The sequence below is a fragment of the Lepus europaeus genome, chromosome 17, assembly GCF_033115175.1.
Source record: "Lepus europaeus isolate LE1 chromosome 17, mLepTim1.pri, whole genome shotgun sequence".
In the NCBI taxonomy this organism is placed as follows: domain Eukaryota; kingdom Metazoa; phylum Chordata; class Mammalia; order Lagomorpha; family Leporidae; genus Lepus; species Lepus europaeus.
The window spans coordinates 11,967,471-12,038,730 of NC_084843.1; the positions used below are offsets into that span (position 1 = coordinate 11,967,471).

The 71,260-nt window shown below is 45.3% G+C and overlaps 1 protein-coding gene across 3 annotated transcripts; it reads left to right on the forward strand.

Moving 5' to 3' along the window:
* The first annotated feature begins 17,619 nt into the window (after positions 1–17,619).
* On the forward strand, positions 17,620–52,155 carry FAM204A (family with sequence similarity 204 member A). 3 transcript variants are annotated; one of them, XM_062214836.1, is made up of 8 exons: positions 17,620–17,906; positions 23,290–23,531; positions 24,311–24,398; positions 24,531–24,561; positions 24,740–24,839; positions 36,117–36,206; positions 51,107–51,213; positions 51,503–52,155. In XM_062214836.1, exons 1-8 carry the CDS (start codon positions 17,846–17,848, stop codon positions 51,552–51,554), a joined length of 771 nt encoding a protein of 256 aa, XP_062070820.1. In that variant the 5' UTR covers positions 17,620–17,845; the 3' UTR covers positions 51,555–52,155. The 3 variants fall into 3 exon arrangements, with proteins under 3 accessions (XP_062070820.1, XP_062070821.1, XP_062070822.1); XM_062214837.1 differs by lacking the exon at positions 17,620–17,906 and adding an exon at positions 18,262–18,356; XM_062214838.1 differs by lacking the exon at positions 17,620–17,906 and adding an exon at positions 20,088–20,106.
* Positions 52,156–71,260: the final 19,105 nt, after the last annotated feature.

Genomic DNA, 71,260 nt, shown 5'->3' on the forward strand with positions numbered 1-71,260 from the left:
GTAGAATGTCTGCTAAGGTGCATGACAAGTCAGAGTTAAATATATATTAATAAATGAATTAGCTTCATAAATAATAGCCATAATGACATTTTAGGAGACAATAAGTCTGAGGATTGTCAGAAAACGGCTGATGTATGAGCTTCACGTCTCAGTGATTCTTCAAAATGAATAGGCTCTGTGAGATAGTTCAGACCCGCGACCAGCCTATTTCCTTGAATAATTTACTTGTTGTCAATTTGTACAGCCACATTACACATGCAAATTGTGCTGCCTGTGCAAACACCACTTGGAGATGATAAAAACAAATTTACGAAGGCTATAGAAGAAGGATTTATTTCACTTTCTCACCCAGGTCAAGCAATACATGTATCTGACGATTGTGTGTACCCAATTTTGTTGTAATTATATCAGCAAATTATTCCTTATAATCTTATTATTTTTAGCAGTCTCCTTGTGCTTGGGATAATTAGCTTTCTTCACTCAGTGTAAAAACAATTCAACTTGCCAGCCAGGCAGGGCATAGCTCCATTATCTGTTTTGGGTTTAAATTTATTCCCTATATTCTTGGACACTTTGTGTAAATTAAAAATTTCATAGTCCCTAATACTGTACACGCTGTTCATTCAGTGATGAATTAAGGCCCCTAAACCTCTCCGTTTGCTATTAGATATCTCACCCACTTTATATGTTAATCTGTGCTAATGAATTCCACAACCCCTAGCCACAGCGAGATGACTAAAATTATTACCACTTACAGAGATATGCCTTTTTCATTTAAAGTTCAATTCAAATTGGTCCCATAAACAGTCTGCCACACAAAGATACCTCCTATAAAGGGGAGTTACTTACCTATAAGTACGCTTCTCTGAAGGTAGTATTATCTTTGGCTGCACATTCCCAGGTCATGTGCCCTCAGGGCCGTGGCACGGGGAAGAGGACTCATCCCCCACGGGCAAGTCTTTCTCTCCTTGGGGCTCCTCAATCGCTCTGTGGCCTGGATTCCCTGGGGAGTTCCTTGTGCCACACCCCTTTGCCCAGCCAATCCCGCTCTGAGAACCACAGGCCCCAAGTCTAGTAGTAGGGCTGTGGATCTACCAAGTGGGAGTGGAAGGATTGCTTATCAACAACATCCTGGGAGCAGGAAGCAGGGTGTCCATCGGATGTAGTTACCTATGGAGTAATAGGCTGGGTTCTTCTTGCAACATAGGATGTGAAATTTAAAATCTATATGTGTCTATGCTTTAAATGAATGACATTTTTATGGAGGAAATAGTTCGTCTCTTTATGGAAGAACTAGAAAATATAAACAAAAAGGATAAAAATCACACGTATTCCTACAAGTAGTCTCACCACCCACTGATGACCACAACTGGAATCTAGTGTCTGTTTTTACAGATTTTCTACTTCGATACCCTCTGAAGATGACAAGAAAATTGCCAGTCTTGTCACATCCCTTTCCCATTCCAGCCAGAGGTCCTACCACAGGGTGCCTGCCCTATTTTCCCCTAAGCCTCCTACTTAACCCATTTGAAGAATGTTAAATGCTGGGATGGGTTTCTCTCACAGCGATTAAGATGCTCCTTGGGACATAGGTACTCTGCATTGCAGTGTTTTGTTTGAGTCCTGTCTCTTCCGCTTCTGATTCAGCTTCCAGCTAACGTGCATCCTGGGAGGCAGCAGATGATGACCGAAGTACTGGTCCCTGCCACTCACGTGGGGGACCCAGATGGAGTTCTTGGCTCCTGGTTTCTACCCGGCCCAGCCCTGGCTGTTGCAGGCATTTGGGAAGTGAGCCAGCAGGTGGAAGATTGCTCTCTCTCTCTCTCTCTCTCAAATAAAATAAATGTAAAAAAAAAAAAAAAATCAAGGCATGTATTTGGTGTCTTCTCTAAAGTGGAGTGATTCCTGGAGTTTCAGGTGCTAAGCCTTCGGGCTCCACTCGCCCTTCATCAGCAGAACATTTGAGCAAGTCCTCCTGCTGCTTTAGCTCCAATGCACCTGTAACTCCCGCTTTCTGAAGTCAGCTTTCTGACCCCACAGCAAGGCAGAGCCTAAGGCGCTGTCGCGAGGCAGGCTCCTCAGACGGACTTCCTCATTCCCCACGCACGCGGAGTGATTGACGGGTTTGGGAAGTGCCTCAGCTGCACGGCTGGCTCCGCATTTGAACTTCAGAACCTTGGCAGGTGGAGAACAGAAGGGAACTCGGCAGGTCCAGAGGCTTCCATAACCTGTGAGGACAGGATTAGCGCCCAGGTCTTTGCGACTCCTGAACATGGTGCTTCCCATTTTTAATTGTTGCCCTTAATTGTCACTTAGGACTTGGGCATGGAGGGCATTGGTGCATTTTCAGTGTTTCTCCTGGAAGACACATCACTTCCAAAGGTAAATCTTTGGAAAGCTTTTGGTTAGAAATTCAAAGCTTCATAGACTAGTTTACTTTGAGGTTCCTTAATTATTCACCATCTGGAGAAGGCTATTTACATACAGCAAATATTTTGCTTCCAGACAGCTTCAAATAGTCTACCTTTTAGAGTACCCTCTACTTAAAAGTCAAAATAAGGGACCGGTGATGTGGTGCAGCAGGTTAAGCTGCTGCTTGCCAACATTAGCATCCCATGTTAGAAAATGGTTAGAGACCTGGCTGCTCCACTTCTGATCCAGCTCCCTGCTAATGCTCCTGGGAAAGCAGTGAGGATGGCCCAATGCTTGGGTCTCTGTCACCCATGTGGGAGACACAGATGGAGCTCCTGGCTCCGGCCTGACCTGGCCTGGCCATTGTGGCCATTTGGGGAGTGAACTACAGGAAGGAAGATCTCTTTTCCTCTTTTGCTCCCTCTCTCTCTGACATTCTGCCTTTCAAATGAATAAAAATAAATCTTTTTTTATATAAGTTGAAACAAGCTCTTGAGAATGAAATTTTCCCCCCCAATCTGTGGTTAAGAAAATGCCCACAGAGGAAATTAATTCAACATCACACCTGGGAGCAGCAGTTAGGGCCCCGCCCAAGCCCTTCCCTCTGCTCTTGCCTCTTAGCCAGACACAGGCTCACACACCCACACAGTGAGGATGGCGACTCATGTGTGGTATGGCGTGTGGGAGTAACTTGGACTTTGAGGAACAATTTAACATCATTTCAAAATCTGAGGTCATCAAGTGCACGAAGGATTGAGCAGCCTACAATTCTCATGAGCTAAAGCTTGGCAGAGCCCAAAGGCAGCTCCTAACAGGGCATCTCTCTGCACGTGTGGTCTGTTCTTCCATGAAGCAAATTCCTGAAGACTCAGCATGTGCCCCGGAACACGTGGGTTTCCCCAGGGCCTCATCCCCCGTGGGAACCTCCAAGGGCAGTTTGACTCTAGCAAGGCCAAACCCAGAGATGTATGACACGAATGCGGCGGGCTCTCTGTGCTCAACCGTCCTCCAGAGCGTCCCCACCTTCTTGTCTACCCGGGCCTTCTCAGTGGCCTGTGACCACCTGCTCTCCCTGGCCCTGGTTAAAGCCACCTCTCTGGAATCCAGCTGGTCAGGTGGTCACACCGCCATGCACTGGATTGACAGTGTGATGTGTTCACTCTCAGGACCAATTTCTGTTGACTGGGAGAAATTCTGCAGGTGGTATTTAGGGGCCATGAAAATGTTCCCAGTGACCATCAAATGATGGGATGCAGCTCAAGGTTCTCTATGGTTGTGGACATTTTAGTGGAAGAATAGCTGGATGCCGTGTGGAAGAGCTGGGAACTGTTCCCAGCTGACGTGACAACTCACTCGTTTGGGGGAATGGCTAACTTACGTGCAAAGGGGATAACAAGAAATGAATGGGTCAGCACATGTGCAAGCACTTGGAATGGTGCTGACACTTAGGAAGTGCTCAGTTCAGGTTAGAAAGATTCTCCGCCTTGTCCTCCCCTCCGATTCTTCCCGGGAGAGGAACCTTGGGACAGAAGAAGGCACATGGGCTCAGGAATCCAGTGATCCTGGCCTCGGCTCTGGACTCTGGCACTTGTCAGCTTTGTCCTTTTCCTTTTCTTTCTTTTTTTTTTTTTTTTAAGATTTTAAAGCATTTTCTTTTTTTTGTTGTTGTTGTTTTTATTTTTATTTTTTATCTTTTTCTCTTTTTTTTCTTCAGGTTGCTGAGCCCGAAAGCGGCGGAGGAGGCAGCCGCGACCCGGGGCGGAGAGAGCTTTTTTTTTTTTTATGGAGATTTTTCTTTATTGAGAAACATAAGACTTGGGTACATCAAATAAAACCAATTTCCAGGGAAAGGAGAAAAAAGAAAATCAAAACCCACAATAGAAAAACAAGTTCACACTGTCTGGGCCAAAGCAGCTTTGTGACTGTGAGCGTACACCTCTCTGAACTTCGACTTCCTTTTGTAGAAAATGGGGATAATAAAAGTCTCTTTTACTGTTGTGAACACAGAGTGCGATAACGTACGTGTTGTTTATCAAGATGTTTCGTGCCTGACAGACACACAGTAGTGGATTTTATTAATACTAATAAAGGGAAAAGGCATGAAAACATTTAAATTCTACAACACAATTTTCTAAATATTAAATTGCCTCTTACTGTCACTTAACTAAATATGAATGTTAGCTTGTTTGAATTTAAATAGTTTCCAGGTTTATGAACCATAAATATAATTTCTTTTATGCAAACATTTTCCTACTATCTAAAACAAATAAAAACACAATAGTACTATACAGAGGAGACATCCCATTGATGTTCTAAGGAGATGCTAGTGAGTGGATTGTTGCTACAAAAATGCATTTCATACTCCGAAAATATGCAATACATGCTAATAAGATTTAATGAATTTAATAGCTAAAAAAAGAAAATACAGAAATCCTACTATTAGGTAAAATTATGGAGGTAAGTCTTTGAGTTTCTATTTATCTGAAAATATAGAAAACTGAAGTTTTTTCTCAGCATCTTTTAAGTCCTATTACCAATTTGAAAAAGTTTATGATAATGTTGTTATAAAATATTAGATAGTTGCCTTTACATCATAAAAAATGAATCCTATATATTCCATACTAAAATAATAACATATAATCTACTTTGCAATGATAGCTCAGAATATGTTTCTTTAAAAGTTGTTTTAACTTTTAAAAATTGTTCTAGCCCTATCCATTATACTCTCCAAGTTTTACTTCTTTTCTTCCTCCATGGAGTCAATTGGCAAATGCTTTATATTAATGCCCTTCTAAAATTTTTTCCAGGGTCTGTGGTTGAAACTGAGAGTATAGTCTTTTGTTTTTGTATTTAGTTCTATTGCCAATTTTTTTTATCTAGTTTATTGCTACAACCAACTGACGAGCTTCTCTAACTCTAATCTAGATGGTTCCATGAGCCTGGCATTTAAGGGTCTACACAACTAGATGTTTAAACTTTCCCATCAGGCCGGCGCTGCGGCTCACTAGGCTAATCCTCCACCTTGCGGCGCCGGCACACCGGGTTCTAGTCCCGGTCGGGGCACCGATCCTGTCCCGGTTGCCCCTCTTCCAGGCCAGCTCTCTGCTATGGCCCAGGAGTGCAGTGGAGGATGGCCCAAGTGCTTGGGCCCTGCACCCCATGGGAGACCAGAATAAGCACCTGGCTCCTGCCATCGGATCAGCGCGGTGCGCCGGCCGCAGCGGCCATTGGAGGGTGAACCAACGGCAAAAAGGAAGACCTTTCTCTCTGTCTCTCTCTCTCTCACTGTCCACTCTGCCTGTCAAAAATTAAAAAACAAAACAAACAAAACAAAACAAAAAAAAACTTTCCCATCTTTCTGGTAATAGAATTCAGGTTCAGGGAAGCTTGAACAGTTGAGCATGGTCACACACGTCTGTGACTGCACAGCCGAGGCCCCATCATTAAGTCATGCTACTTTTCAAACCCAGATATGCATATAATCCCTCAAGTTTTCCTAAAATGAAGTTCCCTATTGCATACATGCAACACCTTCCTCAGATCCTCTTCAGACAAGTGCAGATTCTACTGTTATCAAGCAGCTCTCCTGGAATCCCAGTGTGATTCCATTTCTTTCCAGTTGCTACAATCATGGCACATAACATTGTCTGCTTTACATTAGGGTTATTTACATCTGTCTGTCTTGGATGCCAGGAACCATGTCTTATCTGTCTTATTTAATCATCCTTCCCTTTTATCCTAAAACATTCAGTGTTTCTCATACTACATAAATCGAATTCAAATTCCATTTTAAAGAGAATAAAGTGAGATTCTATGATTTTGTAAGAAATTAAAGTGTTTTTTTCACTTCTAATGGCAATTATTAACTAGCTGTTACTGTATAGAATAATTTTTCTCAATAAGAAAAATATTTCTCAATAAGAAAAAATAATAGATAAGGAACATTTATGCCAAGTACTCATTACTTATCACTTAAATATTTGCCAAAATCCCACTGTCTAATACGGTAGATAATGCAAATGTCAACTCCCACTTCAGGTCATGGAGAAGTAAGATCCGTCTGATCGACCTTTCCACAGATATTGGCTATAGATTCTGGAATGTGCAAATATCGACTTGAAGGCATTGGAAAGGCATAAAAGCAGGTGGGTCCTGGAAAGGCCAAATACTTGGAAGAAGAGGGCTGCTGGGGTGAGTTTATCATTGTTTTTCACTTTTTGTCCTAAGACTGGGTCACAGCCAGCACTGTGAAGAGAGACTGAAAATTGAATAGAAACCTCGTCTTAGATGGGAAAGAGTTTGGGTCAGTTGCAACTGCTAGAAAAATAAAGAGGAATGTTGGAAAGAAGAGAGGCAGATTCTACATATAAACAAGGCTGTAGTCCCTGGATGACACTGGAACTATGCAAGTATGGGACAGACTCCTCGGAGGCCCCGAAGGCTGCAAACAGAACTCAGGTGTGTGCTGCCTCCTATTACTGGGGAGACTGACTTGTGCTTAGGCTCAGCCAAGTTAACTGCCTAAGTTTTTTCATAAATCAATGTTCCTTAGAGAACATAATAAAATGCAGGGTTTCTATAATATATTGTTCACAATTTCCAGAATAAAATCCAAAATTACTTGTGATATAAAGAAACAGGGAAACATGAACCATTTTCAAGAAAGAAAATTCAATAGAAAATAATCCCAAGATGACCCCAATGTTGGAATAAAAAGATAAAAAAAATTTAAAAGATGTATATGTTTATTTGAAAGGCAGAGTGACAGAGAGAGAGGTGGGGAGAGACCGAGATCTTCCATTCACTGGGTCACTTTCCAAATGACTGAAATAGCCAGGGCTGAGTCACGCCAAAGCTAAGAGCCAGGAACTCCATCTGGATCTCCTTCATGGGTGGCAGGGACCCAAGCACTACCATTTTCTGCTGTTTTCCCAGGCATATTAGCAAGGAGCTGGATGGGAAGTGGAGCAGTTCAGACATGAACTGGTGCCCATATGAGATGCTGGCATTGCAGGTAGTGACTTAACCTGCTATACCACAAGGCCAGCCCCAAGAATTTCAAAATAGTTAATGTGTAAGCAGGAAAGGGAAATATAATAATGAAAAGGTAAGAAACCTCAAAAAAGAACTAAATGAAAATTATAGAATAGATGAATAAAATAAAAATTTCAATAGATAGCTTGAAATTAAAATGTATTTGACAGCAGGAAGAATCTCAGAACTTGAAAATAGACAAATAGAAATCATATAATTTGAAGAACAGAGGAAATATTACCTTAAAAAATGACCAGCACCTCAGTAGTCCATAAGTAAATAACAAAATATCTAATACTGGAGTAAAGTAATAAGAGAATGAGCTAGAAAAACATTTAAAGAAATAGTGACTGAAAATCTCCTAAATTTGGCTAAAGACATAAATTTTACAGTTCAAGAAATTCAGTGAACTTGAAGCAAATTATTTAAAACACAGCTAGCGCATGTAGAAACATTACAAGCTACTGAAAAAACAAGAACAATGTTGCAAGAAGCCACAGAAAAATGATACAGTTCATACTGGAGAGCAGTGACCCGAAGGAGCTGTAGCAGCTCAACGGAAACAACAGAGACCAAAAGACAGTGGCAAAACAGCTGTGGCTCAACAGGCTAATCCTCCACCTTGCGGCGCCGGCACACCAGGTTCTAGTACCGGTTGGGGCACCGATCCTGTCCCGGTTGCCCCTCTTCCAGGCCAGCTCTCTGCTGTGGCCAGGGAATGCAGTGGAGGATGGCCCAAGTGCTTTGGCCCTGCACCCCATGGGAGACCAGGAGAAGCACCTGGCTCCTGCCATCGGAACAGCGCGGTGCGCCGGCCGCAGCGCGCTACCGCGGCGGCCATTGGAGGGTGAACCAACGGCAAAAGGAAGACCTTTCTCTCTGTCTCTCTCTCTCTGTCCACTCTGCCTGTCAAAAAAAAAAAAACAGCTGTACAAGGATGAGAGAAGCAGCCTCCATCCAGAAGAAAATGCTTCACGAATGAAGGTGACTTCCACTTCCCAGGAGATGATAAGCCAGGAAGAGGGGCCAGTGTTGAGATGCAGCCGGTCAAGTTGCTCTTGTGATGCTGACCTCGCATCTCAGAGTTCCAGTTCAAGTCCTGGTTGCTCCCCTTGATCCAGCTTCCTGCTAACACACCTGGAAAGGCAGAGGAAGATGGCCCAAGTGCTTGGACCCCGCCAAACATGTGAGCAACCTGGATGCAGCTCCTGGCTCCCAGCTACAGCCCACACCTGGTAGTTCTGGCCATTTGGGGAGTAAGGGGCAAATGGAAGATCTCACTCTCTGTCTCTCTCTCTTTCTCTCTCTCTGACTTTGCAATAAATAAATAAGTTGTTCCAGTGAGAAAGCTATGAAGAGCATTGTTCATAATTGTGTGTAAATGGCAAAATTATAGCTCTCCTTGAACAGGGAAATAATGCACAGGGAAAACCGGAAGCTGCAGACCAGGGAGAACAGGCTCCTTCAGGGGAAGATGAGGTGGGAGCACTGGCTCGCCCGAGGAGAGCAAGGAGCACAGAAGAAATGAGGAAAAGAGAAAATGTCTGGAAAGCTGTTGACTTAAATTTGATCATGCCCATAATTACATTAAATGTAAATGTTCTGGCTACAACGGTTAGAAGAGATTGACAGGATAAAAAAGCAAGGTCTACAAATGGATTGTTTAAAAGAAACAAATTTTAAATGTAAATGCATAGATGCATGTAAATGTATAGTCCACAGTGGCATGAAGGAACTTGAGTTGATGGCAATATTGTAGATAGTAATTTTGATAGTGTTTACATGACTAGTTGTATTTGTCAAATCTCATAGTGAACACATTATACGGGTGAATTTGGTTTGCATATAAATTACATTCTATGTAAATTACACCTGAATAACTCTGACTTAAAAAAAGAATGAAGGCAAAATATATTTTTGGATAAAAAAAAAAGCTAAGAAAATATATTGCAGCAAACCTACAAGACATGCCAAAGAAGATTCTTTCGAATGCCAGTAAGTGAAAGCGGCTGTAAACTCCGATATACAGGATGGAATGAAGATCATCAGAAATAGTAAATACGTGGATAAAGGTAAACATCCATTTTCCCACTTTATTCCTTTAAAATCATTTGAATTAAAGCAAAAAAAACTATAATTCAATGCGAGACTTACAACATGTGTAGATGTAGGACACATGACAACACAAGGCTTGGGTCCTGTACAACACGAACGGTTAAAATCACTAACTTTAATAGTCCATGAAAACTTGAAGATAGATACTGCAAGCCCTCGAGTTACCATAACAATAAGAGAGAGAGGTAAAGATAAAAAGCCAAAGTGTAAAGTAGAATGAAATTCTAGAAAGGAACTGCAAGTGAGCTTGGGAAGAGGACGTTGCCATTGGTGTGGGCAGGCCCTGAGCAGCGCAGGTAGCATGAGCAGGTCTGTGTGGCTGGTTTGGTTGGGTAGGCAGAGAACATGTGTAGAATTCCAAGACCATAGAGCCGATCCTGCTCTTCCTAACTGGAATTAAATAACAGTTAAACTTGCCTAAAGTTCAAAGATACAAAGCAATCTGAATAATTTTAGACAAAATATAGTGAGGGGAAGATTGTGTGTGGTGGATCATTTAGGATGTCCTCAGTTTAGAAAATACACGACTTCTAAGTGTCTATTTCTTAGAAGTATAGCAAATCTAAAAAGATTATTCATTAGTGACCATGTTCTGACTGGGATTAGATTTCCAGGCTATGGAAGATGATGCTATGTTGCAACCAAACACAGTAAATAACAGCACTGAAAGAGAAATGATCCCCCATGCTTTGAAGGATGGAAACTTTGGAGCAGATTCTTCTGGCCACATGCAAAGTGAGACGCTAATTCTTTAATTAGCTTTTCACTTTAGACTTACAGTTCTTTTTTTTTTTTTTTTTCTCTTCAAAAGCATATCATCACCTTGTGCTTGGCAGTCACGATTACTGTGTGGGGCGCAGTGTTTCATGGGTCACAAAAATGATGAGAAGAACACACTGAAATTACTTGGCTAGAAATGGAGAAGAGGCTTCTGGGTGTTGTGCCTGTTCTTTGTACCTGCATCTATGTGTAAGTGACTGGCTGACCACGGAAATGCCACACTCTGAACAAGAAGAATCGAAGAAGAGGCAGAGAGCTCTTTTTAGGTTCTATCTAGACCAAGAGGAAAGTGTGTTGGGTCAATTCCCAAGAGCACCACCAGGAGGCCGCCTACAGGACCACCACTCACTGGGACAGCTCTGTCGTTTGGAATAAACTGAAGACACGGTGGGGATGGAAAGGAGGGAACAATGGATGGACAACATTGAAGATGTTTTACGGTAGAGGAGGTATCCCTACAGGCTAGGTTGGTTTCATAAAACTAAACAAAGAATATGAATGGGTAGAAGCTGGTGGCAATACTAAGAGCAGAGGCACGAAAGCTGAAATGGGAAGTACTGGATAAATGAGGGGAAATATCAGACTTGATAGTTGGTACTGTCCCTGATCCTCTCCTCATTGCCTTTCTTCAGATACTAATCACTGGCTCCGTAACAGCCTGCTACCCAGGAGCCTTTCATGTTGGTTCAAAAACCTCCAAATCATCTTTCGTGTTCACAGACTGAAACACTAATCTCCCTGAGCACTTGCTTCCCTGTGTCACCTCTTGATCAGAATCCTGTAATTCAAGTTAGTCTATCAAGTCAGAACTTACTGTCTGCCTTTGGGGAGGCTCCGTCAGTCTAGCCCAAGTTGGTTTCTTAAGTCTTTCCTAACCCATCGCGTTCCTGCCACTCTGCATTTGTTCACATGATGCCCCTAATCCACCTCCCCCGTTCCTGTTCATCCCATGCAATGCCATCTCCATGTCTGCCATCTTTCTAGCCTCTTCACAACCATCGGTTCAGCACCTGCTACACAACAAGCACTATCATGCAGGAGCTCACAATCTTGGAGGAGACCAACCTGATAAAACCCTAGCTGTGCTCTACAGCAACCACTAGGAAGGCATAGAGGAGGAACGCATGAACTACAGGAGTCAGGAAGTGTTTAACTCAGGAAGCAATACATGATTTAAGTTTTAGAGGATGCAAATAGTGCCACAGATGGGGCAGGTGTTGCGGTGCAGTGCGGCTTGGGGTGTCTGTGTCCCACATGGGAGTGCTGATTTGAGTCCACGCTATTCTGCTTCTAGTCCAGCTTCCTGCAGATGCGCCTGAAGGCAGTGAATGACGGTCAAGTACTTGGGTCCTTGTCAGCCACATGGGAGACTCAGACAGAGCTCTTGGCTTCTGGCTTCACCCTGGTTCAGCCTTGGCTGTTGTGGCCATTTGGGGGGGAGTGAATCAGTGGATGGAAGACGCTGTTTGTGTGTGTGTGCTTGTGTGTGAGATTCTGCCTTTCGAATAATAAATAAGCCATAAAAATAGTTCAGCAGGTATAAAATAGAAAGGCCTTCCAGGCAAAGGAAAGAGCGAGTGCTAGATTCCATCTACCTTGCTTTCCCACCTTAGGACTTCCACAGTTCAGTTTATATCAGAATCTCGTCAGTTTGGTAATTTTGGTGTAAAATATTTCATGATGTCTTGGACTAAAACCCTCTTGAAGGGCCAGTCCTTAGCTCCTCAGTTCTTAGCATGGCGCCGAGTGCTGCACACACAGCGGAAGGGTGTGAAGATACTGACAGATGAATCTGATGATCTCTCACCATTCATACGCTCCTTGGTTTTTACAAGTGAGGGAAGGAAACGTATGTTTATTAGCCACCGGCTACATGCCAGGCTCTGTGTTATGATTGTTCCTTCATTGAGAGATTAATCAGGCTGTGGGGTGTTTTGGAAGACCAAAGCCTTTGGAAAAGGGAGACCAACAAGGACTTCAATGAGGAAACCAGGTAGACGGTAGTGGGCCTCTGTGGCCCACTCGCTAGGTACTGAGAGAGGCGGGAGAAGAGACATCGTGCTGGAGCCTCGCTCTTCTCCTGAGCTCCCCCCGGACACACAGGCCCACGAGGCAGTGACGATGTCTCCAGTCTGTCCTCTGCCCTGTGCTGGGATGTATCGGGGCACTCCTCTTAAAAGCGCAGTGTGGGATGCCGAGGGCAGCGTGAGCTTCAGAGCCCAGAGAGACTCCCTGACCTTGATTCTGCACGTTCTTTGCTGTGTGATCACTGGCAAGTTTCTTCAGTTCTTTTGTTGCTAAGATTTTTCTTCAAAGGTTTATTTATCTATTTATTTATTTGAGAGGTAGAGTTACAGACAGAGAGGGGGAGAGGCAGAGAGACAGATCTTCTTTCCATTGGTTCACTTCCCAAATGGCAATGGCTGGAGCTTCTAAATGGCTGGGCTGATCTAAAACCAGGAGCCGGGAGCTTCTTCTGGGTCTCACACACAGGTGCAGGGGCCTAGGCACTTGGGCCATCTTCTACTGCTTTCCCAGGCCATGGCAGAGAGCTGGATTGGAAGAGGAGCAGCTGGGACATAAACCGGTGCCCACACAGGATGCTGGTGCCATGGCATGTGTAAAATGCATGCTACTATGGCACAGCGCCAGCACCCTTTAAGGTTTTATTTATTTGAGACACAGAGTTACAGACAGAGAGTGGGAGAGACAGAGAGAGAGGTCTTCCATTCACTGTTACTCCCCAAATCTCCGCAATGGCCAGAGCTGGACCACCAGGCCATCAGCAGGGAGCAGGACCAGAAGAGGAGCAGCTGGACTCGAACTGGCGCCCGTATGGGAAGTCAGTGCTACAGGAGAAGGTCTAGCCTGCTCCGCCACAACACCGGCCCCTCTTCAACTCTGGAAGTCTTCATTTCCTTATCTGTAAACTGGATGTGGTAAAAACTACTTCAAAGGGTCCTATAAGAGAGTCAATGCAAAATAACTAGCAGACATGTTCCATAACCTCCCTCTTGTGCCCCCCCATCTCTCCCTAGGGACCACCTATTACACCTGAGGAATAACCAATAAAGAAAGCGTGACTTTCTCTGGCAATATCCTTTATAACACAAATTTTGTTTCCTCAAATGGAAATTCTTGTTGATGTCATAGTGTTAGTTGTTCAATATATTCTTGGAAGACTAATATTGTTTATAGATATTTCACTCTTCAAACTTAAAGAATAAATCTAGATAGAGATATTACTGCTCCTTTAGTCATGAAAGATATCAACACAATTTCTAAAATTCAGAAATCTCTGGTTTTGATTTTTTTGTCCAAATCACTAGACCCCTTTTTCCTTTAATGCCAAAAAAGAGGCATTTTGTACAGAAGGAAATTAATTATTCTCTTTCTCAGTTTCAGCAAGAAGCACATTTATTATATGTCCAACAAAGTTGTATTCACTTTTCCCAACAGAGAAATGTGTATTTAAGGGGTTTCATTATATTTGGAGAAATTTTTCATCAATCAGAGATTTAACAGCCACCAAAAAGATCTCCACAATTAATCTTTTATAACATGGGTGTGACTTATAATCTCTACACTAAAAGAATTATTAAATATAAGGAAAAACTATTCATAAGCGATTATGTTCCTCGGGAAAGAAAAACCGCTTTGTGTTTGTAAAGATATGGTTGAGAATTTAAATGAAACGTACATGCCTGAAATTAGTGCCAGATGCAACACAATCCAGGCACGACTCACAACGGCACCAGGTATTTCGCTGCGATGTACTAAAAGGCATTCAACAATTCTATAGAACGCTCACAAATACAAGTATTTCATTCACAAAATGCATGGCTTGGCAGGTTTCCAGGGCAGGCATTTGCTAGAAGGAAGGTGAATTTATTGATTAGAATAAATCACATGACTGACATTCCTCCCACAAAACGGCCAAAACAGAAACACTCAGAAACCGAAGACCTGTCCACTGGAGCCAGAAGGAAAGCCTGGGCTGTTCTCTACGTGGATCACGGGAATCCAACGATGTCATCCAGCAAACAGGTATTTGAGCATTCTCAGTTTAATTTCAAAATACTTATTTTAAAAATACCAAATTTTAAAATACTAATTTTTGCAGTAGGACTTTCCAAAAATTTTGACATGAGTTTTTAATTCACTAGAGTACTTACAATTATATTCTCCCCCTAGCCCTTGCACCTTTCTAGGCACTAAAGAATGTAGTGAGCATTCTTTAAGGGAGCATACATAGAAACAGTAGTGATCGTTCTTAAGGATGCCAGGGGTCCTTCCTACTCCATACCTCAGTTCCTCTTCTGCCCTTTCTTTCTCCATTCTGTCCACACTTCCACCATTAGCAACTGTTATGGACTGAATGGTTATAGACCTCCAAATTTCATATGGTGAAGTCAGAACCCACAGTGAGGGTGTATTTGGAGCTGGGCCTCTAAGGAAGTACATTAGGTTAAAAAAAAAAAATGTCAAAAGGGTGGGGCCAATAGGATTAGTGTCCTCTTAAGAAGAGATGCCAGAGGGGCTGGTGCGGTAGGTTAATCCTCTGCCCCGGGGTGCTGGCATCCCATATGGACACTGGTTTGAGTCCCAGCCATTCCACTTCCAATCCAGATCTCTGCTATGGCCTGGGAAAGCAGTAGAAGATGGCCCAAGTCCTGCACCCACATGGGAGGCCTGGAAGAACCTCCTGGCTCCTGGCTTCAGATTGGTGCAGCTCTGGCCGTTGCAGCCATTTGGGGAGTGAACCAATGGAAGGAAGACCTTTCTCTCTGTCTCTGCCTCTGTCTGTAACTCTACCTAATAAATAAATAAAATCTTAAAACAAACAAACAAACAAACAAAAAAAAAACAAACGAGAGAGAGAGAAATATGCCAGGGAGCTCCTGCAACCTGTACACATGAAAGAGGTCATGCTTCTATGGGGAGGTGGGTAGCACTGGAGAAGGGAGCTGAGGTTCTGCAGTCCGAGCTGCGAGCTGCAGCAGCTCCAGCCACAGCTTGACAGCCAACTCACGGTTCGATAGCTTTGGTCAACCTGCTGCACGACAGCCCCAGGCACAAGCATTAGTCCTGTCTGGCACAAGTAGCTGTGGCCACGCCAGCCCCACATGGCAGCCTGGCTTGGCTGCGTGACTGCCGGGTCTGTACCATGCAGAGTCCCTCTCTGTGCCCCTTCGCAGGTGGCCTTGCATGTAGCATCGAGCCCCCTCACATTTCCATGTAGCAACACCGCAAGTTCCGTAAAGTTGCAAATTTAGAACCCACTCCAGCTGGAAATGACCAGTACAGCTGCAGGATGTGTCCCTGCAGTGAGCTTCAGGTCACTCTAGTGTCAGGTAATAAGATCATCATGGCCGCCACTCCCACTCCCCATCACACACCTGATGCCATGGCACTTCCTGCCATTTCCGGAAAAGGACGGGACTTGAGTGGTACCAAAGCCCCACCCCAAAGTCTGCTTTCTAAAAAATTCTTCTTTTTAAATTTTTTTTTTTTTTTGACAGGCAGAGTGGACAGTGAGAGAGAGAGAGAGAGAGAGAGAGAGAGACAGAGAGAAAGGTCTTCCTTTGCCGTTGGTTCACCCTCCAATGGCCGCCGCGGTAGCGCGCTGCGGCCGGCGCACCGCGCTGATCCGATGGCAGGAGCCAGGTGCTTCTCCTGGTCTCCCATGGGGTGCAGGGCCCAAGGACTTGGGCCATCCTCCACTGCACTCCCTGGCCACAGCAGAGAGCTGGCCTGGAAGAGGGGCAACCGGGACAGGATCGGTGCCCCAACCGGTACTAGAACCCGGTGTGCCGGCGCCGCAAGGCGGAGGATTAGCCTGTTGAGCCAAACGGAAGGTATCTGAAGGTGCCTTCTTTTATTTTTTTTTAAAGTTTTATTTATTTGCAAGTCAGAGTTACACAGAGGAGTGGCAGAGAGAGAGAGAGAGAGAAAGAGAGAGAGAGAGGTCTTCCATCTGATGGTTCACTCCCCATTTGGCCGCAACGACTGGAGCTGCGCCGATCTGAAGCCAGGAGCCAGGAGCTTCTTCTGGGTCTCCCATGCGGGTGCAGGGGCCCAAGGACCCAGGCCATCTTCCACTGCTTTCCCAGGCCACAGCAGGGAGCTGGATCGGAAGTGGAGCAGCCAGCCGGGACCAGAACCGGCTGGGGATGCCGGCGCTTCAGGCCAGGGCATTAACCCCTTGCACCACAGCACCAGCCCGCTTTTTAAAAAATTCAATGAAGCCCCTCCCCAAATACCTGTCGCTGCAGTGGGGCGCACCCCACACCCCTCATAAAAGGGCAGGTGAAAACTTGTTGAGGGCTTTTTGTGTTTTGTTTTCCTGTTTGTTCATTCTCTCTCCCTCCTTGTCTCTCTCTCTCTCCCAACTTGTTGGGGGTCTCTGTGTTTTGGCTTTTTGTTGTCTCTTGCTCTGTGACGCTTTCCTGCATGCGATCCTTGAATGTGCATTTCTACTTTGCTGCTGCCCTCTGCATACCTAGAGGCCCCCACGTTGAATTCTTGTGGAGGGCAGAGCCTGGAGCAGCCCAGCCCAGGGCCCGAGACCCACTATGGTCTGAACACACAGCGGGGTGGAGCTACCTTCGAGCTGACAGGGGCGCGATCTTGGAATGAGCCTCCCTTGCAGTCAATTTGTTGTTTAAGTCACACAGTCTGAGGTGTCTTGTCCTGGCAGCCCAACTACACTAGTTTCAGAGGCCCAGTGCTTGTAGCTTCCACACACTCTAACTGCTTCGCTTAAGGATTTGGATCCAAGGAAACCTATGGGGAAGCTGGACAGATCTGACCAGAGTTCAAACAGTCCCTGAGGTCACTCAGCTTTGCTTCTGTGACCGGGTTTGCAGGATTTAGGCAAGAAGGGGGCGCAGGGACACGGCAGAGCACCTGCGCCCACATCACTCCCATCAGCGGCGCCTGAGCAGCGCTGTGGGCCTCTGAGCCTCCCCTGGTTCAGGGTGCTACTCCACTCGGGAGTCCTCAAACAAACGCTGCTACACTTTATTTTTTTTGAGGTTTTCCTTTCACAGGGCACTGTTCCAGAAAGCGGACGCGCGGCCGAAGCAGTGCCATCCCACGGCGGGGCACCCTGGGGCCAGGGTCAGCCGGTCAGCGCCGCGCCGGGGACCCCAGCGCCAGGCGAGCCCCCGCGGGGCCCGGGACCGAGCCGGCGCTCCGGAAATGGCGCAGAGAGAAAACCAGGAGGCCGGGGAAGACGGGTGAGACCCGGAGAGCGTCCGCAGCGACGGACGCAGTCGGCACGTTCCTCCCGCGGACGCACCGCGGGGGCTGCAGAGAGAACAAAGCCTTCAAAAGCCTTCGGAAGAACCAGAAACGCGGCGCGAGGACGGGAGGAGGAGGCGGCAGAAGAAAGAAACCACTTCCTCCGGTCCCACTGAAAAGCCAGGCCGGGGGAGGCCGGTTGCCATGGCGACCCTGGGGCCAGAGCGGACGCAGCCCATTGGCTGAGACGCCGGAGCCAATGAGAAAGCGCGATGTTGACGGGGTGCTAAGATGGCTGCCAGTCGGCCGCTTCCTGGCCGGTGAGTATTGGTTATTGCGGGGCCGGTTCCCGGTGGGCTCGGGCTTCGACGTGACGGGTCCGGGAGGCCCCAGGAGGGCAGCCGAGGAAGCCAGCGTGGGTAGTGTCCGCTCCTCGGCCGAGCTGCCCGGAGCGGGCTAGGAAAGCTCCGGCCTGGGCCCAGGGGAGCGGTAGCGGCGGTGGCCTCAGCTCTGTTTGGAAGGGGCATCGCGGCGGAGGGTCCGCTTGTCCGCCCCACCGCGGCCAGGGCGAGGGGGATGAGGAGGCTCCGGATGGCGGAGACGCGCTGTGTCCCGGGAACCAGCTGCGGCGCGGGCGGAGCGCCGCCGGCCGAGGCCGGGACCCCGCGGAGCTCGGTGCTGCGGCGCGGCGAGGGCCCCTCTGCGGTCCCGGACTTGTGAGAATTGGCGGCGTGGACTTCAGAGGAGCCTGGAAAGGCCGCTGGCGACTTGTAAGTCTTCCTGAGCACGGTCGGGGCCAGGCCCGCACTGAACGGTCTAGTGGAGGCGTAGCGCCGCCGTGCAGTCCTGCCCAGCGAAGGCGGTGTCTGCGTGAGCAGGCCGGCAGCTGCAATCCGCACCCGGGCCCGTGGTCGGGTGTGCTCGCAACTTTTTAACCAAAGGGAACGCATCTCCTAAAGGCTGGTGGGACATCCGCGTTCATGTTGATGTAAGAAAAGATGCTTTAAAAAAAATCTTTATGTAGCCAGTTCCAAATCAGAAAAACTGATTTTTGTGTAAATTATTTAACAAGATCATCAGACTGGTGAGTGGTGGTTTCTGATAACTGGACAGGTGAGGTTAAATTTAGCTCAGACAAGATGCAGATTTCGGTGGTCATTTCTAATTGAATACAGAATTTGGGAAAGAGGATAATTCAGTTTGATGAAAATGGAATTTCAGTTATAGAATATGAAAGCCGGGAAGCATTTACCCATTGAGCTAATTCGATTATGCTTTTTGGGTTTTGGTGATCAGCGGTTGCCTGGTATTCCAGAATATATGAGATTCTAGTCAAGCGCCTGCATGTAACTTTGATGCATGCAATCTAGTATAATACTTTGTGTAAGTACAGACGAAAGTGTGCTTAGCCAAGTCTAACAAGGCCCTCATTACAGGCTAGAATCACTCTTCTCAAATTTTTGTCTCCAAAAATATGTTACCGCTCAAAGCTCTGCCCTCTAAAAGTGAATGATTTAAAGCCATAGAGTTCTATTTTTTTTTTTTTTTTTTTTTTTTTAAGATCAGTGGATGGCAATGTATCAGGCACGTCATCTACAGAAAGGGTGTAAGATGGTAGCTCCTTGTGCGGGTTGTCGGGAGGGTTAGTGGTGAGCCAGTGCTCTGCTCCTTTTCCTCTCCAGTTCTGTGTCGTACTGTGCCTGAGCTTCCCCCACGTCCTCAGTGTCCTGAGGTGCAGAATCTTGGCCAGCAGCTAGCCAGACACAGACCGTATCCCCTGAGTAGGGGAGGTTCATCAGGGTTGCATCTGGCTGGGAGAGAATGGAGTATGGCTACTCTGGGTATTTGGCACTTAGAATATTTAGATCATCAAGAAACTATTTAGAGCTGAGAGACATCTCACACATCTCCTGATTAAACCTTTGTTTTGTAGCCTCTGAGTGGAGAGCCAGATAAATACAACGGCTTTTCCCTAATCCTGTTACCCAGGACTGGAAACCATCTCCTGGCTTTCGAGACCCAATATCTCCTCTACCCTGTACCTCTCAGTCCTGGCACAGCCCAGAGTCCCTTTCTTATCATTTGCTATCTCAGTGGATTCTGTGCTTTGAGAGATTGTATTGACTAAACGTGTTGGTCAGTTGCCTTTCCTGTGATTAGGAGCCTGCAGCTCCCAATCCGGGCCTGTGGTGAGCATGTGGAGAAGAACGCAGAGTACGTCGCCGACTTTGAGGCTCCTCAGCCAAAGGTGATGTTTCACTGGGAGGAAAAGTAAAATATGTTGGGTGTTTTGAATGTGGACATTAGTTTAGAGACCATTACTGTCTTTATAGGGCTTGGTGGAGACCTTAGGTTAGGAACCCTGAACTGTGCCCTGTGCTGTGCATTGTTTTCTGCCCAAGTGTGCTAAATAATGGCTATGGTTGGTTTTCCAGTGCATAAAAGAGCCTAGCTATTGAGACTGGGATGGTACATGAATATTTCCATTGCGTGGAGAACTCTGTGAGCCCAGGACTAAAGGTGTGTTGAGCATAGCGCTTGCAGGGTGTTTCTTTAGAGCAGTCGTGGGATGGAATAAATCCTATCTCTAGAGGTGGATGGAGGGGCTGTGAGATGGAGAAGTGATATTCAAAACCAGAGAGAAAGGGGGATTCTGAATCATTTACATTTTCCTTAGAGCTAAAATGATTAAATTTGCAGTTATTTTAGTTGCAGGATGAAAAATGAAAGCTTATGAGTTAATATATCGGCTGTTAAATGCATTTGGCTATAGCTACACTTAAATTTGTTAAGTTTCTATTTCTCTGGTATTCCATATTCCTTGAGAATGGCTGAGTGAATTTTCACAGTTAATGGGCAATGTGGAATTATCTGCTTTAAAATAAAGAGGTAAAGAAAAATTAAAAGATACAATCTAAAAGGCATGGGTAAGAGACTTTTGGAAGAAATGGAGATTCATCCTTAAGAGCAACCAGAACAGGACTAACAGGAGGCCTGATGTGGTACCGGGGCAGAATGTGTGACCGACATGTGTGTGCTGTAGGAGACACTGCAAACAGGAACCCCAAGTGCAGTGGCCAAGCAGCCACTTGTACGTCAGTGATTTATGGTTGACGGACAACTCTGTGAGTGGCAGCCGTTACCTGCTGTCATCGGCGCCTACAGAGTTGTCGTATTTCGTTCTGAAGTCACAGGAAAGTGACACATGGCTTGAGAGATTTTCAAGAAATGAGTTCAGAAACAACCTTATTTGAATTTTGCCTTATTTCCTGGATTCGGAAGTGGATTCCACTTTTCTCTGTAAACTATACTAGGCAGATGCTACACTGAGGACAGGGCTTAATGCCAATCAGCAGGAGTTAAAAGTGGATAAATTTGAGAGTCCAAAAAGCATCAGAAGTGGGTAACTGCTCGAGGCTGTTGAGGAAGCCGGGGGGCAGCGAGACAGCTCCGCAGAGGGAAGCACGTTTGGGTGCCCATTGCGTGGGCGACCACCCTGCAGAGAGGCTGAAGCAGTGGGCAGCAGGAGACCCTTGGGGCACGTGCATCTCTTGAACAGTCACACCTAAGGTCTAGGCTGACTACTGACGTAAATTTGCTGTGTGTGGGTATGCGTCCTTCCATGAGGCTAAGGGTTTTTGTTTTATGTGCTTCTGACCCCACGGTCTTGAAGAGTGCCTGGTACACAACAGGCATGTAGAAGGTTCTGGGGCAAGTAAGGAACCAGTGATTCCTGACAGGTCCCAGTAATGCTAAGAAATTCAGTTTGTTGCTGTCCTTAAGTTCCTAATGGACGATGAGCCTACAAGGATGTCAATGGCAAAGTCCTGTTGTAGTTTGCTACAGTAAAGGAGTGGTTCTACTCAGAAGAGTAGACATGTTTTTGTTAATACTATCACTTCTGTTTTCCAATGTTGGCTTATTTTTACAGGATGTCCTTCATGCTGTTAGAGTATCTCAAGACTACCTCTGTTGCAGCCTTTAAAATCCACACGCCTAGTTTAGGAATGCATCAAGGTTTTTTGGGTGCTGGAGCTTATGTAATTTTCTTTAAAGAAAAAAAAAAGGAATGCAAATTCTGAGTAGAAAATTAGGTTCTGTGCTTTGAAAGAAACTGTGCAGATGAGGAGCCTGGAAGCTTAAGCTCCATTATTTTAATTTGTCTCTCATTTTATTGCTCCACTCAGAAAATCAATACCAAATTTTTTTTTATAGAAACTTCATGGAAACCAAGGAAGTAAATGATTTGTGTCAATTGCTAGGTGAATGCAGCACAAACAATAGAAACTTCTAAGCTGTCTTCTGAACCCTGCTACCCGTAATCGAAGTGAAAACATGCGCTGTGGTCAGAGAAACACAAAGCAAAGAGCACCTGACATTTATTAAGCCCCTTGAACCTCCTAAACACTTTCTTGCATTGCTTACCTCGTTTAATCCTCAGAAAACTCTACATGCAATGTAGTGATCCCTGAATTCAGATAAAGATGCTGCAGATCAGAGATCTGAAGTGATTTCCTCACTGGTGGTCGGTGGAGTGGTGAGCTGCCAGACTCCTGGAAAAGCCGAGAGAGTGTCTTGTGAGGTTATTTCAGAGAGGCAACCGCTGAGAGGGCTGAGCCAGTCCCACAGAAGTAAGACCTGGTTCCTTGGGCCTGGGAAGGGGTCCTTGAAAGAGAACAGGAATCTGTTATTCAGCGTGGTGTAAACCCCGGTGCCTTTGTCTCTGAGAATGGTGATCTTTGCTCCCTGGGTTAATCACAGTGTGGGACAGAACACTGAAAACACACTGTGGTCCTGTCTCACTCCTTATGGTAGTAAATCATGGGCAGGACAACCAACTTTGGATTGGATTGTAGACATGTTTTGAAGGATATAGTGTTGGTTCAACATGTATGCTAAAGTGCACTGAGCTTTCATAATTGTAGCAAATGAGTACAACTCTCATTTCTTAAATCACTTTCATTAATTTAACAATAGTTAATTGTTCTAACAGTGAGCCATACATATTGCCCTGAACTTTTAGCATTGGTTTCTTAACTATAGTGTTATCACTCAAAAAAAAAAAAAAAAAAAAAAAAAACCACCAGAACCAAAGTGGTGCATGTTTGTTAAATTGTAAGTATTGTATTTCGTTTGGTATTATTTTAGCAGATAGTATAAAATTTAGAGCCAAGACGTCTTTCTTACTACTGTTTATGTAGCTTAAAAATCTTTTAAGTAATTGTTTTCCAGCTCCGTAGAAAATAAGTTCCTCTGAAAGTTCTCTGCATTCATATGCAGGTGAACCGGTCAGCTTTGTTTTACTCTGGTTGATACAGCGTGAAGTGTAATGTTTTAATTTTTAAATTTGCTGTAGAGTTTATTGTTAGACTGTTAACATTCTTGAGAATGTTTCACTGAATTTCACTTTTTTAGACAGTTATCTATATTAGACAATCAAATCCTAATTTCCTTACTTATCTGTAGGTGTGTGCTCTAAAAAGCTTGTTAAACTGCTGTAAAACTTTTTTTTACTTATACAAGATTTTAAATATGTTAATATGAAAGTTTTACTGTGTTTTTAGATTTTTTTAGAAGGAAGTTCAGGTACCTGTTCTCAAGTCATTGGTATAATTAGGCTCCTGGGTGTCTTTTAATGGTTTTAAAATCATTTCTGTGGCTACTCATGTAATATATATGTCTAAATTCATCTTTTTCCTGTAGAAGAAAAGATGTGGAGTGGGCTGCTGCCTCCTGGCCTAAATGAAAGTGATGTTGAGTCAAATTCTGAAGATGAAGCCACCCCAGATAACTCTGGACTTAACTCCCAAGACGGTGAAGAGGATGGGACCATTAGGAACACAGAAATCTCAGATTTACCCACAGGTGGACCAGAAGCTGAAACAGAGACGATTGTAAATGCATATGAGGCGTGTCCTTCTGGAATTCCCTTAAACATGTGGAATGTAGGTTTTCCCTGATGCTATCCTTATTAAAGCCTGCATGTGTGTGTGTATGTGTGTGTATGTGTATGTGTTTTCTTGGGATATAACAGTTAGGGAAGATGGACTCAGAATACTTTTACTATTTTATGAATCATTGGCCACTTAGATTCTTGCTTTTAGTTTTATTTTTCATAAAAAGAAAAAGGAAAAAATCAGTACATAGGGTTAGCTGTTTTGCCTACCATGATACATGAGGAGTTTGTATCCTCATTTTTGTCTTTGTTATCTATCTGAGTCATTGAGTATCACTCAGATTATCAAATAATTTATTTAAAAAACCAGTGAATAACAAAACTTAGGTTGTGAGAACTTGAACAGAATCTCAAGAACTCAACCGCTTTAATTAAATTGATACTTTATAAATACCAGACTATAATTTTATTGCTTAACAGATGTGTTATTTTTATTTTTAGAATTTATTTATTTGAAAAGCTGAGTGACAGGCAGAGACAGAGACATCTGATGGTTTATTTCCAGTGGCCCCAGCAGCCCCAGGCTGAAGCCAGGAGCCAGGAACTTCATCCTGGTCTCCCATGTGTGTGGCAGAGGCCCAAACACTTGGGCCATCTTCCACTGCCTCCACAGGTACATTAGCAGGAAGCTGGATTGATAGCAAAGCAGCCAGGATTTGAAAATGGCAAATGGGGCTTAACTGCTGGTCCACATTTGTTATTTTTAAATGCATATTTTTCTTCAATGTGTGTTTGCCTCTCAACTTTTTTTTTTTTACTTTTACATAGAAATTTCAAGAATTGCACAAAAAACATTCTGAACAGAAAATCTCAACCTCAAAATTTAGAGGGAAAAAAAGGAAACGCTCCAGAAAAGGTATTTTGTTTTAATCCAGGTTATTAGTAGTGTTAATACTAATGTATAACTGAGTTCAGTAATTTTTTAAAAACATATTTTTGAAGTAATGGTTGAATACTGAAGTATTGACACTTTGTGAATTCTTTTCAGATAAATTGAAGAATGAAAAAGAATCTCATGGGTAGGTAGAATTTAATAGTTGTCTATCCTAGGCTATGTTATAGGACTTGTCCAAATTGTTGAGCTACTTTTTTTGAGCTGATCAGACATAACAACTAGTATTGTAATACAATTGTAGTAACCGATTAAAATGAGTACATTTTGTGTAAAACAAAGCAAATTTAATTCTGTCTCTGCAGTGAACAGTCCTCAAATGAAACCCAGTGGAAGGAGCTTACTCAGTATTTTGGAGTCAATGATCGATTTGAACCCCCTGTTAAAAAGAAAAAAGTTGAAAAAGTAAGATCTTTTTTATTGGATCTTATGTTACCTCATAGGAGTCTTGCCTAAAGTGCTTGTCCTCATTAGTTCATTCAGTTGAAAAGTTAAAATGTTTATTGTGTCTCAGAAAAGACGTGATAAGTAAATTCTTAGTTAAATGTCATTTTAAAATGTTATGAAGCAAAAGAACAGTTTGTTATGAAAACGTGGGAACCTTCCTTTAGTTTGGATGCTCAGGGAAGGCCTTTCTTTTTGTCTTTTTAAGATTTTATTTATTTGAAAGGCAAAGTTACAAGGTCAGGGGGAGATCCTGATCCTTCAGCTGTTGGTTCACTCCCCAGCGGCTGCAATGGCCAGGGCCAGACTATGCCAGAGCCAGGATCCAGGAGCTTCATCTTGGTCTCCCACGTGGGAATAGTGTCCCAAACATTTGGGCCATCTTCTGCTGCCTTCTCAGGCCATTAGTAGGAAGTTGGATGGGAAGTGGAGCAACCAGGACATGCACCGGCACCCATATGGGATGCGGGCTTTGCAGGTGGCAGCTTTACCTGCTGTACTGCAACGGCAGCTGCCCAGAGAAGGCCTTAGGAGTCACCATCTCACTGAGACCTGAAGATGTGCAGAAAGCCCTGTTTGTAGAGAACGCCAGTGCAGAGTTGGGAACATGGGCAGCACCCTCTGGCAGGTTCGTTCTGCAACGTTGGAGTAAGAAACCAGCCTGGCTGGAATGGAGTCAGCAGGGCAGGGGATGAGTAGGCAGGGACCAAGGTATGAAGAAGTCAGATGGTGTAGGAAGGAAATGAGTTTTATTCAAAGTGTAGTTGAGCATCATTAAAAGGTTATAAGTCAAGGGAGTGGTTTGATTTATGTTTGAAAAAATCATCCAGTTATATGGGGAATGATGGCAGGTGGGACAAAAGTAGGTAAGAGAATGGATAGGAGACTGTGTTAGGCGCGAGATAGATGGTGGTGGACCAAACAAACATGGTGCTACTGAAAATTAAGAACAATGGATGGATCTGAGGCATAGTATAGAAGTAGAATTAGCAGTGTTTGCCTCTGGGTTGCATGTCAGGTGGTGGGGAGGGCTTGGAGCATTAAGGAGGAAGACTGAGTGTGCAGAGTTTGGCCTTGGGCAGTAGTGTGCGTAGCGATGCTGGTTTGGGAGGGGAAGAGGATTTAGAGTGGAGCCTATCTGCATTTTGTTTTGGAGCATGGGTGTGTTACCTGGAGAACGGGGACAGAGTGGATGGCTGGTGTCATGAGATAGGGGCCCAGAGGTGAGTGTGAGCTTGGCACATGTGGACATGGGGAGCTCTCCGTCTGTAGAACTCAGTAAAGGCTGCAGTGCATGGACAGTGTCCACGGTTTCTGGGAACCTGGAATCAAATGCCGAGTGGTCTGGCAAGGGTGCACGGGGCTAGTAGAAGCTCAAGTGTATTGTATTCTGTGTGTATGGAGGGATACTCCTTGATTCATAGTTTGTTGCATGTATTTAGAAACCTTTGCCGTGTTCTAATCAGTTGCTGTTTCTCACAAGAAACCTTTCCTTTTAAATCCTTCTTGGGATGGATACTGTCACAACAAAATTTTGTGTGTAAATTTTTTTATTTCAATTTTATAAAGAATTCTTGCCCAGGAATAGTCCCTAGAACACTGGGGAATTGGAAGCAGGATCACTGCTGCGGAGCAGTCTCCTTCCTGCACATGTCCTGGGGGCAGTTCTTACAAAGAAAGGTCACTGGTAAAGTTGGAATGAAAACTCTTGTTTCAGGACCACAATCTGGGTTTCCTAGCCGCGCTCAGAAGGGGTGGTAGCCATTTGAAAGTGTGCTTGCCGTGTTCCCTTTGCAGATCTGGTGGGCTGAGAGGAGGGGCCCGGCCGCGGGAGTGGCTGTGCGCTTGTCTGTCCAGTCTGCTCTAAACCATCAGGGAGGCGACGCTGTCGGCCCCTGTGCCTTCTCCGGCAGACCTGCTGTAGGGTCGCAGCCACTGTCTAGGTTACTCTTTCCCAGAGTGAATGGTTGAATAGTGGTTCTATAGGAGGTATTTGTAAACTTTTACTTGTGAATGAGATAGTTTTTGGTTTTCAGCTGTTTGCAGAATGTGTATGTTTTCTTATAACATTGTTGACTTTAGACTGTCTGAGTTGTTTCTTAGTGAAATCAAAGCCATGAAATGAACATTTTAGCCTTTCTAAGGAGAACTGAATTTTTTTACAATGTGTCTTTGTTAGAATTTCAGTATTACTGAACTTATGAAACTATATCTTCTTGATACTGGTTAAGTATGGATAACTTCTTCATTGTCTAGAATTTGGAATTTGTGTGGAGTTAATATAGGATACTAGGATTCTTTGTGCATAATCTTTTTAAGCAACTCCTTTTAGGAGCCAGTGTTCTGTTTCACATTATGCATTTGATGTATTCTAGAATAAAATTTTAAGTCTTAAGCAACATTTTAAAAAGAGATCTTTGTTTAAGGGAAAATGTAAGACCTCTGTTTAAGTCCTTTTGTAATCACCCCGATCTGTGTTATGAGATCTGTTATGAAAACTATGTTTTCCTAACAGTGGTTGTTCCTGTCTTTAAATGGTACCTGGCTAAGAAGTGTGGCTATTTCTGAACAAGGAAACCGATGCTGGCTAGGCTTCTGTCTGTCCAGAGTTTTGCCAGCACTTAATATTCAACAAATGGATGCAGGCGAAGAGGGAAGGGAAGATTTAGTGGAGCCCGATTATTTCTTCTCATGAAGTTCCGTGTACTTGCATGCCCCAGGTTCGTCCTTTGTCTGCGATCACCCTTTTTTGCTGTTGTGGTAAAGTCTCTACTGTGAATCCACAGTGAATAAACTTTGAAGAATGTCTACATTCGAGGCACAAGGATAAAAGCTAAGAGTGGGTATTGAGTCCAGCAGATAGTAGCCCCTGCCCACACCATCTAGAGAGGATCATGAAATTTTGTGGATTTTCAGTCCGTTATCTTATTTATCTGGAGCAGAGGCAGGTCTGCTACCTTGTCTTTCTACCAGAGCTATTTTATTTTGTATTCATGCAACCCTCCAGAATGGTAAAACAAAGCAAACTTCTTAATCTTGTCTGCTGTGCAGTCTTTTTGTTTGGAAAGCTGCCAAGAATGTATGTTTACAGCACTGCTGTCACTGGCTTCCAGAGCACACTGAGAGACTTGTGTTTTTAAATATAATCATCATAATATCCAAAGCTGGTTTTATGTTCTTTGTATTAAATATAGCTATAATATTGTGTTTCTGGCAGCAGTTCTGGGACTTAATAATTCTAAGATCATAAAATAATTATCTTGAATCTATGTGGGAATTTATTTAGGATAGATTTTTTTTTAAAGATTTATTTATTTATTTGAAAGGCAGAGTTACACAGAGAGAAGGAAAGGCAGAGAGAAAGAGAGAGGGGTCTTCCATCTGTTGGTTCGCTTCCCAACTGGCCGCAATGGCCAGAGCTGTGCCAATCCGAAGCCACGAGCCAGGAGCTTCTGCTGGGTCTCCCATGCGGGTGCAGGAGCCCAAAGACTTGGGGCATCTTCTACTGCTTTCCCAGGCCACGGCAGAGATCTGGATTGGAAGTGGAGCAGCTGGGACTCGAACCGGCGCCCATATGGGATGCTGGCACTGCAGATGGCGGCTTCACCCACTATGCCACAGTGCTGGCCCCTAGAATAAATTTTACTCATTAGCTTCACTAAATGTCTCAAGTATTCTTTAGTTGAATCAATTTGATTAGTCAGCAGTCATTATTGAAGTAGTTTTGTTTACCTACTAGGTGCTTTTTGAATTGAAAAACTAGCTGTACTTTCATTAATTTTTAGAGTAATTGTACAGTGTTTGGTGGTTTTTAAAAGTTGTTGGTGAGAGGAAACTGCTGTTGTATTGTGTGGCTTTTTCAAACGTGTTTTTGTAGCAGAGTGCTTTTTCCAACCACTCCAATACATATTTAAGTAAAGTGCTGGCTGCCTTGTATACAGGAGGTGCACGGGTGTGGTATTGGGAAGGAGGCACTGGGGGCAGTTCTTGATAGGGGGAGGCTTCTGGTGCTCCTGGGAATTTTCCCTGGTGTCAGTTATGAAGTGTTCTCCTTGGATCCCCATGTAATCCATGTGGGTGGGTGAGGTGGGCCACTAGTGTTCTCATGGTACAGGCGAAGGAACTGAAGCTGAGCACAATTTGTGCAGACAGACAGCAGCTCAGCAGTGAAATGACACTGTGAACCTAAGTCATTTGCTTCCAAAGGGAGATGTTTCTCAATAGCTGAACTTGGTTTCTTACATACTGGGCTTAAATGATTTAAGTGGGTAAGACTTGCATAGGTATAGAGGTGACAGATCATACATTAATATATGAGTTAGTACATAAGAGTAGTTCCCCCCTTCTTTATGGAGAAATTACAGCCTTTTTACCCCTATTTTGTCCTGTCACAGTAAAGAAAGCTTCAGTGGATAATTCATTTGTATTAAGATTTCAACGTTGATTGTATTATCCAAGTAAAAGGCACAGTAGCAGAACTTCTCTTGTATTGACTTAAAGGCCTTTAATCAATGATTTTTTTTTTTTAATTTGTAGGTAATACTTAGTACAGTTTTTTTAACAGCAGGTTTTTTTTTTTTTTTAAGATTTATTTATTTATTTGAAAGAGTTACAGAGAGAGGAGAGACAGAGAAAGAAAGAGAGAGAGAGAGAGAGGTCTTCCATCCGATGGTTCACTCCCCAATTGGCTGCAATGGCTGGAGCTGCGCCGATCTGAAGCCAGGAACCAGGAACTTCTTCCGGGTCTCCCACGTGGGTGCAGGGGCCCAAGGACTTGAGCCATCTTCTACTGCTTTCCTGGGACATAGCAGAGAGCTGGATTGGAAGTGGAGCAGCCGGGTCTCAAACCGGCGCCCATATGGGATGCCAGCACTTCAGGCCAGGGTGTTAACTTGCTGTACCACAGTGCCGGCCCCAATGAATGTATTGTTAAAAGATTCTGTATGTATACACATGGATGGCTAGTCCACAATATTAAACCTGGTCCCGTAGATTTCTTAGATAACTGTAGTCATGACTTCCTGACAGGCTTAGCAGAACTGTTCATTAGAGGTTACTCGCTGCCTGTTGGGAGCTTCTGAGGCACTGTCCTTAGAGGAATTCTCCACCTGTGGCCACATCGCCATCTGTAAGCTCATTTGTTGGTGCCGAGATTATCTTTGGCTGCCTTGTGGTTCTAGCCACAAGGCAGCGTAGAAGCACACCACGTGGCAGCTGATCAGCAGTGCCTTGTGCCTCCTGCCTCTCCTGAGGCTTGGGAGATGTCCTGGAGAGGTCAAGCAAGGCTGCTCTTGGGTTCAACTTCAGACTTAAAATAATTAATGAAATCTGATTTATGAGACCATTTACTGACTCAAACTTGAATTCTTGGCGTTTGTTCTTAGTCTGAGCCTTGAAGAGCTTTGCTGTGGTCTGTAACTGTGTAAAGATGAACCTTTTAGGGCCGGCGCCGTGGCTCAACAGGCTAATCCTCCGCCTTGTGGCGCTGGCCCACCGGGTTCTAGTCCCAGTTGCCCCTCTTCCAGGCCAGCTCTCTGCTATGGCCCGGGAAGGCAGTGGAGGATGGCCCAAGTCCTTGGGCCCTGCACCCGCATGGGAGACCAGGAGGAAGCACCTGGCTCCTGGCTTCGGATCAGCGAGATGTGCCGGCCGCAGCGGCCATTGGAGGGTGAACCAACGGCAAAAAGGAAGACCTTTCTCTCTGTCTCTCTCTCTCTCACTGTCCACTCTGCCTGTCAAAAAAAAAAAAAAAAAAAAAAAAAAAAAGAACCTTTTTCTTTACATTAATGGTGTTCTGATATTTAGATAGAATAATAGCAACAGCTGATCATTTACTGAATGACGGCTATATTCTAAAAACCTGGGTAAGTATTTTAGGTATATTTTCCTTGACTCTTAATGTAACCTCTCAGAGAACATAGTTTTACTCTTATTTTATTGCTCCTAGGCAGTTGCAGCCCATGGAGGTTTAGAATCTCACCAGGGCTGCTTAGTTGCTGAATAGGAGATCTGGGGTTTGAGTCCAAGTCTAGCCTCCCCACCTGTGCTCCTGGAATCTGTTAGGGACTTAGGGTCTTAAGAAGGTGGAAATGTTACACAGAAGAATTTTTTTTTTAAGTAATGTAAGTGTTTTTAACGCACTTGAGATGTTAGTATGTTCTTAAAGAAATAGGAAGTTTAGGAATAGACACGGAACTAGAAATTTCTCAGAACCAAAGAAGTGATTATATTTTACTTAACTTGCCAAAAAGAAAGAAGGGAGGGAGAAAAAGAATTAAATCTAGTTTATATTATAAATTATAAATATTGTGTAAGTAATTACATCTAACTATTACTGTTGAAATTTTTAAAAACTTTTAGAAGAGCTAACAACAAAGTTGAAAACAAAGTGTGAAGCTAGGATTTTATTTCTGGGAGGGAATTTTGGTTGCCCAAGCCAATCCACTCATGGTCTTTGAGGACACTGAGGCGTGCGAGCCAGTGCCCTCTCACCCGCTGCAGTGGCCACGTTTCCTGACTGGCAGCCCTGCACCCTCTCTGCTTTGCTCTGCTGCAGCCTGAGATGCTGCTCCTGATGGCTGGGGCACTGCGAGCTGGTTGACGCTGAGGAGATGCGTTTGTAGTTTCAGCTGATTTATTTCTACATGAAAATTATACCTTTGAGCTCAGTGAGCCGTAGGTTTCTAGAAAGAGGCAGTGTTCTTTCTCCCCTTTGTGAAATGAATCTTTAAGCTGTGGCTCCATGGTAATGAGAGGAAGATTAGCAAGTTGCTGATCAGCTGACACCCCCCCCCCCCCCAGATTGTTCATGGGAATTGCTAGAAAAAATAAAGTGGTGTTTTTTGTTTGTGTGTGTGTTTTTTCCTGTCACTGATCCATGATACTTGTAGGTGCTGGTGTAGAGGAGTAGCCACACCCAGGTCCTCTGTCCTCCCGGCAAGCCTGGGTAAACAGAAGGAGCAGAGCCGCTGTGTGGACCAAGCAGGACAGGCTCATTAGTGACCAGCTGGCTTAGGTGAAAGATGGGAGCGGAGCTGAGCTGCTTGATTCATTGGCTAAGAGCAGATGAGGTCATGAGGTACCAGGTACCCCAGTTTTCTCAAGGAAAATTGATGTTTTCTATTAATGAATTGTTTCGTGTATTTCAGTGGCATCCGAGGAGATTCCACATATTCTGCACAGGAAGGAGGGTTATTAACGTTTTTTAAATAACTTCTTCCAGTGCATATTAAATAGTAAGCACTGAGTTTTACCTGTAGCTACTGTCCTAAGCTCTGGGAGCCAAGATGGAGATGATATTCTCCATGTCTTCAAGGAATGTGTTTCCGAGCGTTGGGATCGATCCATGGATGAACAAGTGCAGCAGCGTGGGGCCCTTCCTTCACAGTAGGAGTACTGCCACCTCGGTAGTAGAGTTCCCTTGGGAACTTCCCCTCACAGTGGATGCGTAGTGGATGGTCCCAGTCTGGGTGGCGTCCTTTGAGCACAAGGCAAGCGTGGGTCACTGCGCTGTGACCACTGCCTCAACAGCATAGACCCAGCTAGGGCCTCCTGGCGGGAGGCGCTGGGCTGCATCCTGCGACACACCATGCCGGGGAAGTGGAGTCTGCCCTCCCGAGATAGAACACAGGAGGGGAGGCAGCCACACCACTCATTGTGGTGTGTGTCGGGCTGGTAGATACTGAAGGGAGAGGGGAGGGACTGTGGCAGCATAGAGCGGTGGGGGCAGGAGAGTGGCAGAGTAGCTGTGCAGGGCCGAGGGGACCCGCCTACATGGAGAAAGTGACATTTAACGTGAGCCTCAAAGAATACTGAAGACTTTTCAAAGAGATGCTCATAGGAGTCACAGGGACCATGAGGAAAATGGTGAATGTGGCCAGAGATTCGGAAGCATAGTGTTGCTAAAGGTGGGGCTGAGAGTCACTTGGGGACTCTCTTGTGAGGGGAATTGGATGCTGTTCAGTGGGAGTAAAGAAATAGGTGTTTGAGCAGGACAGTGACATAATGACTGTTTTAGAAAGGACCAGTTTGGAGATGTTTATAAAATCCCAAATATGGAATAATGAGGCTTGGAAGAAGCACAGAGGGAAGAACAAGAAACTGCAAAAAATGAAGTGCAGCCAGGAGCAAGAGACAGTCCCTGCTTGGGATGCCTGGATCCCTTATCAGAGTGCCTGGTTCAAGTCCTTGCTGCTCCACTTCCAATTCAGCTGCCTGCTGATGCACTTGAGAGGCAGCAGGTAGTAGCTAAAGAGCTTGGATCCTGGCCACCCGTGGGGGAGACTTGGTTGGACTTCCAAGCTTATAGCTTTGACCTGGCCCAGTCCTGGTTGTTGGAGGCATTTGGGGAGTAAACCAGATGGAAGATCTACCTATCTCTGTCTCTACCTTTCAAATAAAAAGTGAAAATAAATAAATAAAGTTTAAAAAAGAATCAGGATATAGTTGTCATAAATTTTAGCTCACATTGGAATCAAATCCTATGAATTGCTGGGCTATATCCCAGAGTTTCTAATTCAGAGACTTTGCAGTTCTAACAAGTTCCCACTGCGAGTCCAGAACTCACACTGTGAGAACATTGTCTTGGATCTAGTTGGGTAAGGGTGATCTTAGTTGCAGGTTAGGGAGGAAGGACAGGAGAATCAGAAGGGACAGGTGGACTGAGAGTCACTGTAGGAGCGCCAGGCAATGAGCTTCCTGTTGAGGACCGAGCAGGTTCTATGGGTGAGGACTTGGGACGAGTGGAGAGTTGTATTCAGGGAGCAGCCTTCCGCGTGGTGGGGCTCTCAGGTCTCTACCGTGACCCACAGCAGTCCAGTTCCAAAGTACTCTTCTACCGGAGATGAGACGGAGCCTAATGTCACCCAGTATGCTGCGTCCTTCCTTGAGGAAGGTCTCATGGTCCCCTTCTCTTACCACCAAGTCATCTGGACAAAACTGTGCCTAGTCTTGGAGTTGATGTGCATTCTGGCACAAGCTCCTTCCCTTTGCATGGACAGAATAAGCAGTTCATGGGTTGACACTGTTCACAGGCCAGAGTGGATACACAGGCCACCATTGGCGTGGTCCTGGTGTGAAATATAGACTGCTGAGGTGGGTAGAGTTGGAGCTCCCTGAAGATGCAGGACGTTGGGGAAGTGAGTCCAGGGTGTTGTTTGGATTAGGACAGTTCTGCGGAAACACAAGGAAGGGAAACTCCTGAAGACTGGTAGTTGACCACAGGGCACGGACGGGCAGAAGGCACTAGAGCCATGTGACCTGTGGCTTCCAGCTACACTAAGGAGCAGACGAGTAAGATAATTGACCTTCCAGGCCCTTCGGTGGGGTTTGTGAGGATAAACAGTGTCCACCTGACAGATATCAGTGACCGCCTCACTGGTTTTGTTTCCATTATCTTTTTAGACAAATTATGTTGTGGTTATTTTTTCAGTAACAAAATTTCTCTCAGTTGACTGGTATAATGAAGAAATACAGTGATGGAGGAGACATCCTTAGGACTTCTGTTACTAGGTAGGGCAGGAGAGGCCTAGGTGAGACACTCTGTAAACTGAAGATGCAGGTTAAAGGACACAGGAGATAAGCCATTGTTAGGGTAACGTTTCTTAGAAGAGGCAAGTATTAAACCAGCTACAATATTCTTACTGTAATTGTTTTCACAAGCCAGAACTCAATTTATGTTTAAGATTTCCCATAAGTATATAATAAGTCCTACCTAGTGACAATTTCCTGAATAACTAGTAATTAACTACTCATTTTACAGGGATGTGCATTGTGGAGCAGTGGGTGAAGCTGCTACTTAGGATGCACGGATGCCATATTGGAGTGCCAGTTCAAGTCCTGGCTACTCCGCTTCTAATCCAGCTTCCTGCTAATGAATCCTGGGAGGCAACAGATGACGTCTCAAGTACTTGGACCCCTGCCACTCCCACATGAGACTCATGGAGTTCCTGGCTTCTGCCTGACTTAGCGCTAGCTGTTTTGGGAATTTGGGATATAAAGCAGCAATTGGATGATATCCACCTCTCCCCAACTCTTCCTTTTAGAAAGATGAACTTTTTTTTTTTTTTAATTTCCATAGGAAAACAAAATCATTAGTGCAGATAATTTTCCTCTCATGTTTAATATTCAGTGACATGGCCACAGTCACAGACTGATGGGCTGTTGAATCAAAGTCTAGCTGTAAGAATGGGCAGTAGAGAAAAGAAGCTGAAGATTATGGTTGAGGACATGGGCTCCGAGCAAGCCTGGGTCCGTGGGATGGTTGTCCTACTGACACACTGTGCCTCTGGCCAATTTATGTGTACTGTGGCCGTGTAATATAAGAGTGTTTCCTCATCTTTAAAACAAGATAACAATATTTCATGGAGATGTTAGGAGGATCAAATCAACATTCTTACAGTTCTGAGTCCTGGAATTACATCATCTATAATTTTTGTAACTACTACAGTCCTGTGTCACTTAGCAACTGAAGACACATTTCATCTTCATGTGACATCACACAAGCTAAGATGGCTGCAGTGACACTGGGTGGGTGATACGGTCTTTCGGGAACACCCTTGTATGTGCAGTCCGTCATTGACCAAAACCTCAAATGTGGCACATGACTTTTTTTCTTTTTTTTAGGATTCATTTATTTGAAAGGCAGAGTTACAGAGAGGGAGAGAAAGGGAGGCAGATCAGTGTTCTATCTGGTGGTTCACTCTCCAAATGATCTCATTATCTGGAGCTGGGCCAGACAGAAGCCAGGAGCTTAGAACTCCATGCAGTTCTCTGGAGTAGATGGCAGGGGTCCAAGTACATGGGCCGTCTTCCATTGCTTTCCCTGCACATTGTCAAGGAGCTGGGTGGGAAGTGGAGCAGCTGGGACTTGAACCCGTACCCATATGGGATGCTAGCATTGCAGATGGTGGCTTAGTCCTCTGCACCATGACGCTGGCCCCAATAACTATATTCTCATTAGCCTCATTGTTAAGGGAAAACATAGGCTTTGGATTCACAAAAATCTTCATTTGCATCTCCTTTTAATTAGTTCAAGAAGTTATTTGACCTTGAGAAAAGCCTTGTAATGTATGTGAGACTTCCATTCATTCCTGGAAATAGTGCCAGCCACCTTCCTGGGATAGTGTGAGAATTCAGTGGTCTTTGTGAGTGATGTGTATGAGGTCATGTGATGGATTTGGCTGGCAAATGTCTGCCTTTCTTTCCTGCCCTTGATTTGTAACTTTCCTCCTTTTCTAGTCGGGCCTTGAGAAGAGGATCGACCAGGCTGTGGAGGAGTGGGACGTTGAGAAGGCCGAGGAGCTCAGCAACCAGCTGGCTACGCGCGAGGTGAGTCAGGCCGAAGATGCCTTTGTCTGTGCTTCTGAGTTGTCCGAGATGCATACGGGTTCTTTTGTTACTATTAGTAAGTTCACTGCTAAATGTGTGACCTGAGGTATTTTTGCTTGTCCATTTTCTTCCCTCTTGTTCTGCATTTATTTTTTTTTATTTTATTTTATTTTATTTTTTTTAGATTTATTTTTTTGAAAGGCACAGTTACAGAGAGGCAGAGGCAGAAAGAGAGACAGAGAGATTTTCCATCCGTTGGTTCACTCCCCAAATGGCTGCCATGGCTGGAGTTGGGCAGATCTGAAGCCAGGAACTTCTTCCGGGCCCCTCCCTGGGTGCAGGAGCCCAAGCCCTTGGCCATCTTCTGCTTTCCCAGGCCATAGCAGAGAGATGGATGGGAAGGGTGGCAGCTGGGCCTCGAACTGGCATCCATATGGGATGGCGGTACTGCAGGTGGCGGCTTTACCTGCTATGCCACAGCGCTGACTCATGCCACGTATTTTTTAAATGCAAGATTTCATTATTGTCGTCAGTGTCTTTAAATTATTCTGGTCTAAAACTTACGCTGGAATAACCCTTAGATTTTTCCTAGATCTAAAGTTGTTCAGGTCTGACTAAATGAGTTTTCTTTTTCACTTTGCATCTCTAACTCAGCTTGGAGCAGCTTTATGCTCTGAGGTCACATCCCTCAACTTTCCCTTGACTCTTGCCAAGATGCTTGTTTTACTGCACACTCTGCACATCCTCCTGTCTTCCAGACAGTTTTTAGCCTTTCCGTCCTTTGATAAACCTGATAGATACATTGAATGTTCTTTTTCCAACTACAGAAGGCCCAAGAAGACTCTCGCGTCCCTGGGGAGGCCGTCTGGAAGACCTCCCCAGCTGAGAATGGGCCAATATGAAGAGCTCACATTGCTGCATGTGTGCTGTTTTCAATGTTCTGTAATCCTTTTTGGTCCTTTTTAGGAAAAAAAATCTCCAGACCATGGCATCTACTTCTCATGCCTGGACCCCTCCCTGCTTTGCCTCGTTCTTAAGCCATAGTACTTCCTGTATTCTGCTCAGTATGCTTACTTGTAGGTGAACTTTTTTTCCAAACTAAACTGGAAATGAACCTGCTGTTTCATAGACTCTTCTGTAGACATACTGTTGTGCTCGTTCATCATCAGATGTCACAAAATCTGTGACTGTTTGTTGTGACTTTTGCATCTCTTCCTCCCCTATTTTTGCCTGCAGAACTTCAGTATCTTGTGACTTTTATATAGGGGAAAAAACATGTTCTGAAGAGAGGCTTAGGGGTTCTGAAATTATCTTTTTTTCTGAAGCCTATTAAAATCAATTGTGCCACTAAATACTTCTGTGTATATGTGAGTGTGTGTGTGTGTATTGATGGCTAATATAAAGAATACCATAGTCTTGGACGTTAGCTAGGGCATAGGCAAGAAGTAGCATAAATGGCAGTTACGTGACCTTTCAAAAAATAAAATAACTTTCTTTTTTAGTATACTACATTTAACATAGCATTTATGGTTTCAGCCGCTGTCACGCGATTCCTCAGTGCTAGTAAGCACATTCGTGTTGTTGTGCAGCCACCACCATCGTCCATCTTCAGAGCTCTGTCCGCCTTGCAGTACTGAAACTTGATCCCCATCAGACAGTAGCTCCCTCTTTTCCCCTTCACAACCACCTGTGTCCCTGTGAATTTGACTTCTGTAGGTCCCTCTTAAGTGGAATCCTGTAATATTTGTCATTTATTGTCTGCTGTGTTTCACTTAGTGTAAGGTTTTCGGGATTCATAGGTGTTGAATGAATCAGAACTGTCTGCCTAAAACTGAATAATACTCCATTGTATGCATTTGTTAGATTCTCATATTGTTACATTTTGTGTATATTTCGGTCTATAGGTGGACACTTTTGAGTTGCTTCCACCTTTTGCCTGTTGTGAACAATGCTGGGACAAACATGGGTATTCAGACCGTCTGTCTGAATCCTTGGTTTCACTTCTTGTGAGTCTGTCCGCAGAAGTGGAATTGCTGCACTTTGCTTGCATTTTTTTCTAAGATACCGTTCTCCCCTTCCCATGTTACAGTACTTCTGTGTTTACAGCGTGACACTATTTTGTCTCCAAAGTAACTATATTTTGATTCACTGAGTAAAACTTTTATTATATATAATAGTATTTTATTACTCTTATTTTCGAACAGAAAGATACTGGTATTACATGTTTATAAAATGAATTTGAAAGTGTTGAATGGTGCCTCAGACTCAGGATTTCACTGTAAGTCGTTTTGCTGGCTTCTTCAGTGTAAAAGGTGCATATCCATAGGTGGTGAGCTATGCCAAAGGTCACTTCTAAAATTCTCTTCAGCCGGCGCCGCGGCTCACTAGGCTAATCTTCCGCCTTGTGGCGCCGGCACACCGGGTTCTAGTCCCGGTCGGGGCGCCGGATTCTGTCCCGGTTGCCCCTCTTCCAGGCCAGCTCTCTGCTGTGGCCAGAGAGTGCAGTGGAGGATGGCCCAAGTGCTTGGGCCCTGCACCCCATGGGAGACCAGGAGAAGCACCTGGCTCCTGTCATCGGATCAGCGTGGTAGCCGCAGCTCGCCGGCCGCGGCGGCTATTGGAAGATGAACCAACGGCAAAGGAAGACCTTTCTCTCTGTCTCTCTCTCTGTCCACTCTGCCTGTTTTAAAAAAAAAAAAAATTCTCTTCAGCAAATGTAGCATCTGTGGCTTGTTAATAAGTAACTGGCACTTAGAACTTACATGTTCATCAAAGTGCTGTAGAAATAGCGGTTTAATTTTTTGGCTAGCTTGAAAGGATGGAAGGCAGTGCTTGCCTGCCGCCTCGCGTGGCTCTAACGACAGTCCAGTGGGATGTTGTGTTGGGGTGGGGCTTGTGGTTTGAGATCTGAGGGGCTTTCAGAGCCTGGAAAGCAGGCAGGGCAGCAGTCCCCTGTCACTGGTGTGTATCACGCTGGCGTGGGGGCTGCCTGGTCTGAATGCCTACCTCATTTGGATCAGGTTCAGACCTTTCTAAACAACTGGTGCTTATTGCCTCCCTGGTGGTGAGGCAGTGCCATGTGTTGAGCAGACATCTCCTGCATCCCTTTAAGAATTCCAGGACTGTGTTACTGGTTCTGGTGGCAGACAGTGTACTGAAAAGCTCTGGAGAAGACTGGCGCAAAGGAAATACCAGCAGGACTGTGGAGTGTGGCTCCCCTATTGATTTTAGGGTTGCTGTGGATTTCTGCCTTTTCACTGGTCTCTGTGCTTGTCCAGTGTTCCTTTGGGAAGACTTGGTAGTTGTGTGTGTTCTGATCTCTTCTAAATACAAGAGTGGCTGTGAGCAGCGGAGCCCAGGTCGGCGAGTCTCTGGCTCTGCCTTGCTCAAGGAGAGCGTACTGCAAGCCTGGCCGTCAGCCCTGAAATGAGGGCTCTGCGTGACCCACTGCCGGCCGTGCGTTTTACTTTTAATTTGGGTATTTATTTGGGAAGCTGACAGAACTCCTGGCCACTGGGTCACTCCTCATAATGGGGGGAGCCAGAAGCCAGGAACTCAGTCCAGGTGGGTGGCAGGAGCCCGATTATTTGAGCCATCACCACTGTCGTGGAGGATCTGTACTGGTGGAAGCCGGAGTCAGGATTTGGAGCTGGGACCCTGTGGGACACAAGCGTGTTGACTGTTAGGCTAAACACCAGCTCTGATACTGAGTTGAACACATTTTATTGTAAAAAAAAAAATAAATAACGTACTTTTATTTTGAAGTTATTTCAGAAACTTGCGAAATTTGTGAGCTTCCTTTTTACCCTTCATCTAGCTACCTGAAATGTCAGTATTTTACAACATCTGCTTTCATTGTTTCTAATCTATGCACTTTTATTTAAAATTGCTAATTATACCACTAATTTCCCTTATAACAAAAAAAATTTTTGTTTTCCCACTGTATTTTGTTGCCAGGTTTCTTTGATCTTTATTCCTCAGTCTGTGTTTCTCATGACCTTAACTTTTTTGAAGGATAGATAGAGGTCAGTTATTTTTTAGCATGGCTCTCAAGTTTGGCTTATCTGATTTTTCTTCATAATTAATTTCAGCTATGCTTTTTTGTCAGAAGAATCATAAAAGTGATGGTGTATCTTCAGGGCAGGCTACCCTGGGCCATGAGCTATCTGTTCGCTCCATTTACTGATGGGTTACTTTGAGCGTTTGATTAAACTAGTATTTCTGTTTCTCTATTGTGATGTTACTGTTTTTCCCCTTTGTAACAGATGAGTGTCTTAGGGGAGATGGGGAGTATGTGAGACCCTGTAAACATTCTGTCATACTTTCAGATTGCTAGTGTTAGCATCCACTGCTTCTATTTTTTTTCTGATTTTGCTTGGGACAGTTAATATTATGGCAATTATGAAATGACTTTAGATTTTTAGAAAGTGTTTTTTTTCTTTTGAAGTTTATTGTTTATTTGAAAGGCAGAGATACAGAGAGAAGGGGGAGAAAGAGAGAGAGAGAGAGAGAGAGAGAGAGAGAGAGAGAGATCTTCCATCCGCTGATTTTACTCCCCAATGGCAGCAACAGCCAGGGCAGGGCCAGGCTGAAGCCAGAAGCCAGGAGCTTCTTCCGGGTCATCCGTGTGGGTGTGGGGTCCAAGAACTTGGGCCATCTTCCACTGCTTTCCCAGGTGCATTAGCAGGGAGCTGGGTTCTGGAAGTGGAGCAACTAGGACTCCAAACAGTGCCATATATTTGGGATACCAACACTGCAGGTGGAGGCTTAACCATCTATGCACAGCACTGGCCCCTAGAAAGTGATCTGATTATATTCTATCTTTACCTGGCAATCCAAATCTAAAATTTGGCTTCAGTGAGATTTGGATTATAGAATCTTTTCTGTATTTTAAATCTTTTTGGTAAAACTGGACAATTGAAAATTGGATATAGCTTTCCTAAACAATGCACCTGGCTGGGATGGGGTCACTGACATTTAACCCACCCAAGGTTTTCGGCACTTGTAAGGAGAGTAGATATTTTTCTCAAGTATTCTTTTTATTTCCAGACAAATGCTTTGTTCTCATAAAATACATTTATTTAGTGTGGGATTATAGAATTCTGATTGAAAGAAAGAAATTCAGATCCTGTTTTCTTCTGTGTGTAAGTGGGAAAACATCTAGATGTTTGCTGCGTCGACACAAACAATGGGAAACTAATTGATGCCACCATTAGTTAAGGACTAGTAAAGAGTAACCGATCAAGATGGAATTCTTGAATAGATGGTTGAGTTTGTGAAATTTCATTTTTTGTATTTCCCCCAAGTGCCAATCACTGCAGATGTGAGAGATGGGATTTTGAGAGGCTTGTGTGAGTTTGGGCCAGAAGCCTTTCTGGATTAAATGTGTACATGCACGGCGGTGTTCTTTTGGAAATCAGGTATATTGGTTTTCAATCAGTCACATTTTCTTTTTTCACGAAGCAGTGACTGGGACCTGCTGATAAAGCCTTTGCTCAGAGGCACAGATTCCAGAGTTCTGAAAGCTTTTTCCAGCCATAATAAGTGAAACTAATTTTTGATGTTTAACATTTCTAAGCCTGTGTAACCAATAGGGCAGCATCAGTAGAGAGAAAAATGAAGCCAAAGTAGAACCATGTTTGAGAATAGGCCTTGAAAGCAGTTCCTCCAGAAAACAGCATGCCAGAAATGAGGCTGCTGGCGCGGCGTCCTGTGGCACAGCAAGCCCGCGTTTCCCCGGATCCCTTTGCCCGTGAATTAATGATGACATTAGGACGTGCGATCGGGCTGGAGGGGATGACTCCTGTTCACACGTGTGAAGCCAGTGTGCTGCAGTTGGTGTTGTTTGGAGACTGCCTCTGTTGGCGACTAGGTTGTTAATAGTCTGGGAGGAGAGGTGAAGTGGGAATGTGTAGCTGGGCTTTTAATCATGGGAAAAATAGTGCTTCACGACATTTTTTGTGCAGAAGAGGTATTTGAGCCTACTTGTGACTTATTAACCTCAGGCTTGGTTACATGCTAATCACTGATAATGACCCTTACAAATTCCATCCTTCGGTCCAGTCTTTCCTGACACTTTGTCTTCATTATCATCTAGATCATACCAGTGAAGAAGAAACCAGAAGAAACAAGTATTTTGAAATTAAATTCTAAAGCCTGGCTCTAAGTAGACAGCAGTTAGATTGACTCTCATATTTTAGGAACAAGGTTTTACTGTAGGCATCATTGTATTAGTGTTTTGGCAACGGAACAGTGTGTTCCCACCATCTCCTCCGCTACCTAGATAGATGGCTTGGGTCAGCTTCAGTTATGACTGTACAGTGTCAGGGCAGAAATGAGCAGGGAAGAGAAGCTACCTGTAAATTTTATTTGAACTTTGTGTGGCTTATGCTTTTAAAGATTAAACTTTTTCTGTAAGTAATTGAAAGGGTCACTACACTTGACTCCTTGACAACACCAGTACTTCAGGTTGTAACATTGAAACACTTTCATGCAAGCTAGAATGAGAAGTCATCTCTGAGGATCCGCAAGGTATTCCTGTTCACATCTGGGACACTTTGGTCACAACCCCTGTCCTCTTGGCTGAGGCCAAAACCCTTCAATTTAGAATAAGGATACCATAAATGTTTTCCTACTTTAAAGCTCCTTTTCTTGAATTTATAAATGAAAAACCTAAGACAGTGACTTGCTGTTGAGCATATTTATTTAGAAATCTAACCAAGTTATCACAAGTAAAATGATAAAAAAATATATATCAAAGTGTATATTTCATTTTAAGTATTATATTGGTAGGTTGCATTATGCTAGGAATTTAATTTTAATTTTATTATAAGGTGAACTGTTTATATTTTTGGTTTGCAAATTATACATCAATAATATCAAAGTATGACTTGTTTATTAATATTTAAATAAAGAAGGTCAGAATGGCCTTGTTCCAAGCACCAAAGTTTGACCCAATTGAGTTTTCTTTCTTAGCTATGTGAATTAAAAGCGCTCTGAATTTGGTCTGTTAGTTGTAGCCTAAGCTCTGTTTTCAGAGTAGTTTCCTGGGAAATTGGAAAGCATACTCATTAAAAAGGATTCTCTATGAACATTTGAGGAGACCATTTCTGCAATTTATGTTAACTTCTAGAAAATAAAGGCTCTGGAGCTGGAGCACTTGGTCTAGCGTTCGTATTTTCCAGGTCACTTTATTGTGAGGCTTTGGTTTCATTTGGTTGTTAATTTTAAGTGGATGGCAGTGCTGTGTTGTCTCAAGTCTGAAGCTTCCTGCCCCTGGCCAAAAGCAGCACTCCCAAAGGATATATTTCGACAGATTACCTGTCAGACTACCTGGTTGTTAACATCTGCTTAGCTCAAAATGGAAGCATTTGTTTAAATTTTTAACTAGAGATACTATCACACTTAACATTACTCCTAGTCAGTGCTATTATGTTTGTATCAAAAATAAAGCCAGAAATAGCTGAATTGAAAGACCTATTACAGTGAAGCAAATGTTTTGGTTCAGAATTCTTTATTCTGTAATCCACAGAGGGGAATTGTTTCCTCCCTGTTTTCATGAATACTTTCTTTATGTAGAAATATCTCAACCATATTTCTAAGGCAAAACAACCTGCTCAAATATATGGCTGAATAGTATATTGCAACCAGCCGTTATAAAGACACATCCCTGGGACCTGGACCCTGCTGCAGGAGGGCAGATCCTCTCTGTTGTCTTAGTTACTGTGAATTCCAACCACTGAAAATTGGTAAACACAGGCAAAATGCAGCGATTATTGTTTGCTTGTATATATCGAGAATTTAAATCTAATGTCTCCACCTCAACATCTTATTTTTGTGGAAAGGGAATTATTTTGCCACTAGTAGGGGTTGTGTATGATAAATGCAATGTAACCGTAGGTCTTGCTCTAAAATCCAGTAGTTAAATTTTTCCTTTCACGGTCATTTCATCCAGAGTCACCTAATATCTGCAAGCTCTCACCTCGCTTTCGTATTTTACTGCTCTTTCTTTGATTCCTTCCCTTTTATTTATTCATTTTTGTCTCTTTCTGGTTAGGCAGTGGAGTTTAGGACCACTGATTTGCCAAGAAGGGGAGGGTGAGACACTGGGGAGGAAAACCTCCATCACTACAGGGGTGTTGGCCAGGCGGACAGGTGGGAGACTCTGCCTTTGAGAGGGCCATTTCCGAATGAATTCCCTGTCCTTAACTTTGGTCGTCTCTCAGTGTTTGTAATACAGAAGTTCCTCCATGTATATCATTTGTTTCATGGTGTGGGCATAGTCTGTGGGGCTTGTTAAATGCTGATTTTAATTCTTGCAAGCCTTGTTCTCAAAGCATGACGAGTCCTTGTAGAGCATTCAGTTGTTCCGTGCAGATGAACACATCATGATGTGTGGGAAATAAGCTATGTTTGTCCGAGTAAGGGAGGGCCTAGACGAAGTCCTTTACATCCAGTTTAAAGATAGGCTCATCCACCCAGAAATCGTGCCTATCCTTGAAGTTGGAGCATTTTAACAGGAGACACTGCGTTTGGTGCTCAGTGGTGGGTCCCCGTGTGGTTTTAGGTGTGTGTACTCTCATCTCCCTAGAGTGGGGATGTTTTCTTTTAACCTTGGGGGCCTGACTGGGTGCTCACCTCAAATGGCGTTCCTTATGCTCTCTTTTAATTATGTTTATCTGTGCTTTTAACTAACCTTAAAAAAAGATTTCAGATGTTACAAGTCTAATTAAAGAGACAGACAAAGCACAGTTTATACTGTAGATTTTTTCTGCAGTTCAATTAATCAGCATGTTTTCTCTTTTAATTAAAACCATTTTAGTAAATTAAAGCCCACAGCAAAACACATATATAATTTGTTTGTAATTAGCTCTTAATTGGTGGTAGTTGAAGCTTAGCACCCTTGGTTTCTTTCTTCATGATTGCCATTTTATTAGCAGCCAGTCATTAATTAATCTTTTTCTAATTAGCTTATAAAACTGTTGATGGCACATTATTGTAAATGTGATTTTAAGTTCAAAGCTTGTTAATAGGCTTTCTTACTTAGAAGAACAGAGATAAAGAAATTGCTGAAAACAGTACTACAGTTCTTTTAAAAAACTGTCTCTTATGGGGGCTGTGTAAAGCATCTAACAGCTTATGGTTCATTTTTTAATGCTTTTTTCCCCCTTATGAATGAAGTAAGTTGCTTGAATATAAATGTCTATATTTGGGGATAATTTCAATGGAATAACATCTTTTCTCCCTCCTTTGGAATACTGTAATCTACATATAATTTGAAGCCTTAATAGTCATCATTAAAACAGGTGTTAAGTAAACTATTTCACTGTGGTATCAAAGTTGAGTGTATTAATCATATCTGCAAATGTTTGTGTATGTACAGTTGTACACATATATGTTAAAAGATTTGTGTATAAGTTGTTTGATGTGCTTTAAAAACAGGTTGCTGGATTTTGCTTTGAAATGATTTGAAGTTGGTGTAAACATAAATAGATGTGTGTGCAATTATCTATGCATATAGATATATGTAATATGCAGACATGCACACATATGTACATGCACATTTCAGGATAACAGTAAAATTAGGTTATTTCTTGCAGCAGAGAGAAAGTGACTTGATTTAGAGTCTGGCATAGCTTAGTTGCTGTCATCAGAGCTTTGGCATCTCAGGTGTGACCATGGAGCGAAAGGTACCAGTCCAGATGTAGACATCCGGAATTTACTATTGCACATACCCTATGAAATTGTGGTTTGAGTGAAACACATTAGCCACATTATATTCTTTATTGAAATATACCACTGGCTTCATAAAACCCCTTAGCTGTGTGGCGATCTGAGCTATTTTTTTGTTGCTATTAGTGGAAAGTTTTGAGAGTTACCAAAAAACCGCACAGCACTACCAGCCAGTGGAAGTGCTTTTTCTCATTTGCTTCTTGAACTTTGCCTGTTATTTCAACTTTGGCTATTTCTTTGCTTGTTTTTTAGAAGGCATTTTATGATGCCATGCAAGAGACACTAGGAAGGGATAGCTGACAAGGAAAAAATTAAAAATTGGATAAAAAGTAAATGAATAATGTCATATTACTAAAAAGATGAGAGGCTAATTTGTGCCGACTTTTTGCTAATTTTGTTCAAGCCTCAAAATGAGGAGCTGTCACCCGTTCTGTGTAGCACTGATGACAGTGCCAATGATCCATGAAATAAGCTGCCGCTGGCTTTGTTCTGATAAGAATGAACAAATCTGCACAATGTTCGGCTCCCAGAATCTCATTTTCATACTTGCATGCAGGCTAAAAGAAATAAGCTGTTTGCAGGCTTGATTAATCAGACATTGGAGGGGTTTTTGTCTCTTTGATCTCTTTCGTCTCCTAGGTAACTTGCTTGACATTAATGTTGAGCTTGAGTAAAGACAATCAGGAATTGTCGACCAAACTGATATAAAAATTAAAGACCTTAACGCTTTAAGTACTCCAGTAATGGTTCCGCTTTACTTCAGAAAACATCTGTTTTCATTTAATTAAAGAACAAAAGAGAATGGCATAAATATTTTTCATAGAGACCTATTATTCCATAAAAAGTTAAAGTATGATAATTGGTATTTTTAAGTAAGTGCCTTGAAAGTGTTCAAAAGGGGGGAAAACTTCATAAATCTGTTACAAGCTAGTAATTTTGAGATGAGTAAAATATTTTATGAAATGGATAAGAAGTTTACAGTTATGCTGGATTAAGCTGTTTGAGTCCAATGCTTCAAATGATTATCAGCAAACTTTATAATGACAAGATTTTGCGAGAAAAACTAACTTTATTTTGAAGTTTGTCTTTTAAAAATCTCTACTCTAAGGATGTGCCATTATATCTATTTTACAACCCAATATGATTTACACACGCTAACCTGTAAAATTGAAAGGAATTAAAAAAATGTCGCCGTGCATTTGCTTGAGGTTATGCAGACGCTTTTACAAATCTTCCAAGTGGCTGCAGAGATGAATGCCTCAAGGGTCCAGCCGGGCCCTGCTTTCCCAACCAGCTAAAGCCCTTATCTTAAATCCAAGCAAAGTACCATTAATCTTTTTGAAAGACCTTTTATGGCTTTTAATATATCCCAAATTAGAACATTTTACACCCTTGGTTCCTGAAATATGGTGATAAAAAGCCTTTAGAGCTTAATTTTCCTTACCGCATGCTCTGACCAATTTGCAGTTCTTTGTGATAATGTTTAGACACCTTAATTAAAATGCAGCAAAATATTGGATGTTCTATATGGAAAATGCTGATTCTTTGGCTACACATACGAGAAATTCTGTATATATTTTTATTCATTTAAAAAAATTTCTTCCCGCTTTGTGTTGCTGGAGTTATCTGATGACCCGACACAGTTTTTTAATATAAAAACCATTGACCAAGCTTTTGTGGTGTTTACCTTGGGCATGGAGATGCATTTTTCTTTTTATAGAAGCGAAAGGAGGATTCTTGTCGGCATGTTTTGTTTGTTTGTAATACTGAAACATGGCATGATATTCTTTTATATTCTGGAACACAGGTCAGTCATCTTGACTGGGAAACTGTGTTCCTCCTTAACCGGCTCTTCCATAGAAAGTGTTCTTATCCTTTTATGCTTAGCCATTGAAGAACATTCCATTTAACCTAACCCAAGGTAAAATACAGTTAGAAAAATACCATTGACAGGAACGAGTCATTTTGAAAGTGTTGCCTGTGCATCTACTCATTTATTATGTTTATTTAGTTCACAAAATAATGGTGCCCTCTCGTGTGAATACTTGCTTCATGCGTCCTTATGAATTCCTTTCAACAAGTCTCGCGGAAGCTTTGCCCCGAGTCTTTGCTCTGATGCTGATTGTGCTGGGTTTGGCCATGGCTTTGCAGGGATACTGAAGGCGTTCACAGCCGTGGAGGCAAGGTGAGGAGTCCACTGAAGTCAAGTGCTGCATGGCCAGACACACTGAGGAGCTCTTTGGGCTGTCCGTCCTAAATCCGGGAAACCCAAATTTCCAGTTGGGAAATTTCAATAAGTGGAAAACACAAGCTATGTCTTAATTGCAACAGTAATAGAATTTTCTCATACTGTTAATGCTGCCTGCAAATATGATTCACATCACTTTTGTTTTTCACCCAAGGTATAGGCTTAGTTTAAATACAAGGTAATAGTTGAATGGGTCTTTTTAGGGGGAGTGGACTTGGCAAAGCTATATCAAATTTACATTGATGGGCCTGGTGCTGTGGGGTAACAGGTGAAGCTGCTGCTACCGCCTGCAGTGCCGGCATCCCATATGGGCACTGGTTTGAGTCCTGGCTGCTGTACTTCCCATCCAGCTCTCTGCCATGGCCTGGGAAGGCAGTAGAAGATGGCCCAAGTCCTTGGCTTCAGTTCCAGGTGTTGCGGCCATTTGGGGAGTGAACCAGTGGATGGAGGAACTCTCTCTGTCTCTGCCTCTGCCTCTGCTTCTTTGTAACTCTGCCTTTCAAATAAATAAATCTTTAAAAAATTTACATTGATATATAATACATAGAATGGAGTTATTTGAAAAATGCAGATGTCTTGTGTTTTGCCTTTTGGATATGTAATACAGAAAAGAGATTAAATCGTCTACATGCATGTGGAAAGACCCATTGTGCATCTCAGACATAGGTAGCAAGCTGTGTTTTATGGCAGAAGACAGTTTGTAAGGTGCGTTGATGGATCTCCTAGTATCCCATGGTACCATCCTATTTCCCAGCGCCCTTGCATTTAGCTGGTATACCTGAGTGGTTCAGACCAGTGGACTAGGAGAAGAAATGAGTGTTATTTCTGGACTAAAGCATTTAAGAACCAGCCTGAGACCCTCCAGCCCTTCTGCCACGGTAAACCCATGGTAAACCTCTCATGTTGAGAGGCTGGCACCACAGAGTGAGAGCCCTGCTCCTCCATAGGGATTCATTGAAGCAAGAAATCAAAGTCCAACCAGTGCGATTTGGGGATTTGTTTGATACTACGGTACTGACAGCGTAACCTGAAGATGTTTGATACTACGGTACTAACAGCGTAACCTGAAGATGCGAATTTTTACACATGTGAGTGGTAGTGGATTACAAGTGGATAGTTTTTTAGTGTCTGTGAGTGACTTCTTTAAAGATTTATGTGTTTATTTGAAAGAGTTACAGAAGAAGATCTTCTAGCCACTAGTTCACTCCCCAGAATGGGTGCAGCAGCCAGGACTGGGCCAGGGTGAAGCCAAGAGCCAGAAGCTTTCTCTAGGTGTCCCACGTGGGTGGCAGGGGCCCAAGGACTTGAGCTGTCCTCTGCTGCTTTCCCAGGCGCATCAGCAGGGAGCTGGATTAGAAGTAGAGCAGCCAGGACTCAAACCGGCACCCATACGGCATGTCAGCATCTCAGGCAGTGACTTAACCCACTGTGCCACAGCGCTAGCTGTGGGGACACTTTTTAAAAAAAATTTTTTTTTTTACAGTTAGAGACAGAGAGAAAGGTCTTCCTTCCATTGGTTCACCCCCCAAATGGCTGCTATGGCCGGTGTGCTGCACCGTGCCGATCCGAAGCCAGGAGCTAGGTGCTTCCTCCTGGTCTCCCATGTGGGTACAGGACCCAAGCACTTGGGCCATCCTCCACTGCCTTCCCGGGCCACAGTAGAGAGCTGGACTGGAAGAGGAGCAACCGGGACAGAATCCAGCGCCCCAACTGGGACTAGAACCCAGGGTGCTGGCGCTGCAGGCGGAGGATTAGCCTAGTGAGCCATGGCGCCGGCCAGTGGGGACACTTTTAAAATAAGAGCACTGAAGGTGGGCGTTCTGCCAAGTGGTTAAGATGCCTGTGTGCTGTATCAGAGTGTCGGGGTTCCATGCCTGACTACTCCTGCTAATGAGCATCTTGGGAGGCAGCAATGATGGTCCAAGAAATTGGGTCCCTGCTACCCCTGTGGGAGACCTGGATTGAGTTCCCAGCTCTGGCACGAGCCCTGCCCTGTCCAGGCTGTTTGCAGGCCCTTGGGGAGTATATCAGCAGATGAGAGCTAGCTAGCTCACTCTCGCTCTCGTTCTCTCTCTCCCCCCTACTCAAATAAATTAAAAAAAAAAAAGGCTCACTAGAAGTAAAAGGTACCAGCATCCTTGTCCTGGAGATACTTGCTGGCAAATGGCTATGCACTTCGGGAGAGGCTGGAGAAAGGAACGGGGAGCTGAGGGAGGGCTGGAGCAGTATAGAGACAGGACTGCTTCCGCCGGGGTGGAGGGGCCTTCAGGGTGAGGACTGTGGCACCAGCAGAGGACATCAGGGCCGAGAGCAGAGGCCCTGCACTGGGTGCCAGGGGCCTGGTGCCCAGCCTTCCCCCCTCTTACTCTTTTCTCTCTCGGTGAATTGAAAGCTGTTGCCCATCATGCAAGCTGTATTTATGAAGTAGTAATTAGCTTTCCCATGTTTTATTAATCACATCTATGACTGCCAATCAGAATTTCTGATCAGCCAGAGATAACTGGTGTGACCATACTGAGTGCTGTAATTCTAGCCCAGAGCAAAGAAACTTGATGTCTCTGTCAGTCTGTGCAGCCTTATCAGGGGTAGATTCCTGTTCAGCCTACTGAAATGCTGAAATAGCTTTCAGATCCTCATTACTACCTTTGTGGGCCCTCGAGGGGCCTCGGTTTGGGAAGGATTTCCATCCAGGAGACTGTTCAGCTCGGATAAAGGGTCTGCTGGGAGGTAAGGAGGCAAGGGAGTGTGGCCCTTGTCTGTGCATTTGTTATACTTGATTCAGGGAGGCCCGAGCATAGCCTTTCTCATTTCTAGACATGGCTTTCTTACCCACCACTCCTCCGTTATTTATATTATACATCTTGTATTAGCTGAAATATTTATTTTCTGTTTTTTCTATTTTTCTCTTTGTAATTATTAGCTTGGTGTGAAAATTGCCAAAGCGATTGCCTGCCACAAGTTTGTAAAAGCCAAAAAGGAGGCTGAGAATTCACAGGCTGCTCGAAAGAAGAAGAAGCTTGCATGGGGGTAAGTTGGCTTTAACTTTCTAGTAAGTGTCCTCCTGACTTCACAGGGGCTGCAGGCGTCCTGCAGGTGCAGTGTATGAGTGCATTTTGTGTGTCCTTGCTGAATGTTGATCAGATTCTAAGTAGGGAGGCATTTCTTCATCCTGTTTAATGTTTGTTTTGTAATCTGTGGAGTGTGCTAAACATGTTTTAAGTTTGTTTTACTTTGGTCACTTAGTATACATGTTATTCCAGCAAAGAATTTATTTTATTTTAGACAGAAATTGAAATTTTTATTTTCTTCACTCTAGGTTTGAAGCAAAGAAGAGATGGGAAACCAAAAGCAACATGGGATATATGTGACTTGGCACTGCTGCAAGATGCCTGTGGACTGTGCTCGATTCCTGAGAACACCTCCTGCTCGTGTTAATGTGTCAGGAAATTGAGAAAAGTAGGAAAAAATAAGCATAAAATTTGGGAGTTGGTTATCAGCCCTTTTCAATCTTTTTTTCTAAGGAGTTCATGTTATTGAAGTGAATGAAGTGAACCATTTGTTATAAGAAATGCTATTTGTATAAGAAATCTGAGCATACATATTGGAAAAAAGGGTAGGGCTGTATTTATTTATTTAAATAAGTCTACAGTAGAAAATCAATTTTGCTTTTCATCTGTTTGGTATAGCATAACCAATGAGCTTCTTGTACTTTCTTATCCGTATTTGGTGTAACTGGAATCATGTTTTTAAGATTGGAATTTGTTTATAATGGATTGGTTGTAAGTTCAAAAAGTCTCAATTGATACTGTCTTTAAAATGACTTTAATTACCTTAGTCATGTAAAAGTAATTACTGATTCTTTATTGGCAAAAGTAGAGTTGATATTCCATAGTCACATAGTAAAAGCAATTGATTAATTTTGTGTACTTTCAGGTCAAATATTACAATAAAAAACGGACAGACTGTGGTTTTTGGAGGCTGATTTAAATGTCTTCCTAAGTATCTCTCACAGCCATGGCATTCTTTAAATTATGAGCTGACTCCTAGAACAGAAAATGGTGTGATTGTACTAAGCAGACAATTACGACTCAGGATAATACAACTTTGAACCATTTGAGAGCTGATTTATTTGTTTTCACTCCTTTTCCCTGTTACTCCTTGAAAGATTGAAGGCATTAATGTGGCTAAGGAGAGGAATGGTGCATGGTATGTAGTTTGCATTAGAGGTGTATTGCAGTTCTAAAGGGTTGGCCAGGAAGCCTGGAGACATGGGATGACGAGTGGGCTAGCAAGACCAAAGTTTATGCTGCAGTTTGGGGTGGGCCTCTGGGGTTTTGGTGCCTTTTTCCCTCCTCAGATCTCCGTGGAGCTGAATAACTGCTTATTGTTGGTTTGGTGAGTCCATCTATTCTCCTCAGCCTTCTCAGAGGTTTAACAAAAATTGCATTAATTTCTGGTGACATACTTAATTTTATTTCTGTATTCTGGAGTAAATGAATAACTAGCTGCTATTTAAGAGCCCAGAAGCCATAGCTTGCTTCCATGTCATCGGGAAAAGCCAGTATAGGGGGAAGATTTGAGGAGATAGAGCGTCTAACTAATTCATCATGAAAAGGAATCCAAGGCACATATTGGCAAATCTTACATTTTATGATTTAATGTTCCTTGTTCCATTTTGTAGATGTTATCATGGACTGCTTACCTACAGCATCCTGTTCAGACTAGGGACCTTTCTTCTAAAAATCCATGGTGGGGGAAGTACCTGCTCCACAGTGCAGTGGTCTTGCCTGAAACATTGAAAATGCTGTTGCTGAGCAGGCGGTGCCATGGGTGTTCTCAGCCGGAGAGCCAGCACACGGATATTTCCCCCTGTCCTTAGAGCCTTCAGTGCTGCTGTAGGCATGGTTCACTCTTCTTCTCACGCAAAGGCCTTCCCAGAGTGACCCCTCTCCCCCTTGGGGTCTGATTTGGGAGCCTCTGACCTGAAATCCAGCCACCTAACCCGTGCAGCCCCTGCTGTGGGAGCTCTCGGGGTGCTCTGTATGTTAACTGAGTGGAAGCCAATGTGGGGGGACCAAATGGAGCAGTGGATTCATTTGATAAAGGAAGCCACATCTTCTTAAATGCCTACTCTGATGGGGACACGAGTTGTGGAAGCTCCAGAACCTTATGGTACAGCAGAAGAGGGGGTGGGGAGGGAATGTTTGGGGGAGAGGAAGGGCCTGGCTGTCTAGGGTTGGCCCTGCTAGCATGTCTTCTGGGACCCGTTTTATCTGATCAGCTTTAATATGAAGTAGACGTTTTCCTGATAAAAGCAGTAAATGAGAGCGTTATTTCTAGAGTGCCTGTGTTGCCCAGAGGGGGCCGTCATTTGTCCTCTTCATTCTGGTCCCAGCAAAATAGAGGTTCTTTCTGGGCTGGTAATAACTTCAGCTCCTGAAGCCTCAGCCTGTGTATTTACTGCCGGCAGAATGCTTGAATTAGATTAGCGATGTAAATGTCAGTTGCTGTTAACTGAGATTACTGTGTTTCGGGCCATCGCTCTGACATTAATGTAACTGATTTACTGTGTAAGTACTTCAGGGTAGGACAGTGTACCGAGGAGCAGTAATTTTGAGCTTTACAGCACTGGTTCTGAGCATGAATTTGGGGTGCATTCTTGTTTGGGAGCCCTCAGGATGTTTCTGATTTTCAGAGAACATTCTATTTCTTTCACCAGAAGTAGAACTTGAATATGTAATTTCAGGCTTGCTATAATTAGTTCTGATGACAGAGTTAAATACCTCGGCCAAGACTGTAAATCAGCAGTTAAGCAGGTTTCTGCAGCTGATTGTAAATCTCTTTCTCCATATTTTAAACGCTTATTTATTTAGGTAGACAGATAAGGGAGGGTAGGCCAGGGACAGGAATAAAATGTTTTCTGAACTGCAGGTAACAGCTGAGAACCTTACATTTAAAATCTCCTGATTTCTCTTAGACCTTTTGTCTAAAATGTTGTCTTTCAAATATCTTAATAACTTGCTTATTAATAACTAGTAAGAGAAGTTTGGGTTTAATTCTTAAGGTATGGAAATACAGTTTGCCAGATGTAAAAATTTTCATTTGTTAGGCAAAAATAATGATTTTTTGGAAATACACACGGGTACTTCGGAAGGTTCATGGAAAATGCATATTATGAAAAAACTGCATGAGTTTCCAAATTTTTTGTGCCAAAATAAGCTTACCTTTCAACTCCAGTTTTTTCCCATGAACTTTCCAAAATACTTTCATCTATCTCGAGATTTAAAAATATATATAAATGAGGTTAAAGTTCAAGATGTCAAGTGTACAGGTGTCTTGTTTTTGGAAAGAGATAATAAATGAATGAAGTTTGGGGAAACTGATATTATGTCAGTTCTCATTTCGGAAGGTTAACTTGGTAAAGCTAGGCATCCAAGTCAGAACCACTGAAACAACTCAAGTTTTTCTACATTGGCAGAAGTTGCTTTTATTTTTAGTTTCTGGCAGAGCTACAAATGCTTTGCATGTCAATTTAATATTTTTTCAGGCCAACTGTTTATTCATTGGCTTAAAATTTACACTCTGCTAAAGTCTTAGCTCTGACTTTCATGAAACAAATAGTAATATTTGTACATGAAAATCTTTTTCCAAAACCGAATATAGATTTGAATTTGTTGTACCAGCACCATCTTAACACTGTCATGGATCTGAAAGTACTCTGAGAAGTCTCAGACAGTACCAGCTCCTGGCAAGGATTTCATTATGCAGTAAAAGAGCATCTTTCTAGGTTTTCAAACTGAAATGAATGGAGGCTTCATGCTAGACTGTGTGTTACAGTAAATTTCGGTGAATTGTCATGACATTTTATCAGTGTATACAAGGCTACTTCAGAAAGTTCATGGAAGAGTGAATTGAAGATGTTTATTTTGGTGTAAAAAATTGAAATTCATGCAAATTTTTTCCATAATATGTATTTTTCATGAAGTTTTTTAAGAGCTCTATATGCATGGATTTCAAAATTTTTGCACCTAAATGAACTTATGTTTTTTTAAAGATTTAATTATTTATTTGAAAGAGTTACACAGAGAAGGAGAGGTAGAGAGAGAGAGAGAAATCGATCTTTCATCCGCTGGTTCACTCCTCAGTTGGCTGCAGTGGCCGGAGCTACGCCGATCCGAAGCCAGGAGCTTCTTCCAGGTCTCCCACATGGGTGCAGGGGCCCAAGGACTAGGGACATCTACTGGTTTCCCAGGCCATAGCAGAGAGCTGGATCAGAAGTGGAGCAGCTGGGACTAGAACCGGTGCCCATATGGGGTGCCGGCACTGCAGGCGGTAGCTTAAGCCACTACACCAGAATGCCGGCCCCATGAACTTAGGTTTTTTAAAAAAATTTTATTTGAGAGGCAAAGAGAATCCCCATCCACTGGTTCACTTCCCTAAATGCCTGCGATGGTTGGGGCTGGGCCAGACTGCAGCCAGGAGCAAGGAACTCAGTGTTTGTCTTCCACCAGGGTAGCAGGGACCCAACCTCCAGAGCCATCGCTTGCTCCCTCCTGAGGTGTGCATTAGTCAGAAAGGAATCAGGAGTGAGCCGGAATTCTAACTCAGCCACGTCAGTGTTGTATGTGGGCGGCTTAGCAGCCATGTAACTATGAGGTCAAACACTTGCCCCTAAATTTCTTTTAATTCCATTTTCCACGAGCTTTCTGAAGTACCCTCATAGCTCATTCTTGACTTTCTATTATACCGAGGCATTGACATCCGTTTTCCATTTTTGAGGTTGAAGTGCTCTGTAGTTTTTTATTAAATGAGCACCACCGTGTCTTCTGTCTTGGTTACTTCACCATCCCTGGGCGCGGCCCCCTCTCCCCCATCGCTCCGTGTTGGGCGGTCATCAGCACCAAGACCTGCTGGGAAAGGGGCTCCATGGCTGTGAAGACCGCGGCGGCGCGTGGCAGAGGAAGGTTGCTGAGAAGAACTGGGAAGCAGTCACACCGTTTTGCCGCAGCGTTAGAACAGAGTGTTGCCTGTTCAGTAGCACCTCCGTCAGCTCTCGTGGGAGAGTCCTGGTGATGGGTGTTCACTGTGCTCGACTAGACGTGTCTTCAAGTACAGCCCCGCCCTCCGAGTAGCTTCCTCCACACTGGAACCACAGCTGTAGGCTTCTGGGGGAACAGCTTGTTGAGTGCCACGCAAAGAGGCTTTGTGTTTAGGGGTGCTGGCAAGGTCAAGAATTAGCTGGGGAAACTACCTTTTCGTTAGTGTTAGTCACCCGTCGGGTTCAAATAGAAAAGGCACAAAACTTTCTTTCAAATGAGATGGCATTCTTAGGAAATTGAAACTAAGTATTGCACTTTTTTTTTTTTTTTCTTTTTTGGAGCTGGTCCACGCTTTGTTTATTGCCTTATAGAAAACATTTTACAAAATAAGGTAGAAGACATCCCCTTTAACATCTTCATGTAAAAATTTTACAGTGCAAGACAGTGATCACTTTTAAGTATGAAGACATCAAAAGCCAGCCAGTACTTAAGTATATAGCACAGAATATTTTTTCTATCACTTTATTAAAAATGTTGGCAAATTACTTGCTTGGGTTCTAAAATTAGTGTCCACTTCCTGTCCCTTGAAACATTTTATATCCATACTGCATCATATTAATCCTGGTGCTCAAAACAGCTAAGAATCTCAAAAGCCTCTCAGGTAGCTCAGATGGCTTTATACCAACTGGTGAAAGCCATACCAGAGTACCTTGCATGTAATTTTCTGTCTGTTCCCACAATAACAAAGTACAAAAGTGTTATACTTGAAAAGCTAATGGAAAATAATTTCAATTTTCCTTTGCTAACATCATGTCTTAGCTCTTAAGAGAGGAACAACTTTCTTGGAGGGGGAAGTATTTTATAAGTAAAAACATCAGCTTTAAGTTAGTCATTACAGATGTCTCATTTAGGAAAGAAAGTGAACATTTTGATTCAAAGGAGTAAAAATTTCCTCACTACAAGCTTAATTTAAAGCTAAAAAGTTGTAACATGTCAAACTAATATAAATCAATGTATTCTATTGTTTTTCAAAGAATCCATAATTGAGGAACAATAGTTTATGTAAGATGCCTTTCCAACATTTGGTCAGATTCAAGGTGTAAGAAGCCCTAGGCAGAGGACACCTCCTGAGCTTCCTGGTCCTCATGTCTTCACTGAGGGCAGTAGCCCGCGTGCCCTTTAACAGCCCTCCCAGCCTACAGGTTTACATAGAATCGTTAACCTGTGTGCTCAAGAAGTGTTTCAACTCAATGTTATTTTCCAGATAAACACAGTTCTCCCATTTAAGTGGTGTGCTGTTCTATTTTAGATTTTTACTTTAAAATTTATTTTCAGGGTATCTATCACCTTGAAAGAAGATAAGATACGACTAACATAGCCTCCTACTTTTGGCTCTCGCTCTAATCCTATGCAACTTTGGGCCAGGCTCTGTGTGAAAATGAGGGTGGTGCACCTGCTAGCTGCCTTGAAGACCAACAGAGCAACCATAATATATCAAAGTATTTGTAAACTACAAATTGCCACATGGATGCAAAGGATTGTCATCATAAATTTAGGTTGACTTTTCCCTAGTTAAAGAAAAAAAAAAAAACAAAAACTTGGGGCTGGCACTGTGGCTCACTTGGCTAATAATCCTCTGCCTGCGGCAGCATCCCATATAGGCGCCGGGTTCTAGTCCCGGCTGCTCCTCTTCCAGTCCAGCTCTCTGCTGTGGCCTGGGAAGAGCAGTGGAGGATGGCCCACGTCCTTGGGCCCTGCACCCGCATGGGAGACCAGGAGGAGGCGCCTGGCTCCTGGCTTCGGATCAGCATAGCTCCAGCCGTAGCGGCCGTTTGGGGGGTGAACCAATGGAAGGAAGACTTTTCTCTGTTTCTCTCACTGTCTTAACTCTATCTGTCAAATTAAAAAAAAAAAAAAAAGGTACAGCCACTTTGAAAAACTGGCAATTTAAAAATAAAAGTAAAAAAAAAAAAAGAAAAAGAAAAAAAACTGGATTTTATAAAATAGGCATTCTCTGTCAGTACTTAACGCGTTTATGATTCTGACTCTGGGTACCTGTCTCACGCTTCTAATCGCACCAGGCCTAGACTCAGTTTCTCTCTCCTGGAGTCCAGAAATCTGACCTTGAAATGGGCAGAAACTACTTTAGCAACTATACTGTCATTACTGTTCACTGGAATACAGGAGATCTATATCTCCTGTGTGTGTATATATGTATATACACACACAGGAGTAGTATTATAACTACACTAGCATCAGACTCACTTAGGGAGTGTTTTAAAGACGCAGATCTCTGGAATCCTGCCCACAAGATTCTGATCCAGCAAGTCTGCAGCAGGACCTGGAAAAACTTCTTAAAAGCTTTCCAGGCAATCACCAACAATCAACTGATTAGGTTGATTTCAAGGATTCACTGCTCTGTCTTCAGTTTCTTCTCTAATTTTAGCAACTGCCAGTTCATGTTTAATATAAAATTTTCCCCTTGCATCCCATCACCAGCACACTGAAAAAGATTGCCCATGATCTTGGCTTAGATCCACAGGGAACTAGTCATTACTATCTTTTACAGTAAAAATTTAAGATTATAAATGAATTGCAGAGCTAAGACAGCGCATGTAGGCAGTGAAAGGCAGCTGGTCCTGGGTTTACATGGTGTATGTGTTCTCCTTTACTTGTAGTTGGTCACCATCTTATTTTGTAAGCAGACCAGGTTGTTTGAGACCCCACATACCCAGGAGTCCCAGGGGAAGGGAGGATAGAGAAGTCCGAGCTCCTGAGAGCTCCCCTGCCAGGTTTCCTCCTGTGCCTGCTCATTGGCACCATCCCAGCACCTGCAGCCCACACCGCCTCCTCTACCCTGGGCTTCTTGCACAACTGCTGCAGGGGGCCTGCTCTGTGACAGGTACGGAATGAGGTCATCTTTTCCCACCTCTCATTTCTGAAGGGTGTGTCTGTCCAGTTATTACTTGTCCGTCGAACTGAAAGGTTTAGAAACCAACAGCTCCAGTACAAGCTGTAATTATTGATGTCTACTTCGTATTCTTCTGTACGTTCTGGCATTTGATCAAGAAGTTAATATATCACTTGATGTTCAGGCTGAATGTGCCGCAGCTATCAAGGTTTTATTGCTTGATGGATAGCATACAATTATGGCTGCCCAGAATGAAAAGTTGTTTTCGTTTGTAGGATGAGTGATCCTTGAAGAAGTAATTATGAATGTCACAAGCAGTTGGGAAACAATGAAGCTTTGCATTTCTTTGAATTCCTCCCTACATGAAAATCTAAGAAATATTTACTGAACAGCCTATGGCAGGTACTAGACTACCTGGCAGACGCGAAGATGGCTGGTAGGCACAGGCTGCCGGAAGCTGCGGGAACCGTGTTTGAGACAAGTCGAATTTTGGTGAGCTCTTAGAAAAATAGTGACTTTTTTTTTTTTTTTTTGGACAGGCAGAGTGGATAGAGAGAGAGACAGAGAGAAAGGTCTTCCTTTTGCCGTTGGTTCACCCTCCAATGACCGCTGCGGCCGGCACACTGCGCTGATCCGATGGCAGGAGCCAGGTGCTTCTCCTGGTCTCCCATGGGGTGCAGGGCCCAAGCACTTGGGCCATCCTCCACTGCACTCCCTGGCCACAGCAGAGAGCTGGCCTGGAAGAGGGGCAACCGGGACAGAATCCAGCGCCCCAACCGGGACTAGAACCCGGTGTGCCGGCGCCGCAAGGCGCAGGATTAGCCTAGTGAGCAGCGGCGCCAGCCGAAAAATAGTGACTTTTCTTTACTTAGCACAAAGAAGTAGTCTACATGTAATAAATGAAATAATCCAGACTTTAAAATTCCAGTTGCCTGGGTGTAATCCTCTGTAGGATTTCCCAGCTGGGCGGTCAGCTGGAGGTCAGGCCCCCTGTGCTCACGGTGTGGTGATGGCAGGGTTGTGCTGACTCGACAGGTGGCAGGCACTGGTGAGCTGTGGCTTGGGAATGAATGCCTCTGTCTGTTCTGTTACATTACTTGGTAAAGTTTTTCTGTCTTTAAAAATATATATGTATATATATTTATTTATTTGAAAGGCAGAGTTACGGGGTGGCATGGGTGGGGGGCAGAAGAGAGAAAGGACATCCGTTGCTGGCTTACTCCCCAAATGGCCACCATGGCTAGGGCTGGGCCAGGCCAAAGCCAGGAGCTTCATCCGGGTCTCCCATCTGAATGCAGGGCCCAAGGACTTGGACCATCCTCCACTGCTTTCCCAGGCACATTGGCAGGGAGGTGGTTTGGAAGTGGAGCAACCAGAACTCAAATCAATTGCCCATATGGGATGCTGACATCTCAGGTGACAGCTTTATGCTACACCACAATGCCAGCCCCATTTATATGTATAAAATATGTATATATATACATATAAATGTGTATATATACATTTATATATACATATAAAATATGTATGTATATACATATAAATATATATATATATATTTGAGAGCTCCCATTCACTGTTCACTCCCCAAATCCTGCAATGGCGAAGACTGGACCAGTTTGAAATGGATCCAGGCACTGAATCCAGATCTCCCATATGGGTGGCAGAGACGCACCTACCTGAACCATCACTTCCGCCTCCAGGGTCTGCATCAGGAGGGAGCTGGAGTTGGAGTGGAGCTAATACCAAAACCCAGGCACTCTGACGTGGAATTTAGATGTCTTAACCACTGGGTCAAATACTCGCCCCACTGGGTAATGTCAAGCTTAGGAGTTTTTCTTAAACTTTCAATGTATCCTTTATGTTAGAATGCCTGTGTCCCAGGGCCTGCTCACGACTGGGTGTTGCTAGTAACTGCTGGGACAGATGTGTCCCCGAGATGAAACAACTCAAGCTCAGTAGTTTGTTTTTTGCTCCTGGAACAAAGGAGGATGTTCCTGTGGACGGAGGACTCTGCACACACAGCCATTCAGAGAGCCAGGCTGACAGCGGCTCTGCCTTGTCCCTCCTAATCCTGTGTGGCACCACTGCCGGCGGCTGGCAGGGGACGGAGCCCCCCTCCCCCCCCTCCCCCCTCCCCCGGGAGGATACGGGCCTGGCCCGGAACTTGAGCGCGTTGTGTCTGCTCACTGCACTGGCTGGAACTTGGTTCCTTCCTTACACCTCCCTGTGCGAGAGGCTGGGAGACGTAGACTGGCTGTTTCCCAGGAGGAGGTGGAGATAAACCTCAGTACACAGCCAGCATTGTCTGCCACGTATGACCTGGAAGTGACATGTTGAGGTTTTGCTGATGTTAAATAGCACACACGCTGTTTGTGATCTGATGGAGTCGTGTTTGCTCGGATGTGTTGACAGAGCTGAGTTAGAATAGCCACTCCTGCTGCCACACCTCTGCTCAGGATCAGAGCCGGAGTCCTGCAGGGCTGATGGGAGCTCGCCAGGTAGACGCTGGAGCGGGAGCATCCAGGCAGAGGGAGCAGCCAGGCATTCGCATGGGGGCTATGGGAGTAGGGAAGGGCGGCCGACACACCCAGCTCTTAGTCCTGCCAGGAAGTTTGGACTGGCGTGGGAAGGTTGGGTGGCCATGGGGGTGATGCCCCGAGGAGAAAGGCAATTTCCATGCAAGCTTGGGATGAAGTGTGATGCCTTGTTAGGATTTAGGGGAGAGGCCCGACGACAGAACAAGTACGGCTGAGCTGTCCAGCTCGAGAGGGCCAAGAGGTGGCCTCAGATGGCGATGGTGAGCACGGTCAGAGCAGACGGCCGAGCTCGCATCGCAGTGGACGCTGGCTCAGGCCGGGTGTCCTACAAGCAGAGCCTCGAGCTCCTGAGTGATTTATGAGGTTGCGCACTCAGGGAACGTCTGTAAGGAGGGAGCAAAGCCAGCGAACCGCGAAGTCGCTGACCAGGGAAAAGCCTTGGCCGGATGCCCAGGCGAAGGCTCTGTGAGCCCTGCTTGCAGAGTAAGAGTTCACCTTTGCCCCCTGCGTCAGTCCATCAGTGCCTGGGGCAGGGGCACCCCTGCCCTGGCAAGGGAGCCTCTGGCCTGGAGGCCCCTCCCAGCGTAGGGGAATTCTCCAGAAAGGGCTCAGTGTGGGAAATGTTGGCTGCTGCCACGGCGCTGGAGGATGAGTGTTGACCACTGCTCCCGACGGCTACCCAAATGGGGGGTGAGGGGCTAGCAGTCCTCACCACAGCTCCTGGGTCAGGGTCTGCCCAGGGTTCTCTCTCTGGACAAGTAGCACGCAGTAGTGGTTGAAGTCTGAGGGTTACCTAACCCACACTGTGCCTGCTTGTCGTGAGTGAGTGAGGCACAGAACAGATCGTGCTGGACATAGTGTGCTGTCTCTGAAACCAGATGTGAGTACTGACCCAAGAATAAATGGAAGTATTTGAGGCTCATTTTAAAGCACCTTGTTCCTAACTTTCCCTTGACATTCAGTTCCACTCCACTGCTGCCGCCACCCGGCCCCTCCCCTCCTCTGCCCGCTGAACTCACACCTCAAAATGTATACTATGGAGATTTCTGAGCCCAACCCAGACAGGCAAACTGGATCTCTGAGCATGTGATCTGGATCTCTCTTGCTTTGTTTTGAAGCTCACAGGTGATTCTCATGAAGTACCTGGCACAGGATTGCAGGCCTTCTACACTGGATGGATGGATGGGTGGGTGGGTGGATGGGTGGGTGGATGGATGGGTGGGTGGGAGGATATATGCACCTGTTCCTTCCAGTTTAGCTGTTTGAGGTCTTGTATGGGTGTCTGTAATAAGTGCTGCTGACTCATGGAGAACAACAGAAGCCTTAGAACGACTATTATTTTTCTCTTAAAATTTCTTTTCAGCACTTTGAGAATTCATTGTTATATATATGCTTCTGTCTTAGAGAGATGCCTTAGTTCTACATACATAATATGAATGAATGGAGATCAAAAATCCTAAGATTCGTTGTGACTGTCCCCATGCAATGCTGTCACACCGTCCCTCCCAGGAGGCCGGGCGTGTTGTACTGTATGAGATTTGTAGAGGGAAACGGGCGCAGTTCTGGCATAAAAGGGCCTGGACTCACGGCCGGGCTGGGAGTTTGTCCTTTCTCCACTCCAGTGCTCCTCAAAGTGTAGTCCATATCCACCTGGAGGCAAATCACTTGTTGAAAACGTGGACTCCAGGCTCCCTCTCTGGGGCCCAGGGCCTGAGAGCCTGCATTTTTATAAGCTGTGTGACTAGTGCCTGCTGGGGAAGAATTCCCTGCCTTGGAGTGGCCCTTCCTTGCTGCATGGGGAAGCTGGAAAGGGGAAGAGAGACAAGACAGCAGAACTAGCACATGTCACCACAGACCGTATAGCATAGAGCAACCCCAGTAGTGTAACTGCTTCCACACCCAGTCTGGCTCTACTCAGTAAACTGCTTCATTAAAAATGAAAAAAACTCCATGTCAGAGACCCCAGTTGGAATCCTTGCTTGGCACTTGCTTCCTTGCCAGCAGTGCTCAGAAATAGAAGAAATCCAAGGTGCATGGACGGTCAGGTTCCTTCCCGACGGTGGGGGCTTAGAGTCCTCGGATGTTTCTGTGCACTCGGAAGGCATTTTTATCAAAGTCATAGACTACCAGAAGCGGCTCCAACCATTCTTGGAGTCAGAAACCTCGTAGTTAGTTGTGCAGCTCCGTCAAGAGCAAGCTGCCTTCGTGCCTGGGTGTCCCTTCCCTGTAAGCCGCTGGCCGTGAGGATTGCTCAAGGAGCTTTCCAAAGATCCCATAAAGGGTCTGGGAGAAGTGGATTTTCCTTCTGCTGTGATATGGATCTGTTTTGAACATGTCCCCCAAAGGTGCTTGGGTTGGGAGCTTGGTCCTTAGTGTGGCCACGTTACTAGATGGTGGAACCTTCAGAGGGCAGAGGTCACAGGATTGACTCTTCCCACTTCCTGTCTCCTGTGTAAGCCCTTCCTCCTGTACAGGCCATGGTGCCATGCAGCATACGGTGACTCAGTTGGCAGACCGTCCCCATGCCGTTTGGACTGTGCTTCCAAAGCTGTGAGCTCTGTACATCTCTATTCTTTGTTAAGAACCCAAAGCTAGTTAGTACGCCCTTGCCTTCTCTCCTTATCCTCACCAAGTGTGAACTGAAGCCTGAGATACACCTGGCACCACAGCAAGCACCGAGAACACAGCGCTGAGCAGATCAGGTCCTGAGCTTCCTGGAGCTCACACTGCAGGCAGATAATCCGAAAATCACCGTGGGCCCCAGAGGGACGTCCTGTGCTGCAGCGCCAACGTTGCTCCGGAAATGGAGACATGCAAGCTCTGGGGCTCCAGCCAGACCTGAATCAGAAACTTGCAGGAAGATCCACAGGGGGTTCTGATGCAACTCTGGGACCGGGCTCACCTAGGGTGATCCCTGGAGAAAAAGATGGCAGGGAGGGCGTGTTGCTGACAGCAGCAAATGCCAAAACAGGGAAGACGCTACACGCCCCGCGCCACGGAGCAGCCCGGGCTTGAATCCCAGCTCTGCTCCGCAGGGGCTCTAGCCTCAGGCAGGTTTCTAACTCACCGTGTCTTGGGTTCTCCTGAAAAGCAGAGCTACTAGTGGTCCCCATCTGATGGGACTGTGGGGAGTGAAGGGTTAATGAATATGCAAGTGCTTAGACTGGATCCTGGTGCAGGTACTTGGGAGCAAGGATGTCTGTATACAAGCAGCCTTGAGGGCTTGAGGCGCGGCCTCTCTCCAGCGTGGGCAGCCTTGCTACTCCCATTGCAAATAGTTCAGTTCCCTAAGCTCAAACTTGCGCTCCTACAGCGCAAGCCATGCCGTGTAGAGGCGTCATCCAGCCCTCTCGGTGTCGCACTGTAGGCAAAAACGCTGAGACTGCGGCTACTGCTATTGCCCTGAGCAGTACGCGGTCCTGTTTCCGACCCAGGCGTTCAGTGTCTCCTACAAATATCCACGAGACCGCGATGGCCAGTTGCTCACTTGCAAGGAGGAGGACGCGCCACAGCTCTGGGTGGTGCTGTGTGTGCCTGTGAGCGGTGGGTGGTAGTATTGTGCTTAACACTCCACTCTGCCAGTTTTGAAGAAATCAAAGTAGAACCGTGGCACTCGCCTTCAGAGAATTCTCAGAGGAGCCAAGGAGGTTGGGACTCACATAGACATGACCAGGCACACACGGAGGTAGGAAAGCAAACAGGTTTGAATCCGAGCCCTGCACATGGAGCAGCCCTCTGCTTCGTATTTGTCAAGTGGTGTTCATCGTCATGCTTCCTGGGCAGAGAAGCTGTGACCCGGAGATGATGCGTCTGCGGGGTTTAACAGAGCGCCAGGGATGGAGCAGGCACTCAGTGACCAGCCCTGGCGTGGCTGTATTTCTTTTATGTCTGGGATGTGGCCCGCGTGTTTGCCATCTTCTCCCCAGACCTTCAGGGAAGTAAAGGCCCAAGGCCACAGCACACTGCAAGAGGAAGCTGCCTTTCTCAGAACCACCTGCACCCCGCAGACGTCTTGATTCTCCTAAAGGACTCCCCAAAGCTGAGCCCCAGTTGGTGGGGTGGGCAGAGGGCTGGCCTTGGAGTCGGACAGCTCTGGGTTCTCAGGGACCTGAGGCTGAATACCACGATGTAACAGTTGAGATTCACATGGTTGCTTGCGAAGATTCTATTGAAGGATACAAGCTGTGTTCGGCCAGTGCCGTGCTGGGTGCCCTCGGCTGCCAGCCCGTGGCTTCCTGGGCTGCTGCTTTCTCGTGACTGTAACCCCAGGACCTTTCTCTTAAAAAGCTTGATTTTGCTTATTTGAAAGAGTTACAGGGAGAAGTAGAGACAGAGAGAGAGAGAGGTCTTCTATCTGCCGGTTCGCTCCCCAAATGGCCACAATGGCTGGAGCTGAGCCAATCCAAACGAAGTGAGGAGCCTGGAGCTTCTTCCAGGTCTCCCACGAGCGTGCAGGGGCCCAAGCACTTAGACCATCATCTGCTGCTTTCCCAGGCATCCTAGCGGGGCGCTGGATCAGAAGTGGAGCAGCCGGGACTCACACCAGCACCTGTATGGGATGCAGACGCTGCAGGTCGGGGCTTTAACCCAGTGCACCACGGCGCCCCACCTCCCGACCCCAGGATCTCTCTCAATGACTCACGCAGTGGGTGTTCAATGAAATATGTTGACCAGGGAGGAAGGGACCTCTACTGTGACACGGCCTTGACTAAACAAGTTCAGAGTCGGTGAACTCAAGGGGCTTCCATAGCCTAGACAGCTCATAGCAAGAGTCTCGGGTGATTGCTGACGTCATAAATAAGAGTGCCAATTGTTAAATCAACAACAGGAGTCACTGGGTACATGCTCCCCACGTAGGATCTCTGTCCTTAATGTGTTTTACTATGAAACTTAAAAACACTACTAGTCGAACAATACCCTATACCTTGGTCGGTTGTGTGAATGCAGCCTGTTGAAATCCTTGCTTAGTATATACTAAGTTGATTTTCAGTATATGAAGGTAATTGAAAAGGAAACTCGATAAAGGGTGGGATGGGAGAGGGAGAGGGGAGGGCTACGAGAGGGAGGGAGGTGGGGGGGGAGCCACAACAATACAAAAGTTGCACTTTGTAAATTCACATTTATGAAATTAAAAAAAATATGTTGACCAAATTGAGTTGAATGAAAAAATAACTAATCAATTCTTTCATCATTACTTTGGAGAGACTTCTGCGCTGACTTGTCCTCAATATATTTTTCTGAAAGCAGAGTTCACAAAACTCATTTCCTGGCCGGCACCGCGGCTCAATAGGCTGATTCTCCACCTGCGGCGCTGGCACACCAGGTTCTAGTCCCAGTTGGGGCGCCGGATTCTGTCCCGGTTGCCCCTCTTCCAGGCCAGCTCTCTGCTGTGGCCCAGGAGTGCAGTGGAGGATGGCCCAAGTCCTTGGGCCCTGCACCTGCATGGGAGACCAGGAGAAGCACCTGGCTCCTGGCTTCGGATCAGTGCAATGCGCCGGCCGCAGTGCGCCGGCCGCGGCGCACCGGCCGCGGCGGCCATTGGAGGGTGAACCAACAGCAAAGGAAGACCTTTCTCTCTGTCTCTCTCTCTCACTATCCACTCTGCCTGTCAAAAAAAAAAAAAAAAAAAAAAAAAAAAAAAAAACAACCTCATTTCCTCACCTCCCTCATGTCACTGGTTTCTAAGCCGCCGGAGGCCACATACCCCTCTCCAGGAATATGGACCCGTGACTGTCAACGCTGTCTTGCGCACAGCATTTCCCTGTGTCTCAGACTTCCTCTTACTTCCCCCTTGAGAGGACCCTGCTCGAACACACCCATTCTGGGATGTCCAGCCCGCTGAGATGGCCAAGAAATCACACCCCATGTATCCGTCCCAAATCAGCGAGCCATACAGGCAGTCTACCGTTACTATCTTGTTCCTCTCGTTAAGGCCATGCAAGACTCCCTTCCGATCTACTTGTTACTTAGGGTCAGCGAAGGGTTAAAGCAATTCAGGTGTTTTGAGTTCCTCATGGTAGATCTGTGGTTTCAGGATAAGCTCTTGCAAATGTTCTTGGTGAAAGCAGGTTCATTCAGTCTTACTGCTGGTGCTTACAGTCCTCCCCACCATCGTGTGGTGGGGAGAAAGCCCGATTGTCAAAGAATTACCACTCTTCCTTTGCCTTTGAGGACGGGAGCAGAAGGAGTAGGAGAGACTTGTCAGAGCTGAAGGCTAGCAAGGACCGTGCCAGACCTCAGAAAACTACGCAGTGTGGGTAGTGATGGATGGGAGAGCCTGAGAAGGTGCAGCGTAGGCATGGGCATCGTGAGCAGTGAGGCGGTGAGCTTTCCCCATCTGGAAGCTGAAAATGGCAGGATCTGCTGCCCGGCACAAAGAAGGAAGTGCTCTGGGCCCGGAGGGAGCCGTCACTCAGCGTGCACTGTCCAGGGGGCCGTGGGAGGATTACAGCCACCATCTTGGCTTCTCTGGAGTGAGGCAGCACCACCACGGCTCGTGGTTGCTAGGCAACCGTGAGCCCACCGCTGCCCTTTCCATTAAACATTATCTGCCTTCTTAGATTGTTTTAATTTATTTTTTAACCACGAAAGGTAATGCGACAGCGAATTCTCGGTGCGACCTCACGGGGAAAATGCATTTGAGGTTCCCAGACGGGCGAAGGCAGGGTTAGAGGACTCTTGGGTGGGGTAAGGAAGGCAGGGACGCTTCCTCACCTGTCCTCCTGAGTCCCGAGGCCGAAAACAACGCTGGCCACACAGCACCCGGCCCCGCGCCCGCACGACAAGGCCTGCGAGCTTTCCACCGATCCCACTGGAAAAATCTCCATCCTCCACTACGACCTGCCCCGTCCGAGAGCAGCTCCTACCAGCGAAGAATGGTAAAGGGGGGCTGGCTCTGGCCAGCTCTGCAGACGGCTACCAGCATATTATCCAAGAAAACCGAGCAGAAACGCGTGGGAGCGCCTGTCTGTGTAGGGAATCCTCTCTGGCCTGCAACAGTGAAAAGCAGGGCTGAGGAAGCGTCTGTGTTCAGAAAGACATTCGCATTCGAGATTCAGAGACAGATTGGTGACTTTCACAAGACGGTATGGAAGTAGCACGAATTACCGCCAGGGGCCGGCGCCGTGGCGCAGCGGGTAAAGCCACTGCCTGCAATGCCGGCAACCCCGTGGGCGCCGGTTCAAGTCCTGGTTGCTCCTCTTCCGATCCAACTCTCTGCTATGGCCTGGGAAAGTAGTGGAGGATGGCCCAAGTCCTTGGGCCCCTGCACCAGGGTGGGCGACCTGGAAGAAGCTCCTGGCTCCTGGCTTCGGATGGGCACAGCTCCGGCCGTTGTGGCCATTTGGGGAGTGAACCAGCAGATGGAAGACCTTCCTCTCTGCCTCTGCCTCTCTGTAACTGCCTTTCAAATAAATAACTAAGTCTTAAAAAAAAAAATTACTGCCAGCCTGTCCCGCACCAGGCCCCCAGCCTGCCTCAGGGCACCTGTCCAGAGGGGATTCAGGGAAAGCAGAAGAGTTGGGTCCATGGACTGGTGGGGCTTAGGCCCTTAGGACCACACACAGAGTTATCTCCCTCCGTACCACCCCCCACCCCACACACAGAGCGTTAGCTCCCTCCCTACCACCCCCCACCCTGCACAGAGAGTTAGCTCCCTCCCTACCACCCCCACCCGAACACAGAGAGTTAGCTCCCTCCCTACCACCCCCCACCCCACACACAGAGAGCTCCCTCCCTACCACCCCCACCCCACACACACAGAGTTAGCTCCCTCCCTACCACCCCCACCCTGCACACAGAGAGTTAGCTCCCTCCCTACCACCCCCACCCCACACACAGAGAGTTAGCTCCCTCCCTACCACCCCTCCCCCACCCAGATAAATGGGTTGTGCAGATAACTGGGTTCCAATTCCAGGTCTCCCTCACATCTTGGACAGCTTTCTTGGGTTCATCTATAAGTGAGGGGAAGATAGCTGTGTCATGTTGTGGTAATGCAACAATGTAACAGCTGGTCCCTGGCAGTCACCCTTGTTCTGCTGACCTTGTTGTTGCTGTCAGCGCCGTCCCTTTCAGATGCTTGTCCTCACGGGCTGCCTCCGCTCTGCTGAGGACAATTTTATCTGGATATGAAGAGTGCGTTATATATTGCTTGGAACCCTTTAACATGGAAGCTTAGGCCTGGCTGTGCCATCAGATACCTGGCCTGTGGAGTAACTGATGCCCCACGGGCAATGTCATGATGCCAGCCGGGGTGCTGGACCCTGTGACAGGTGTCGGTGCCCGGCCTCACCTGTGCTGGATGCAGCATCATTTTGAGGTTCTTTCCTGTGATACCGACACAGCACCATGCACTGTCCATGTGATGTGGATGCTCTATTTGCTATATGAGGGAGTGCAGAAAAGGTACAGAATCTGCCCAAGACCAAACCCAGCTCAATGGCAAAATCCAGGCTCAAAGCCCCGGATTAACATATGACCCTGGCCTGGAGGAGGCGGGCCATCTGACAATCGGGGGGAAGAAGACCCAGCAGCCACACTGCTGCACGGAAGTTAAGGTCTTACCTTCTTCCCGCAGGCCAACAAGGTGTAGGACGATTGAGACCCCCGCCCGTGCGTGTGACGGTAGCGATAGCAGAGACGTAAATATGATGCGATCCCCCACACAGCTAGCTCAGGTTATCCGCTCACAAGGTGAGAGGTGTTAGAAGACACTCTCATGTGATGTTCGTTCAAACTCTGTGGTTGGCTAGGGGCAGGGATAAGCAGAGGAGTGACAGAGACCGGGAGAAGCGGAGGAGTTGGAACCAGAGGAATCTGGAGTCCGCGTGGAGCAAAACGAGGAGAAGCTCCCCAGCTGTTTGCTCTGGAGCAGACACCTGGGATTCTGTGCCAGTCGTGGGGCTGGACTGGTGCGTTTAAAAACCAAAAACACAAAACATGGTCTTCCTTCTCGCAGGCGGTTTCCCCTGCAACACAAGACCGAGTGCAAAGAACGGACTTGGTCCCAGTCTCGCCCGGACAGGTGCACAGCCTACCCTGGCTAAGAGCCCCAGAGGAGCCAGGTGTCAGGAGGGGCTGTGACCGCGGCGTGAGCGCCTGAGAGTGGGGCTCAGCTGCAGGAAGGGAGAAGGAGCGAACGTGAACAGGAAGGTGTGGAAGAGGCCGCGGTCTCCGCCAAGGCCCCAGGAGAGGGAGGGGCGAGGCACACACGGAGGCGGCACAGAGCGCTCTGCCAGTCTCTAGTGTTTGTGAAGCCTCGCAGTACCCACGGCCGCTGGGGCAGGGGCCAGCATCTGCAGCCCCGGCCCCTGCTCCTCTGGGCGGGCAGCTGCACTATGTTCTTAGCTCTCCACCTGCTGCCGTCTGGCCCTCTGTCGCTGGGTCCCGGCCTCAAAGGGGACTGCTCCCAGGAGAGGCTGCACCAGGCGATGGCCAGGCAGGGCAGGATGGGGCGGGGCAGAGCAGCTGTCCCCAGCCGTGCGGCGACTTGAGCGCTGGCCGTCCACGCAGGCTTCCCTTCCACTCTCGAAATGACCGGGCTCCCCTGGCCTGGCTCTGCCTCCCCGTGCCCTCTGCAAGGCTGA

Bases quoted from the DNA above. Each gene is read 5' to 3' on its own strand.
- FAM204A (XM_062214836.1), top strand. From the start codon at position 17,846: ATGAGAAAGCGCGATGTTGACGGGGTGCTAAGATGGCTGCCAGTCGGC. The intron at 17,907-23,289 runs GTGAGTATTGGT...TTTTTCCTGTAG, and splicing joins AGTCGGCCGCTTCCTGGCCG to AAGAAAAGATGTGGAGTGGG. The intron at 23,532-24,310 runs GTAGGTTTTCCC...ACTTTTACATAG, and splicing joins TTCCCTTAAACATGTGGAAT to AAATTTCAAGAATTGCACAA.